A 72,089-nucleotide genomic window follows, 5' to 3' on the forward strand; every position below is an offset into this window, starting at 1 on the left:
ATTTGGCATGACATCTAAAACTTTGACGAACCTCTCTAGAACGAGTAGTGGAGAGTATATTGACTGGCTGTATCACAGCCTGGTATGGAAACACCAAAGCCCTTTAATGGAAGTTCTTCAGAAAGTAGTGGATCTGGCCCAGCCTATCACGGCTAAAGTCTTGAACCAAAGGGGTAACTTCACTTGCTCCATTATAGAAATGTTCTCACAACCAATGAACTCACTTTCAAGGACTCCTCATCTCATGTTCTCAATATTTATTGCTTATTTATTATTATTATTGTTTCTTCTTTTTGTATTTGCACAGTTTGTTCTCTTCAGCACTGTGGTTGAATGCCCCAGTTTCATTGTTTCTGCTATGGATTTGTTGAGTATGCCCACACAAAAATTATCTCAGGGTTGTAAATGTTGACATATATGTACTTCGATAATAAAATTTACTTTTGAACTTTGAAACCAAATGTTGATGTGGTGATAGAAGATAATGCTGAGCTATTGGAAGCTGGAGAGGAATCAAAAGGAGCAGAAAATAGTTACACTGCCAAAGGATAGAAACGAGGCAGTCATGATATTTATTGGAAACTACCTTTTGGAAAAATACCTGAAGAAGAAACGTAAAGCTATTTTCATTGGAAAGGATCAATTGGCTGTTGATGTCTGAATGGGACTAACAAGAGATTGGTTATGTAGTCTTGGATACCAAACAACAACTTGTAGGTACACTAGAGTTCAACAGGAACAAACTGTTGGGTACATAGTGGAACTGAGCAAAGAATGCAGCAATCTTAAACCTGAGAGAATGTCTAAAAAAAAGGTTTTGAAGATGTTACTGTGGCTTGGGTTTAAAGTAGAGACAGGATAGGCTAGGATATTTTTTTCCCAGGATTGTTAGAGGACAAGGGGTGACCTTATAGAGGTTTATAAAATTATGAGGGGCATGATTAGGGTGACTAGCCAATTCCTTCCTCTTCAGTAGTAGATTCAAAACTAAGGGACTTAAATTTAAGATGGGGGGGGGCCAACTTTTACCTCGCCAGGTGGTGACAAAATGGAATGACTTGCTGGAGGAAGTCTACAGGTTAGTACAATAATGACATTTAAAAGGCATTTCGACAGTTACATAGATAGGAAAAGTTAGAGAACAGTGAGCCAAATGCAAATAGGACAGGCTTAGTTGGGCAGTGTAGTTGGCAGGGATGAGTTCAGGTGAAGGGCCTGTGTTTGTGCACTACAGCACTCTGACTCCATAACACGATTGTGGACGCTAGTTCATTAGAAGTATTTAAGACAGAGGTAGATAAATCTTTGAAAGACTGAGGAATTGAGGATTATGTGAAATGAAACATAAGAGTAATATTTGAGGGCAGTGTAGATCAGCCATGAATGGTGAGGCAGACCTGAGGGGTCAGGTGACCTATTCTTGCTCCAATTCTCTTGTGATCAAAGGAAGCAAATGGAGTTGGAGAAGAATATGCAACTACCGATGCCAGGCGGACAATCTCTGAAGGGCATTGATAATGACTGGGGTCACCCGTCTTGTAAAGACACCACACTGAAGAAGGCAATGGCAGACCACTTCTGCAGGAAAAAATTGCCAAGAACAATCATGGTCATGGAAGGGATCATGATTGCCCACATCATGCAACATGGCACATAATGACGATGAAGATGATGGGGCCTAGAAAATGCTGCCAGAGGAGGTTGTAGAAGTAGATACAACAGCAATGTTTGAGTCATTTTGATATACTGTAGGGCAGGCATGGAAGGTATAGATCAACTACAGGTAGATGTGTAATTTATGTTGGCATCATGGTCAACAATGACAACGTGGGCTGAACAACCTGTGCTGGTGTTGTACTGTTCTATGTTCAGCTTGAGGACCTGTTCTCAAAACTGGAAAAGTGAGAAAATGAGCATTTGACGTTGCTGAGAATGGGGCGAATGACAAGAACAAAGGGAATACTTGCAATGAGAGAATAATTTTGAAATCGTACAAAAAGATTCAAAACTAATTTCCAAAAAGGGATTAGGGTAGATGAGCAAAAAGTAGGTCAGCATGCATGTGATCGGACAAAGGGCTCTTTCTGTGTGAACAACTCTTTGATTATGACTCTAATTAAAGTTGGTGTCATCTAAAGGATGGAAATGAATAGTTCTCAATCATAAACAAGAGAAAATCTGCCGATGCTGGAAATTAAAGCAACACACGCAAAATAGTGGAGGAACTCAGCAGGCCTGGCAGCATCTATGGAAAAGAGTCAACAGTTGACATTTCAGGCCGAGACCCTTCATCAGGACTGAAAAAGAACAATGAGAACTCAGAGTTAGAAGGTGGAGGGGAGGAGAGGAGGAAGTACAAGGTTGTAGGTAATAAGTGAAACTGGGAAAGGGGAGGGTTGAAGGAAAGAGCTGGGAAGTTGATTGGTGAAAGAGATAAAGGGCTGGAGAAGGGGGAGTCTGATAGGAGAGAACAGAAGGCCATGGAAGAAAGAAAAGGGGGAGGAGCACCAAGGGAGGTGATGGGCAGGTAAGAAGATAATTTGAAAGAATGAAATGGGAAAGGGGAATGATGAAAGAGATGGAGGGGGTGGGCAGTTATTGGAAGTTCAAGAAAGCGATGTTCATGTCTTCAGGTTGGAGGCTACCCATTCGGGATATAATGTACTGTTCCTCTAATCTGACTGTGGCCTCAACATGCAGTAGAGGAGGCCATGGACTGACATGTTGGAATGGGAATGTGAAGTAGAATTAAAATGGGTGGCCACCAGGAGATCCTACTCTTTCTGGTGGACGGAGCAAAGGTGCTCAATGAAGCTGTATCCCAATCTACGTCAGGTATCACTGATAAACAGGAGGCCACACTGGGAGGTCCAGATACAGTAGATGACCCCTACAGATTTGCAGGTGAAGTGTCGCCTCACCTGGAAGGATTGTCTGGGGCCTGAATAATAGTGAGAGATGAGGTGTAGGGGCAGGTGTAACACTTGTTCCACTTGCGAGGATAAGTACCAGGAGGGAGATCAGTGGGAAGGGATGAATGGACAAGGGAGTTATGTAGGAAAGTGAAAAGTGGGAGAAAAGGGAAAGATGTGCTTGGTGGTGGGATTCTGTTGGAGATGGCAGAAGTTATGGAGAATTATTGCTGATCTATCTGAAGGAGTCTTAACAGAGAAAGATGAATATGATCAGACAAGAGGGAAAAAGATCACCTAAGATGTAGAAAACACTAGATACCTGAAAACAAAATAAAGATGCTGGTTATGTGAAATTGTTAAATTCAGTGTTAAGGCTTAAGCATTGCAATGTGACAACACTGAAAATGGATTGTTGCTTTAAACGGACTTGTATTAGGATGATTTTATTTTTCTTTGAGGAAGAGTGTTAGAGGCAGATGTAATAGTAGAAAAGGATGAACAGGTTACTGGATCCCCTTGATGATGGCTTTTAATTTGAAAGTCAAAAGTTTGTAATCTGGAATAAAAACAAAATAGTGGAAAAGATCTGCAGGTCAGCCTGCATCTGTGGGAAGAGGAACATTCAATCTTTCAGGTCTGGGACTTTTCATCTGAAATGAGAAAAAGAGAAACATGTTAATGTCATATGAGAGGTTGGCTTATTTACCAGTCAAAAGCTGCTCCCGCCGTATAGGTCATTGATTGGCCCATTCAGAGGATGTGGCAGCTCTTTTCCATTGGTTTCCTTGCATACCACGGCACCGGTTTCCAGTTCTGGGTAGCCATGAGGCACAAGACTAGTATGTGCACAAGACCTGGTCTCTTTTTACTTGTCTCCAGGGCTCCCTTCCGGTTGAATTTGCGACCAGCACTGAAGGACCATTGGGAAAGAGCATTGTAGACATAGACAGGCCTCCATGTTTGTTTAGTTAAGTATTTGTTTGTAGCATGCTTAAATCTGCAACTTTATAACCTGGTGAGTGTTAATGGGCAAACACGAGGAAATCTGCAGATGCTGGAATTTCAAGCAACACAGATAAAAAATGCTGGTGAATGCAGCAGGCCAGGCAGCATCTATAGGAAGAGGTACAGTCGACGTTTCGGGCCGAGACCCTTTGTTAGGACTACTTCAGTTAGTCCTGATGAAGGGTCTCGGTCCGGAAGATCGAATGTACCTCTTCCTATAGAACCATAGAACATTACAGCACAGAAACAGGCCTTTTGGCCCTCCTTGGCCATGCCGAACCATTTTTCTGCCTTGTCCCACTGACCTGCACCTGGATCGTATCCTTCCATACACCTCTCATCCATGTACCTATCCAAGTTTTTCTTAAATGTTAAAAGTGAGCCCGCATTTACCACTTCATCTGGCAGCTCATTCCACACTCCCACCACTCCCTGTGTGAAGAAGCCCCCTCTAATGTTTCCTTTAAACTTTTCACCCTTCACCCTTAACCCATGTCCTCTGGTTTTTTTCTCCCCCAGCCTCAGTAGAAAAAGCCTGCTTGCATTCACTCTATCTATACCCATCATAATTTTACATACCTCTATCAAATCTCCCCTCATTCTTCTACACTGCAGGGAATAAAGTCCTAGCCTATTCAACCTTTCTCTGTAATTCAGTTGTGTTATAAATGCACCTTGTTATTTTAATTTATTTGTAGTAGCATTACTTTATGTGTTGAGTGTGATAGATGCTGCCTGGCCTGCTGCATTCACCAGCATTTTTTATGTGTGTTGCTTGAGAGTTAATGGGTTGCCTGTTAAGTTTAAAGGGTTACTGAATGTTTAGTATTGTAGTTTTGTGTAGTTTAGGATAGCTTAGATGAGCACTTGTTTAGCTAGATGCCTGGTTTAATGTTTCACTGTTCATTTATAAATAAATAGTTAATGTGCTTACTTGCAATCTGTGTCTTCTGTTTCATTCACTGGATCCTTGAATCTGTCTCCACATTACAGTGCGTATAGGCAGCAGAGAAGGTGAGGGAGAGAATGGGTGGAAGGAGAAAGGATTAAATAAAATGGCTGTTTAAAATCAGATTACGCTTCTTGGTCTGTGTAATGTGTTTCTAACGTATAGACCATAGGCTACCCTACACAAAATGAGGAAAACGAGAGCAATATACACAAAATGCTGCAGGAACTCAGCAGGTCAGGCAGCATCTATGGAGAGGAATAAACAGATGCGGACTGGTGGTGGAGTGGCACCAGCACCGGACATCGAGGCCAATGGTCCTGGGTGCGAATCTGGCTGGCTCCCTGCACACTGTCTATTCCTGCTGGGTTGAGTGCTGAGCTAGCAACCTGGCCTTGTAAAAAACCGACAAATGCTAAGGAAATGGCAAAAAAATGTTGCCCACTGTGTCACAAGGCACAAAAAGGAACAACGATTTTGGGCTGAGACTCTTCATGAGGTTTGGAGGATCATCAAGGATAGCCAAAAATGAAGGATCCTGATACAAACCAAGAGTTCTCTATAATTGGAGAATTCAATATTAAGTTCTGCAGATTCAACATGTCTTAATGAAAGAGATAATCTTCCCTCCCACTAAGAATCAAACAGTGAAACAGCAGTTCACCTGAACTACTTTGGACTTAGTGTCTTCCATTCAACTCTCACAATATTATGATCTCTACATTGGGAAAACTGAACTCATATTGGGTTGACTGCTTAGCAGAACACTTTGTTTCCACTGGTCTCCCTAAGGAGCTGCGTGGAGAATGTGGAATCCACCAGTGCAGCACACAAAGCAACAGCCCGGCAGCGTGCACACTGGGGAATTTAGATTCAGGTGAAGCAAATGGCACCAGTGTTGCTGAATTTGAGCAGGTGGCAACAGAGCTGCAGGAATGACAGGGGAAGAGAACACGTTTGAGGGTCTTTAAAGCTATGAGGCCTGAGCACTGAAGAATACTGCTGTTTAAATATTAGCCCAGAACTTACCCCCACAGTAAGGGCTTGAGCACTTGTATTTCCCAACACAGAAAGCCTAAATCTCCTGAAGAAGGCTTAAAGCAGGATCTGGACCATCTGGAAAAATGGGCTGAGAAGTGGCAGATGGAATTTAATGGAGGCAAATGTGAGGCATTGCACTTTGGGAGGACAAACCAGGGTAGGACTTACATGGTGAAGAGTAGAACATTGAGGAATGTGTTAGTACAGAGGGATCTGGAAATAAAGATCCATAATTCCTTGAAAATGCTGTTACAGGTAGAAAGGGTCGTGAAGAGAGCTTTCGGCACATTGCCTTTTATAAATCAAAATGTTGAGTACAGGAGTTGGGATGTTATGTTGATGTTCTCTAAGATGTTGGTGAGTAAAGTAATTTGGAGCATTGTATACAGGGCAGTTCACTTATCTACAGGAAAGGTATCAATACCATTGCTTGCCATGGCAGAGCAGCGGCTAGCACGACACTATAACAGCTTGGGCATCAGAGATCAAGATTCAGTTCTGGTGTCACATGTAAGGAGTCTGTATGTCCTCCCCGTGGAATGCATGGGTTTTCTTTGGGTGCTTCTGTATCCTCCCACGGGCCAAAGACGTATCGGTCAGTACGTCATTAGGCTAGGGTTAAATGGGGTGTCGCCAGGTGGCACAGCTCGAAGGGCCTATTCCACACTGTATCTCAATCAATCAAGCAATCAATAAATAAATAAATAAAACCTTATCTCTGGAGCCTTGCTCTTTAGCCTTTGCCTGTATGCAAGTAGAGGTGGGACAGCTAAGTGATCAGATTTCCAGAAATGCAGTCTAGGCATGGAATGGTAGACATTCCTTATCATAGTATAACAGTGTTCAGGTATGTTGGAACCCCTGGTGCTTCAGTTTGCATGCTAATGATAATTGGGCAGAGATTTCTTCAAACAAACCTTATTGAAGTCCCCGACTATGATTTGAAATGAGCTTTTTTTCATTGTTTGGTGATGGCAGCACTCAATATCTAGAGTGCCTGAATAACATGGTGGTATATACAGTAAATTGTGGTCAGCATCATGGAGGAGAAATCTTTTGGTAAGTTGAATGGTTGACATTTAATCATTAAGTGTTCCAGATTGGGGGAACAGAATGCGACAAGTAGTTATGTCCAAGCATCACAAAGAGTTTATCATGAAACACAAATCCCCACCTTTTGCCTTCTCCAAATCAGCAGTGCAGTCCGTCCTGCGTATTGAGCAGCTTTCAGGGCTTACCAATATATGTGGCATGTCCAGAGTGAGCCATCTCTCTGTGAAACACAGAACACAGCAATCTCTCATTTCCCTCTGGTAAAGCAATCTTGCACTTATGTCCCTCAATTTTGTTCTCCAGCAACTGCACATTTGCTAACAAGATGCTGGGTAGAGGGACTTCCATTACTTGGCATTTCAGCCTGGCTTGGAGTCCTTCCCTCCTCCCTCTCTTCCTGCCTTGGTGATGTACCGTTGTCTGCTTAAAAGTGCCGCACCTACATGCTTGAGAATTAAGTCCATGGAGTCCTTCAAAATATTTTAAAATCACTAGTTTATTAAAATGGTTCAGAATTACATTGAAGAGCCGTGATCTGCAATGCTACAGAGCTGGAATACAAAAACAATGGCCATCTCCTGGGTTGCAAATTTGTTATATTCTAATGGTGAATCCAAAGATGACCGTGTAACTGTGAGAAGAGAAACTTAGGTTCTATTGCTGCCACTGCAGATATGGTCTTATTGTCTTTAAGAAGATTGGATGTGAGTGAACCTAGTCCATCTCAGCTACAGACCAAAGACAAGTTAATGGAAAGAACTTATGGCTTTAAAAAGGACTGGCTCACGGTTGTGTCAAGGCCAAAATCTGAATGGAAAGACTCAAAGATTAATTTAGTGTAAAGACTTGGGAGGTGACAAAATTTTCTAGGTCTCAATAGGAATTAGGAAGTTAGTCAATGATTGTGAGTTTTCTTGAAGTCCTTAAAGTAGATTGTAAGGATTGAGGAAAGAAAAATGAGGGATAATAATTACAACAAACTTGAAGTGAAGGTCATCGATTCTAAAGGAGAAAGAAATATGATCAAAACCAGCAGAATGAAGGCAGTGAGCTCTAGGAAGGACATGATGATTGCAAAAAAAGTGACAACCGAGTTTCATCAATGACAACTTAAATAGTTTTAAGCTTATTGTTGTCATGGACATGGCATAAATGCTATGAAAAATTACTGTTTGTTTTTGCAACAGCCCAGTACATTACAAGACGAGGACAAGCATGAGTTGATAAACTTAAATAAATAATATGTGCAAAGTAACACTCGTGTATGATTGAGAGGAGGAAAATAATGAGAATTACATGAATAAAACAAGAATGTCCTAAGTAATATTTCATGGACAATCCAACAAGGGCAAAGTTATAAGGTGAATCCTAAATGCACAGTGAAGTGATTACATTGGTATTGCAATTAAACATTGCTTTCCATCTTATTCTAAATGGCCTCATAATAATATCTGTTATTTCTAAGTATTTTGAACAATAAGCAGAGTTACAACTATATTGCTGATGTACGTGGGTGCACCAGAAAGTAGCTGATGTTTTCAAGAAGTCTGTGCAATTATTTTTTTTTCCCTTGGCATGTTAATGTATTTACATACCATACTTTAAGAAAAATGTGAAAATGAAAAATATGATTGCAATGTACAAAGCAGCAGGATAAAATATTTATTTTATCAATATTCAGATAGCCACTCAGACTGAAGTATATTGTAATGTATATTTTATTAAAGTTTTTTAAAAAAATAAGATAAATTGTCAAATGCTGACTTCTACAGTACAGCCCTAATGCTGAACTCTGTACTCTGACCTCAACAACCTCTCAAGTGTCCTTTCCAAGGTAAATTGGGTTAAGATTATTTTCCCCATTTTCAACTCTTTCGAAGGCCCCATTTAAAATGTAACTGGGATATCTTCCAATCCATTTGTCTCACTCTAAGTCATTGTTCAGTCCCGGCCCTTGAGTTCAAAAGTGGAGACCAATACTCATTGAAGTTCAGAATTTCCTGTCTACCCATTTGATTTTGTCTTTTCTTTTTTCCTTTTTGACTGAGGTATTTACTGAAGTATTTAAATAATGAAAGGGTTCAGCAGAATAAATATTTGCCATCTGTGGTGGAAAAATTAGGAGAGTAAATGTGAGGCAGTTCATTCAATAAGAAAATAAACAGTGATTTCTTTACACAACTGCTGTGAACATGGAGATATTGAATCACCTTTGAGGGACAGATGGATTTTTGCAAGAGGGAGACATGAAAAGATGAGATGAAATAGAATAAGAAGGAAATTTGTGCATGGAAATAAACACCTGTTGTATCACAGTCTGTTTCTGCATTCTGAATTCCATCTATTTTTCTAAATAACTATCAGATCAATACACACGAAATGCTGGAAGGACTCAGCAGGTCTGGCAGCATCAAGGAAGTGAACCAACGGTCGATGTTTCAGGTCGAGACCCTTCTTCAGGACTGGGGAGGATGGAGGAAGATGCCAGCGAAGAGAAGATTTAATCTTCTTTAGGGTGGGCATACATCAAGGAGACTTCACAGTGGAGCAGCAAATCTTTAACACAAGAGATTCTGCAGATGCTTTAAATCCTGAGCACCACACAACAAATGTTGGAGGAACTCAGCAGATCAGGCAGCATCTATGGAAAAGAATAAACAGTCAAAGTTTCAGGCTGAGACCCTTCATGAAGATTGGAAAGGAAGGGGGAAGATGTCAGCGAAGGGAAGATTTAAACTTCTTCAGGATAGGTATGTATCTGATCAATGCTGCTTTTTATTCTCTCATAACCTTTCATCTACTACCACCTACTATCACAAAGTTGCTTTCACTTCCTCCTTAAGCATTTCTCATCTCTTTCATAAGTCATTGATGTTTGCTTCTGTGCAGAACATTAAGTGTACAAGAATTTGATTCTATTTTGACTCATTGAATTGGTTTCAGTTTCTTCCTTTGGGCTTCCCACCATTTAAAAATTCTTACTTGCGATAAGATGAATAGTATTACAAGGATATACTAATTTTCATTAAAAGTTATTTAAAGGCAGGCTATTGATCTGCTTTTCAGAATCCATCATTAATATATAGAAAAGTATTAATACAGAAAAATACAGTGGAGAATTGTAATGCTTGTATCTGAAACAGACATATTCTGGTTCTTCACATAATGTATCTTAAAGGAATTTAAACAAAAGGACAGCACATTTGTGTTACGTGGAGTTCACACAAAATTTCATGAGAGCAAATTGTGTGAATGATTACAAACCATGGATAAAGCTTATTTATTTATTTATTTATTTATTTATTTATTTATTTATTTATTTATTTATTTATTGAAACACTGCGTAGAACAGAGCCTTCCCGCCCTTCGAGCCATGCCATCCAGCAGTCCCCCAATTTAACCCTAGCCTAATCAATTTTTGACATATTTCAGATGCTTTAAGCATACTTGCTCAAGTCCAGTCTACATAAATTAGACTGGGGAAAAAAGGGCAAATCATAAAATGCAAAAGTCTGCAGATGCTGGAAATCCATAGTCTCACACACACACATACATACACACACACACACACACACACACACACACACACACACACACACACACACAAAGCTGGAGGAACTCAGCAGGTCAGGCAGCATCTATGGAAATGAATAAACAGTTGATGTTTTGGGCTAAGTCCCTTCTTCGGGAATCAAAAGTACTGGATTGACTAATCAATGAAGTGACAACAAGTAATGCCAAACAAAGAAAATTAAATAATTGGAGAAAAATATGCTTCAAGTATGCTACAAGCTCAAAAGTGTAACAAAATAATTGCATCTTTACTTACAAATTGTTCTACTATCTGCTGTTTTCAGCGTTGATTTTATTTTTAAGCAGAGATTGATGATGCCATTTAGAGGCAACGTGAGATCATTAAATGAGTCACACCATGTAATCTCAGATTGATTCAAAGCAGTATGCATTTAATGTTATCTGTTTCATCAGTCCTACAATTTCTTACTAGGCTACGGCTAATATTCCATTACACTGTTAAGCTCAGAGGTAGTCTCCAATAACAGGTTGAGCCAAGACCCTTCTTCAGGACTTAATGGAGCTTTACTCCTCTTCATAAATGCTGTCTGACTTGCTGAGTTCTTTCAGCATTTTGTGTCTGTTCAAGATTTCTAGCAAAATCTCTTGTGTTTATGGCAGTATTCAATTATTATTTTTCTTAATACAGCAATTTAAAATTTATAACAATGGTGATTTCAAATTTAAATGTAACATCTCATGTTTAATTTCAGAATCTTATAACTGGAAGCATTGAGAAAGTGATCAAAAGTACTTGCAACTTTCATGATCTTGGGATGCTCCAAGTTTAAATAATTTCAAAGTTCAAACATCAAGGTCAATTCTATTATCAAAGTACATATATGTCACTGTACACACACAACCTTGAGATTTATTTCCTGTGGGCATACTCAGCAAATCTATAGAATAGCAACTAAAAGAAGATCAATGAAAGAACAACTGGAGTGCAGAAACCAACAAACTGTGCAAATACACTTAAAAATAAATAGCAATAAATAATGAGAACATGAAATAATAAGATTAAAAGTCCTTAAAGTGAGATCATTGTTTATGGGAACATCTTAATGGGTGGGCAAGTGAATGTAGTTATCCTCATTGTTCAGAAGTCTCATAGCTGTGGGGTAATAACTGTTCTTGAACCTGGTAGAACAAGCACTGATGCTCTTGTACCTGATGGCAGCAGTGAGGAAAGAGCATGGCCTGAGTGATGAGGATCTCTGATGATGGACGCTTCTTTCCTACAGGCGTATTTCATATAGATATAGATGTGATCAATGTTTGGAGGACTTTAACTGTGATGTACTGGGTCGAATCCACTACCTTTTGCAGGATTTTCCGTTCAAAGGCATTGGTGTTTCCTTACCAGGCTGTGATGCTGCCACTCAACACAATCTCCACTGTACATCTATAAAAATCTGTCGAAGTTTTAGATGTCATGCTGAATCTCTGCAGACTTCTGAGGAATTAGAGGTGCTGCTGTGCTTTCTTTGCAATTGCACTTACGTGCTGGGTTCCAGACAGGTCCTCTGAAATAGTAACACCCAGGAATTTAAATTTGTTAACCCCCTCCACCTCTGATCCTCTGATGAGGACAGGCTCGTGAACCTTTGATTTCCCTCTCCTGATGTCTACCATCAGTTCCTTGGTCTTGCTGACGTTAAGTGAGAGGTTGTCGTTATGACTCCACTCAGCTGGATTTCCAATCTCCCTCCTGTATGCTGATCCATCACCACTTTTGATTCGGCCCACAACAGAAGTGGTTGGTAAGCTGATGGAGAGGATCCAGACAGGCAGGATTTATGAACATTTGGAGAGGCATAATATGATTAGGAATAGTCAGCATGGCTTTGTCAAAGGCAGGTCGTGCCTTACGAGCCTGATTGAATTTTTTGAGGATGTGGCTAAACACATTGATGAAGGTAGAGCAGTAGATGTACTGTATATGGATTTCAGCAAGGCATTTGATAGGGTACTCCATGCAAGGCTTATTGAGAAAGTAAGGAGGCATGGGATCAAGGGGACTTTGCTTTGTGGACCTAGAACTGGCTTGCCCACAGAAGGCAAAGAGTAGTTGTAGATGGGTCATATTCTGCATGGAGATCGGTGACCAGTGGTGTGTCTCAGGGATCTGTTCTGGGACCCCTATTCTTCGTGATTTTTATAAATGACCTAGATGAAGAAGTGGAGGGATGGGTTAGTAAATTTGCTGATGACACAAAGGTTGGAGGTGTTGTGAATAGTGTGGAGGGCTGTTAGAGGTTACAGTGGGACATTGATAGGATACAAAACTGCAGTGAGAAGTGCCAGATAAGTGTGAGGTGGTTCATTTTGGTAGGTCAAATATGATGACAAAATATAGTATTAATGGTAAGACTCTTGGCAGTGTGGAGGATCAGAGGGATCTTGGGGTCCGAGTCCATAGGACACTCAAAGCTGCTGTGCAGATTGACTCTCTGGTTAAGAAACCATACAGTGCATTGGCCTTCATCAATTGTGGGATTGAGTTTAGCAGCCGAGAGGTAATGTTGCAGCTATATAGGATCCTGGTCAGACCCCACTTAGAGTACTGTGCTCAGTTCTGGTCGCCTCACTACAGGAAGGATGTGGAAACCATAGAAAGGGTGCTGAGGAAACTTATAAGGGTGTTGCCTGGTTTGGGGAGCATGCCTTATGAGATTCGGTTGAGTGAACTCGGCCTTTTCTCCTTGGAGCAACAGAGGATGAGAGGTGACCTGGTAGAGGTGTATAAGATGATGAGAGGCATTGATCGTGTGAATAGTCAGAGGCTTTTTCCGAGGGCTGAAATGGCTAGCATGAGAGGGCACAGTTTTAAGGTGCTTGAAAGTAGGTGCAGAGGAGATGTCAGGGGTAAATTTTTTTGCAGAGTGGTGAGCAAGTGGAATGGGCTGCAGGCGACAGTGGTGGAGGCGGATATGATAGGGTCTTTTAAAAGACTCCCTGATAAGTACACGGAGCTCTGAAAAACAGAGGCTATGGGTAACCCTCGGTAATTTCTAAGGTAAGGGCAGGTTCAGCACAGCTTTGTGGGCCGAAGGGCCTGCATTGTGCTGTTTGTTTTCTATGTTTCTATGACTATGCTTCGACTTTATCAACAAATTTGAATATGGTATTGGAGCTGTGTTTAGCCAAAAAAGTCATAGCTATAAAGTAGGGGGTTAAGCTCACAGCCTTGTGGTGCACTTGTGCAGATGGAGATTGTGGAAGAGATATTGTTGTCAATCCAAACTGACTGTGGTCTACAAGTGTGGAAGCGTAACCTTTGGTTTAATATAGGAATATAATGTGGACAATTCATTGGAATGTTCAAAAAAGAGTAAAGGCATCCGTTAGTCTTGCGAGACCATGGATCTGCGCCTGGAAAGTCTTCACTCTCCAGGGCATAGACCTGGGCAAGGTTGTATGGAAGACCAGCAGTTGCCCATGCTGAAAGTCTCCCCTCTCCATGACACCAACGTTGTCCAAGGGAAGGGCATTAGGACCCATACAGCTTAGCACCAGTATCGTCGCAGAGCAATGTGTGATTAACTGCCTTGCTCAAGGACACAACATGTTCCCTCGGCCGGGGCTCGAGCTCACGACCTTCAGGTCACTAGTCCAATGCCTTAACCACTTGGAATGTTAGAACCTAATATAATAAAAGGCGTTTAATAAAGTGAAATGCTGAACATAGAATAGTACATGACCTTTGACCTACAATGTTGTGCTGACCTTTAAATCTATTCCAAGATCAATCTGACCCTCCCTTCCCACATTATCCTCCATTTCACTTTCATATCTGTGCCTACCTAAGAGTTTCTTAAAAGTCCCTCATCTGCCTCTACCTTTACCCTGGCAGCAGGTTCCATGCGCTGACCACTTAAAAAAACTACCTCTGGCATCCAGCATACTTTCCTCCAATCACCTTAAAATGATGCTCTCTTTCTGTCCTGGAGAAAAGTCTCTGGCTGTCCATTCTATCTATGCCTGTTATCATTTTGTCCATTTCTATCCAGTCGCCTCTCATTCCCCTTCACTCCAAAGAGAAAAGCCCTTGCTCACCCAACCTGACCTCAAAAGGCAAGAGTAAAAACACTTTAATTGGAATTACATTTACGTCTATTTGGATCTAAATGCTCCTGAGGTGACTATTTTGAATGGATATCGAATATTTTTGAAATATCGACTGACTATGTTGGTGACACAAAACCAGAAAATGCTGGAAACATTCATTAGGCCAGGCAGCAACTATGAAAAGACAACAGAGTTAATATTTCAAGATTGAAAACCCTTCAGAAACAGAATCAGGTTTAATATCACTGGCATTTGTTGTGAAATTTGTTAACTTAGCAGCAACAGTGCAATGCAATACACGATAGTAGAGAGAAAAAGGAACAGTGTGTGTGTGTGTGTATGTGTATGTATGTATGTATGTATATATACAAAATAGTTAAAATAAATAACTAGTGCAAAAAATAGGAAATAAAACAAAAATGAGTGAGGTAGTGTTCATGGGTTTGATGGCCATTCAGGAATCAGATGGTAGAGGAGAAGAAGCTCTTCCTGAATTGCTGTGTGTGTGTCTTCAGGCTTCTGTAGCTCCTTCCTGATGGAAGCAATGAGAGGAGGACATGTCCTGGGTGGTGGAGATCCTTAATAATGGATGCCACCCTTCTGGGGCACCGCTCCATGAAAAGACCCGACTGCCATGGAGGCTAGTGTCCATGATGGAGATGGCTAATTTTACAACTCTCTGCTGTTTACTTTGATCCTGTGCAGTAGCAAACCCCACCCTCCACCCCACATACCAAATGGTGATGCAGCCAGTTAGAATGCTCTTCACAGTACATCTGTAGAAAATTGTGAGAATAGACCTGTGAAAGAGGTCGTTAGTACGGCATTAAATTTCAGAGAAATTAGGAGAGAAACAGATAAAACAAAGGGATTAAAAACTCAAACACGAGGAAATCTGCAGATGCTGGAAATTCAAGCAACGCACACAAAATACTGGTGGAATGCAGCAGGCCAGGCAGCATCAATAGGAAGAAGCACGGTCGACGCAAAAGGGATACAAGGCTGGAGAAGGGAGAGAACGGCAATACTCACAACACGCTGGAGGAACTCAGCAGGTTGGGCAGCATCCGTGGAAAAGATCGGTCGACGTTTCGGGCCGGAACCCTTTGTCAGGACCTGGCCCGAAACGTCGACCCATCCTTTCCACGGATGCTGCCAGACCTGCTGAGTTCCTCCAGCGTGTTGTGAGTGTTGCTTTGACCCCAGCATCTGCAGATTATTTTGTGTTTAAAAAGGGAGAGGATCATGGGACGGGAGGCCGAGGGAGAAAGAAAGGGGGAAGGGAGCACCAGAGGAAGATGGACAGCAGGCAAGTAGTTATTGTGAGAGGGACAGAGAGAGAAAAAAGAGAGAGAGAGAAAAAAGGGGGAAAAATATAAATAAATAAATAGATAAATAGATAGATAAATAAGGGATGGGGTAAGAAGGGGAGGAGGGGCATTAACGGAAGTTAGAGAAGTCAATGTTCATGCCATCAGGTTGGAGGCTACCCAGACGAAATATAAGATGTTGTTCCTCCAACCTGAGTGTGGCTTCATCTTTACAGTAGAGGAGGCCGTGGATAGACATACCAGAATGGGAGTAGGACGTGGAATTAAAATGTGTGGCCATTGGGAGATCCTGCTTTCTCTGGCGGACAGAGCGTAGGTGTTCAGCGAAACGGTATCCCAGTCTGCGTCAGGTCTCACCAATATATAGAAGGCTGCACCGGATGCAGTATGTCACCCCAGCCGACTCACAGGTGAAGTGTCGCCTCACCTGGAAGGACTGTCTGGGGCTCTGAATGGTGGTAAGGGAGGAAGTGTAAGGGCATGTGTAGCACTTGTTCCGCTTACAAGGATAAGTGCCGGGAGGGAGATCGGTAGGAAGGGATGGGGGGGACGAATGGACAAGGGAGTCACGTAGGGGGCGATCCCTGTGGAAAGCAGAAACTGGGGGGAGGGAAAGTTGTGCTTGGTGGTGAGATCCCGTTGGAGGTGGCGGAAGTCACGGAGGATTTTATGTTGGACCCGGAGGCTGGTTGGGTGGTAGGTGAGGACAAGGGGAACCCTATTCCTAGTGGGGTGGCAGGAGGATGGGGTGAGAGCAGATTTGCGTGAAATGGGAGGGATGCATTTGAGAGCAGAGTTGATGCTGGAGGAAGGGAAGCCCCTTTCTTTAAAAAAGGAAGACATCTCCTTCGTCCTGGAATGAAAAGCCTCATCCTGAGAGCAGATGTGGCAGAGATGGAGGAATTGCGAGAAGGGGATGGCATTTTTGCAAGAGACAGGGTGGGAAGAGGAATAGTCCAGATAGCTATGAGAGTCGGTTGGCTTATAGTAGACATCAGTAGATAAGCTGTATCCAGAGATAGAGACAAAAAGATCAAGAAAGGGGAGGGAGATGTCGGATATGGACCAGGTAAATTTGAGGGCAGGGTGAAAGTTGGAGGCAAAGTTAATAAAGTCAACGAGCTCAGCATGCGTGCAGGAAGCAGCGCCAATGCAGTCGTCGATGTAGCGAAGGAAAAGTGGGGGACAGATACCAGAATAGGTACGGAACATAGATTGTTCCACAAAGCCAACAAAAAGGCAGGCATAGCTAGGACCCATACGGGTGCCCATAGCTACACCTTTAGTTTGGAGGAAGTGGGAGGAGCCAAAGGAGAAATTATTAAGAGTAAGGACCAGTTCCGCTAGACGGAGCAGAGTGGTGGTAGAGGGGAACTGGTTAGGTCTGGAATCCAAAAAGAAGTGGAGAGCTTTGAGACCTTCCTGGTGGGGGATGGAGGTATATAGGGACTGGACATCCATGATGAAAATAAGACAGTGGGGGCCAGAGAACTTAAAGTCATTAAAAATATCCAGAGAAGTGTCACAAACATAGGTCGGAAGGGATTGAACAAGGGGGGACAAAACAGTGGTGAGGTATGCAGAAATGAGTTTGGTGGGGCAGGAGCAAGCTGAGACAATAGGTCTACCTGGACAGGCAGGTTTGTGGATCTTGGGTAGGAGGTAGAAACAGGAAGTGCGGGGTGTGGGAACTATGAGGTTGGTGGCAGTGGATGGGAGATCCCCAGAGCTGATAAGGTCGGTGATGGTGTGGGAGACAATGGCCTGGTGCTCCTTAGTGGCGTCATGATCGAGGGGTAAATAAGAAGAGGTATCAGCGAGTTGTTGCTGTACCTCGGCAAGGTAGAGGTCAATACGCCAGACAACAACAGCGCCCCCCCCTTATCGGTGGGTTTGATAGTAAGGTTAGGATTAGTGCGGAGGGAGTGGAGAGCAGAGCGATCGGAAGGAGTGAGGTTGGAATTGGAGCAAGGTGTGGTGAAGTCGAGACGGTTGATGTCCCGTCGGCAGTTAGCAATAAAGAGATGCAGAGCAGGCAGAAGACCAGAGCAGGGTGTCCATGAAGAGGAGGAGGGTTGAAGACGGGAGAAGGGGTCATCATGGGGGTGGGAGAATCCTTGCCAAATAAGTAAGCTCAAAGATGGAGCTGGCGGAAGAAGAGTTCAGCATCATGGCGCACGCGGAACTCACTGAGGTGTAGGCAAAGGGAGACAAAGGACAGAGCGCTCTGCCTCAGACAGTTGAAGGTCGGAGGGGCTGGTAAAGACCCGGCACGGATGAGAGCTGGGATCAGAGGGAGGCTGGTAGTGTCAGTGGAGAGGGGAGGGTTGGGGTGAGAGGAAGATGGAGCCTCTGAGGGCCCAGAAGCTGATGATGGGATCTGAGGGAGACGGGGTTGCAGAGTGGTGGTGGGTGAAGGGGAGACCGGAGTCACAATAGCAGCATGTGAAGACCCGGCCTGGAGTTCAAGGCTGTCTCTGATAGTGAGATTAGGGTTGCCATGGGGACAATTTGCAGATTGTTTAGTTAATGGGGAAAGTTGAAGAGGAACATAATGGAACAAAAACTATGAGATGAGGGCAGTTAGAGAGTGAGAACGCAAGCAAAGGAGCATCTAATAGCCGCACATAACAAGCAAACAAGACTGCTTTAATGGAGTGATGGACGTTTAGTCAATATCCCAGACAGATGGCTTAGAGCAGAAGTAACCAGTTCTGATAGTTCTGAAGCAACTCTCAGCAAAAGTGAGTTACTTTAAGTTGAAAGTTTCCAGAGAAAGCTCAGTCCTTAATTCTCATGTACTTTCGAATTAATTTCCATTTCCCTCTTGGGGAAAAGTAGCTCCTTTTCTGCATTTTATCTCCCAGCAGTCACATGACTCAGGTGATCTTCCCTTGGATTGGAGAAAGGCAAACCTCACTCCTCTCTTTAAGAAGGGTCCAACCACCAACTCAGCAAATTATCGTCCTATTTCTTTAACAAGCACTTGCTGCAAAACTCTTGGAGCATATAATTGACAGCAATCTGATGAGGTACCTTAGCAGACACAATATTCTTGCTGACAACCAGCATGCCTTTAGGAAGCATAGATCATGCGAGTTTCAGCTTATCCTGACAATAAATGAACTGGCCAAGAATTTTGATAACAATGTCGTCAATGATTTAGTAGTGCTCAACTTCTCCAAAGCATTTGATGTTATTCCCCACCAAAGGTTACTTAGGAAGCTCGACTTCTACGCTATTCGCTCCAATACTAAAAGATGGATTTCCAGTTTCTTGACAAAACGTCTTCAGCGTGTGTGCGTGAATGGAAAAAGTTCTAAATAGCGTCCAGTGTTAAGTGGTACACCCCAGGGCACAGTGCTGGGCCCACATTTGTTTTTACTTTATATTAATGACATCCACGAAAAAGTCACAAGTATCACCAGACTTTTTGCTGATGATTGTTTGATATACCGTCCAATTAAGTCAGCTGATGATGAAGATGCTCGCCAAAAAGATCTTGATGGTATGGTTGAGTGGTCACAAAAATGGGGCATGCAGTTCAATCCTCCCAAATGTGAAACCATGCATGTCACCAGGAAGAGAAAACCAGGTAACACATCATATAAAATCCTGGGTGTCACCCTTGAAGAACCCAAACAGATCAAGTATCTCGGTATCAAAATCCAGAATGATCTACGCTGGAATAGTCAGACGCATCATGCAACAGTGAATGCAACAGGAGTCCTAAACTTTTTGTGACGCAATTTTCATCATTGTTCAACTTCAGTCAAGGAGAAGTTGTACCTCACCCTTGTTAGGCCACATTTGGAATATGCAGTTGCTGCATGGGACCCATACACAAACAGAAACACTACTTCCATCGAGTGAGTCAAAAGACAGGCAGCCCGATTTGTCACAAGTACCTATGAGAGAGAAGTGAGTGGTACTCAACTTTTAATTTCATTAAAGTGGAACTCTCTCCAAGATAAATGTGAAGCACACTGCCTGACTTGTTTTCACAAAATGTTAAATGGTCAGCTCGACATAGACTACCAATTCCACATCAAACCCAAACCTATTAGGAGCAGACGAGGGCACTCAATTCAATTTGAAATACTAACTACCAAGTCAGATGTGTACAGCAATTCATTTTCCCCCCGCACAATTAAAGCATGGAATAATCTTTATCCTACTATAGTCACACAACCAAACCCAATTAAATTTAAGGCAGCTTTTCTTCTTCAAAAATCTCCTTCTGAAGCCCACCCTCCACCACCTCCAGTTTAAATTCTATGCGGAATATTTTGGAGGATCAAGAACCAAGAAACCAACCCAGAAAACCGGCTTTGAACTTCCCTTACACTCCCTGGCAGGATTTCTTTGTTCACTTTCAGAATCCCACTGCTGTCTGTAGGGAGTTCATGCATTCTCTCTGTGACCGTGTGTATTTCCTCTGGGTGCTCCAGTTTCCTACCACAGTCCAAAGATGCTCTAAGTTGGTCAGTTAATTATTCAGTGAAAATTGTCTCACGACTAGGCTAGGGTTAAATTGAGTTTTGCTGGATGGCACAGCTTGAAGGTCAGAGGGGTCTGTTCCACGTTGTATAAACAAATATATAAATGGATAAAATTCTCATACCCTCATTCCCACCAGCTTCTACACAATCAAGAGAAAATCTGCAGATGCTGGAAATTCGAGCAACACACACAAAATGCTCGAGGAACTCAGCAGCATCTATGAAAAAATTACAGATGACATTTCGGCCAAAACCCTTTGGCAGGACTCAACATGGCATGTAGAACTCGCTGGGAGAAGTAGTCAGTTGAATGCAAGTTCCTGTTAGAATATCCAACAGAATGTGAGTACACAATTTTCACTAGTGTCAAAAGCGTCTTCCTCTCTCTTTCCATTCTGGTAACTTGAAATTCTGTTCCTTATATCCACTCCAACTTCTCTCCCTCTTAACACACACAAAATGCTGAAGGATGAACCTTGGCCCGAAACTCTTTTCCATAGCTGCTGCCTGATTTCCTCCAGCATTTTGTGTGTGTTGCTTGCATTTCCAGCATCTGTAGATTTTTCCTTGTTAGTATTTCAAAACATATGCCAGTGATATTAAACCTGATTCTGATTAATTCTAACTCTGATATATGTCTGTAGTTTTGTGCACTGTTATAGTGACACCCATTGTGAGTTTGAGAAATGTCACTTCATCATCCGCTTCAGGACATTACAACTTCCTCGATAAATGATACTGAGTTCTATAATTATAGAAAATTCAACTTCTGGCCATTTCTGCTGAATTGGCTGAATACCTCTCTCTCCTTTGTCACAGTCTAACCTTTTGTGTTCATTTCATCCCTGCATTTTGCACCTTTTTAAATGTCTGTATTCTCACTCTTTAACTATGCTAATGCCATGTCTTTTTCCCCCATTATTTCTCCCTCTAACTGCCACTCATTACTATCAATGACAGGAGACTTGTGTGAGAGAGATTTTAAAGTGGAAAAGCTGTTGCACTGGGGCATTTCTGCTCTCTTTCAGACCTCAGAAGTCTGGATCCAGCAGTTTGAGTAATTGTGTCAAATCAGGGTCATCCTTGTTTGCAGTGGATGACCAGGAATTCTTCTGTGCTTTGTCATATCCTTCACCCTCCATGAAACATTGTAGAACTCCCTTCTTGGCCATTTGATCGCATTGTTTATCTCATTCACCCAGTTCGCCAGAGCCGTCTTCACATAAGACTGCCATTCCCCTATCTCATCAGGGTACAAGGCCCACCAGCTACCCTCACCTGGTCTAGTCCACCTGTTGAAGCAGTGTACGTCATCAATTAGATAATCTCTATAAATTACATCTTTAGTGTCCTATCCAATACATTTGCCTTGTTCTATGCATCTATCTCTGCAAATTAAAACTAATTTGCTTTTTCTCAGTTTCAATGTCGATGAAATGACTTCACATTCCATGGACTCAGCCTGAATGTTTTTGGCATATTCTCTGTTTATTTCAGATTTCCCATTTTTGATTATCATTCACACTGGGTGATACGCTTTTTTCCCTTAGAAGAGGGAAGCTTGACCATTGTCTCCGACCATTAGCATAACTGAAATACCACTGTAAAGAACCAAGCACCTTAATCTAGTGTGACATTGCAGCTTGATGTTTAACTGATGCTCCATCTATTCTATTGTATTTCTTTGTTCTACGGTGAATGCCTGTAAAAAATGAAACTCATGCTAGTATACGGCGACATAAAAGTACTTTGATAATAAATTTACTTTGAACTTTGATTTACTCTTTCAGCTAAATATGAAAAATACATAGCAATGTGCTCAAAAAAACACGAGATTTATCTCTGGTGTTCTCATCAAGGCATTGTTGAATCAAAGGCAGATTACTGTTGATGCTAGAATTCTGAAACAGTAGAAACTTCTGAAAATCAGCAGATCGAACAGAACCTGTGGGAAGATGATGTTTTAAGTTGTTGACTTTTCATTAATATATGGTAAAATTATCTTTAAGTTCTCTGGAGACGGGCAGATTCGAGGCAGGTGCTACCACCTGATGTGTTGTGGAAGTACATGAAAGATCAGAAGCAGTGAGCTGGCTGCTGGCTGTGTGCCCAGGTACCCGAGAACTTTAGGCACTGAGCTTGGAAAAAGCGTCGCAACAGAATTTTAATACCATAAATCAGTGAGTTGTTTTTGTTATGTCTCCCCTCTCGCTGTGAGATGGGGACACCTCTTTTTTCTTATTAGGGAGAGAGAGCCTGTGGTATGTTGAATACTGGGTGAATGAGTAGTCTTTGGGGTACTGCAAGTCTGTGTCTTTATTGATGCTTTGCTGCACATTTGAGTGCTCAGTGGGGGGTGCCGATGCTTTTTTTACTGGTGGGGGTTCGTTGCTTTGCTGCTGCTTATGCGTGGGAGGAAGGAGTTGGGGGGGCTTTGGGGTTCTAACATTTAACTGTCATTAATTCTTTGGGGCACTCATTTGTTTTTGTGGATATTTGTGAAGAAAAAGAATTTTAGGATGTATACTGTATACATTTCTCTGACATTAGATGTACCTATTGAAACCTATTGAAGTCATGGACTTGAAACATTAACTGTTCCTTTCTCTACATTTGCTGTCCAATCTAAGCGATGCCACTGTTTCTTGTTTTGTTCTGGGTAAACAGGTCATCTGCTCATAACAGTATTACTCTGTGGGAGCTGAGTGACCTTTGGTTGCTACATCAAAAACACTTAATTGATTTGTGACATATATACCCCAAGAGGGTTATAAAAATCATTCCTCCTTCAAATACTTAAAGGACAGCAAAACCAGAAAGTCCTTCCCTTTGCTCTGGGCTTTGCCTGTCTTCCTGAAGAGAGATCATATTTCCCTTGCTGCTGACTGATCTACTGTGTAATTGTCAGTAATTTTTGTCTTATTGCCTGACTAATATCCTCTGATTTAAAATTAGTTGAAGTTTTTGAGTATTTCTTCGGGGGTGAACTGTCATTTTAGTTTGGCAATGTACCTTGTAAGTGTTTAATATTAACACTCACCTGCCTTAATTTTCTCTACCCCTCCAAAATACTTTCTTCCACCGTTTAACAAGTTCTCTGGCAAACCTTTCAAAGGTTAACGGTTCACTCTGCACCCAGCTTTAGGCTACCACCCGCTGCAATAAGGAAACAGCAAATAGCTTACGATCTGCTTATTTCGCAATCTCATCAATGCAAAACTTTTTTGCTTGCTTTACAGAGCAGCCAAAATGCATATTTTGGGAGTGTTGGTGGAAGCAGAAAAGGTCATTTAAGAGAGAAAACCACCCATCGGGTTGCAGCACCAACGATACATTGAAGACAAGTCTACTTGACTTCCTAGCAGGAGCACGATGTCTTTTCTCTACCAGCCAGTCCGGGGTAAGTGTCTGAACAACCTACCTTGTTGGCCAAGTGACACTCATCATTGATTTCTCGCCATCCCCCTCAGGGCGCCTTGCCCCGCCCTTTCCCCCCTTTTCATCCAATCACAAAGTGCAACCACCCCTCAGCGGACCATTAGCCCGATGGAGAAAGGACGATTATACTTCTCCCATCAAGCTAGGTTGCAACCGAGGTTATATAAAGAGCGGGTGGGACGGCGACGGCGGTGGAAGAGTCAAGAGCCGCCGGCTGCTGTGGAGTTGTCTCCGCCGCTTTCGGCCAGTGAGGGAGATATTGAGTAAATTAATTATATATAATTAAAAAAAGAGAGAGAAAGTAAGGGGGGCAGGGAGTGGCGGGCACCGTTGATAAGCAGAAAGGAGGAAGGAGAAAAATATATTTTAAAAAACGTACCAAAGAGTAAGGGAAGGGGAAAAAAGAAACTAATTTATTTAATGAAGAAAACAGGGGCCTGTAAAATGGCCGGCGACAGCGGCACGTCCGAGGTGGTCAGCCGGTATTTAAAGGACGCCGACGAGCCGCGCTCGACGCTCGGCGGCGGTTCAGCGGCGAAGGCCGGCGATGAGGAGGAGGAGGAAGAAGAGGAGAAAAATCTCGGCGGGGAAGGAGGCGCCGCTGCCTCCTCGGCGGGCCACGGCTCCAAGGCCGCCTCGGCTTACGAAGTGATAAACGGGATCTTGTACCGTAAGAGGCTGGAAAGGGGGGCGACCAGCTACACCGAGGTGCTGGTGGGCGCCGCCGCCGAGCAGCGACGCGCTGTCATCGCCTCGTTCCACCAGCAGCCGGCGGCCGGCCAGCGTCACTGCACCATGGAAGAGACGTACAAGAATGTTTCTGAGAACTATTGGTGGGAAGGTGGGTTAGTGGACTGCCTTAAAAGTTTTTCCCTTGATAAGGGTTAGGGGGTGGCGTACTTTGTAAAGTGTTAGCTTTGAATATTCTAGATTTGTCTCGCTTTTAAAAAAACGTAAACTATTCGCTTTCCTAGCCAATGTGATGGAATGTATTTGGCTGTGAGGAGCTCAAGCTCTTCAGTGGAACATGAACTTGCTTTCCTCACTGGAGTTGAAGTTGTCATGTGATTGCTCTATTGGCTTTAAGAGCCTTAAGACCAATCGGGTTTGTACCCAACTTTAGTAACTTGCTAAGCAACTGTTTACTGCATTGAGATTGTGTTTGTTGGTGTTGGGGACGTCCCGATATCTTCATTTCCTATGTCCCCTCTCGCTCTTTTCTAGCTTCATTTCCACCCAGGGACGTGAGTGAACATGTAAATATTTAGTTTAATCGAACTAGCAAGATAATTTGTATTCCTGCATGGTTGTTGGTGAAGTAACTTCAGGTGAATACTGGAGTAAGTTGATTAGAGGCTTCTCACCATATCAAAACTTGTATCTGAGTAATTAGTGTATATAGGCCTCGCCCGATTTGAGAACTTTGGATTGGTTTTCGGGGAAGATGGGGCATGTTACTTTGACTGGGGGGGGGGTGAGAGGACGTGAAAATGGCACTGTAATTGATGAAATTTGACGAGTTGTGATGAGCGATGTTCCTTTAGACACCGTCGCTTGGCATAGATGTTTGGAGATGCTATCCTTCTCCAGGTCAAATAACTAATTAGCTGTACTGATTTTTATTATGTGTTTGACGTTCTTGAATCAACTGAACCAGTTCATAAAATTCTTGCATTTAAATCTGAATTCCAGAAAAATACTTGATGGAAATTTTGTTAATACTTTTTATGCAGCTGGTAACGTTGGTGAAAAGCGTACTCACAAAATGTTTGGAAGTCCATTGTTAGAACACCTAGTTCAGCATTTTTCATCAATAATGACCTCTGAAGCTTGGCTAGCTCGTTGTGAGCCTCTAGTGGCAAAACGCAATATTGCAGTTTAATGATTGAGCACTGCTTCTCAAACTGAACAATGTTGGATCAGAATACTCAAAATTTGTGCAGGCTGCAATTTTTTTGAATCTCATTAAGGAATTGAGAAATATACTGTGTACTAGTAGGAAATAAAGTTTGTCATGGCTTCAGCCATTTTCTATAACCACTGCAAAAGGCAAAATGCTGAAGGAACTCAGCAGGTCAGGCAGCATCTATGGAAAGGAATACAGTCAATGTTTGGGCCGAGACCCTTCAGGAAGTTGTAAACACTTCCACTTAAAACAGCGCGCTCTACTGCAGTCTTAAATTCACTAATAAATTATAATTGAGTTTGTGGTGGCTGATGGGTTCTTGATTAGTAATGGCATCACAGGTTATGTGGAAAAGGCAGGAGAATGGGGTTGAGAAGAATAATAGAGCAGCCATGACTGGTGGAGCAGACTCAATGTGCTGAATGGCCTTTCCTGCTCCTGTGTCTGTGACATTACCAAGCATCTGTTAGATCAAAGGAAAACAACGCAGTGGGATTCAGGAAGGGAAATCATGTTAATTTCTAAATTTTATCATGTAGCAAGACTTTGAATTTTTCAATGATTCAGTTTTCTTTGGTTGTCCATTGAGGTGTCTCACTAGTATCCTTGTACAAAAATTTGGCTGCAGCAGTTAACTTGCAAAAGTTATTGCATAACTTTAGGAAAAAATTTGCAATTGAAGGGAGACATTAATTAGCAACAGCATGAAGTTGGTGAATACAGGCATAACCAAATCCAGGTTTGTTTAGGTGAACTGATGGCAGGTGCTATTTTATTTGGGCAACTTAAGTGACTGAGGTCATGTTAATAAATTCAAGTGCGAAAATATAGATTGCCATTACACCATAAATTTTTAGACACGTGGTTTGGGTGAGAGGATCAAAAGCAAATATAGTTACATTTTCTGGTGAAACAGATGGTAGTGTGGGCTGTGAGAAGGATGCTGGGAGGTTGACTTTTCCCTTCCTGAAGTCCACAAACAGTTCCTTGATCTTGCTGATATTGAATGTGTTTGTGACACCACTTAACCAGCCAGCCTATCTCAATAGGTGACCTTTCTCCCCTGGTCCCACCCCCAGCTGCATGTTTGGCAAGACCTACTCTGGTTTCCACTGGTCCTCCCAATTTTGCGCCCTTTCCCATCTACCCCCACCCCAACCCTCCGTCAGCTATCTTCCTTCCCTACCCCTTCCTTGCTCCATTCACCCACTTCACACACACATCTTCACCAGTCAGCCCCCTCCCATTCTCTCCTTCAGTACTTAAACCTTAAGACCATTTACCCAAATCTTGTTCTGGTAGTGCTTTGTGTTCCTAGTCGTCTCCCAGGCAACTGTCTCCTACCTTTACACTCCCCTTCCCAGAGCTTGTTGCATTTTTTATTTTTTTTCCTCTTTCTGTCTGTCTCCGTCTGTAATTCACCTGCCCCAGTCTTTCAACTTCACCCCTGCTAAACCTCCCCTACCTACAGACATCCCACCTCTCCCGGAAGTTCCAGGAGTCTCCCACATATTAATAGTGGCTCCCTGATGCCTGCAAATTATATGCAATATCATGGAAATCAATTTTTTGAGAGCGAGTGAGAAAAAGCAAGAGAGAGTGCGAGAGCAAGAGAGAGAGAGCGCGCGCGAGAGCGACCACGAGAGAGTGAGAGAGAGCATGCCATGGCAGAGTGTTCCAAAACAAGAAAATATAAAATGTATGTCACCCCAGACTACCCTAAAGTGTACCCCTGCCTAATAGGGGTCAAAAATAATGACAATGTTGCTCGCTGCACTGTTTGCAACAGTGACTGTTCTATTGCCCATGGTGGGTTAAGACTGTAAAAGAGATGTTGAGGTGAGTTTAACAGGTGTCATTCATTCATTAGCATAGCTAACGTTATTTAAACTAGCTGGCTAGCTGCTAAGGAGCTATTCTATGCAGACATCCCACCTCTCCCGGCAGTTCTGGGAGTCTCCTGCAAATTGATGGTGCTACCTCCGTGAAATGAGTTTTTGCAGGGTGGGATGTCTGTACCTACCACCTGTCTTCTTGCACCCCTCCTCAATCTATTAATGACTTCAGAATCCTTTCTTGACACCGGTGATTTTACCACTCCACTCTCAGTCCCAATGCAGAGATTCAGCCCGAAATATCTTTCCTCCCACAGATGCTGCATAACCCCCTAAGCTCTTCCACCAGATTGTTGTTCCAGATTGCAGTATCTGCAGACTCTTGCATCTCCAAGACCTAATCTTATTTCCTTGGAAATAAATAGTATGATAACAATTGTGCACTTAATCCAAGACTGCCAGTAATTTTTTATAAATTAACACTCTCATTTTTCATTGCTTTTAAGGGATGTTTCCAGACATCAGAGATTATGTACAAGGATGCAATCACTGTAAAGACAGGAAGGATAATCTTCTGGTAAGAGATCGAATGAAAGTAAATGCATTTTAATTTGACCATCATAACAATGGTTGTTGATTAGTAGGAAATGCTATATTGCAGTGATCTTATAACATCAGTAAGTTCGTGTGCTTATTAAATCATAATTTTAAAGTGCAATTTTGAGACTTTCAATGCGGTAATTGTGGATCTTTAATTTGAGCTTTCATCCCATCTGTATCTTTTCCTTGTATTTTAAAATCCTTTTTCCATTTTGTTTTTGGATTTGTACCATAATTTCTGCTGTAAGTTACTATGCAATTCTAATAATTGCCATTTACATGGTGAAAATGCTTCTTGAGAGTGTTACTGAGCCACATGAAATGTTTGTTCATAGCCATGGAGGTGGGTTTAATGAAAGCAGATGGAATAAAATCCCAAAACTTGAGATTGTGACAATGGAAACACTGTTCCCTCTAGGCTGCATGGGTGTGCAGTTGTGCAGTGACTGAAATGCTGCTGCACACATTGCATTTGATGCAACGCCGCTGGAATTTTTAAAATTATGTAATATAATTTTGAAATTATCCTGATTGTGAAGTGCCCCGTAATTGGGTTAATGAATTAATCCATAAATTCTCTAAATAAATGTACCACAACTGTTAAAACATTTTAAAGCTTCAACATCTTTACGTTGTCAGTGTTTCAAGTTACAACACTGTTATAAAATTGTAATAAGTCAGTAGCTCATTGTTAATAAACTACTGAATGCCAATGCTTTCAGACAAGAAAAAGCTAACAAAACTTGAAAGATTTTCTTGTACTATATTTTGTGATACCCTTCAATTAATAAAATCAAAAGTATGTGATTTTTCAGTTTTCACTCTACATATTCATAGTATGCATATGACAAAAATACTTGGTGCTGAGCAGTTTTCAGGCCATGTAAAAATTTCCTGCTCAGAGCAGTGGTTGATCCCCGCAGCGGTTTTTTTTAAAAAAAAACAGCTGGAGAGAATGTTGAATGGAAGCACAGGAACCACAATCTATCATTAATTCTTTATGTTTTGTTCACCAAACACAACAAATAGATGTACATTTTAAATCATAACTTTTGCAATATTGCAGGTTTATCTAGCTTTTATATTTGCAAATGAATTGTTGTTATCCTAAGACTATATTACACATTATACTTAAAGTACTTTTGCATTGGTATTCTTGAATACATCCAGTTTAATTCTGGTAGCTGTATTTGCATTCAAATACTAATGGTTATGCATATTGAATGTTTGACAGCGCCAGTTTAGAGCTGGCTCAGATTTAGAGTTGCTGTTATTTCAATGGAGAAGAATGGCACCAGGGAGAGGGCTTTATAATTGGTGATTTATATTCTTTGAATTAATTGTTTTGCCTTACCTGGTAAATATTTTTAAATTCTATATTGAAACTTGGAGCATGATAGTCACAAATTCAAATTCATGTTTATTGTCATTCAACCACATACATGTATGCAGCTAAACAAAACATTCTTTTGGGGTCAAAGAGCAAAACACAGTACTTATAATCACACCCAGCACATATAATTGTGATTCAGCAAATAGTCACAAAATAGTAGCATAATAGCATAGCCATCAAACTGGTTATGTGTGTTTCAGGTTACACTGTGTTGACTGTCTAATTCACTTAGGGTATTGGTTAGCTGAAGGAAGATCAGATAGTTTGTGAATTAGCGGTAGTGTTTGAGGTTTTTAAGAAGGTAGCTTACAAAGGGAGTATCAGTCAAAAGCACTAATGCATGCATCAGATTAAGGGGTATAAGCAGTACTGTAGGGAGGGAATGTTACGGGTGCTGTTTATTACAGAAATTACTCAAAATGGAAAGAAATGTTATAAACATTTGTTTTTCTTTTTGACAGATTTCGGAAGAAAAGTACATAACTGGTAAATTGACGACACACTGCACTAAAGTGCTTGAGAGATTGAACAGTCAACGATCTAAAGGACTTTTTTGTGATGTGACTTTGATAGTGGAGAAAACATCCTATCCAGCTCACCGTGCTGTTTTGGCTGCTGTTAGTGAATATTTCCAGGATCTGTTTTCAGAGAAAGGATCCACGTCTAATAAAGTTGTGGATTTGAAAGGTAAAGGAATTTTAAGCTATTCTGTTTAAGCTCACTGTTTTCAGATTGTTATTTCCAAGCAATTAGCTTTATTTGTCACATGTAAAACAATGAAACATCATGAAATGTGTCATTTACATCAATAACCAACACATCTAGATATGTGCTGAAATTTGTCCACAGATGTTGCTATGCTTCCAGTGCCACCATAGCATGACGATAACTTATTCTTACTAGTCTGTATATCTTTGGAATGTGGGAGGAAATGAGAGTACCTAGAGGAAACCCACCTGGTGGCAGGAAACACATACAAACTCCTAACAGAGGGACGGAAATTGAACCCTGGCCACTGGTACTATAATAGCATTACTCTAACCAGTATGTTACCATGTCGCCCCTAATGTACTATAAGTTCCAAATGGAAGCTCAATGATAAAATGAATGAATTATTTATGAGTTCAGATCTGCACTAAAGAGTTGAACACACATTCTGGGCAGACTTTTTGGTATGGAATATGTATTGTAATGTCCACCCCTACATGCTTTTGAATGAGATGCTTAATTAAGTCTCTAGCTATTTAACAAATTACATTTTTCTTAGGAAAAGAAGGGAACCCTCCCTTTTTTTCCCCCCTACATTTATCCTTCAGTTAATATTCAAAAGAAAATTGGTTTACCTATCATTTCTTCAATTTTGCTTTTTGGACTACGAAATGGGCTTTTTGGCTGTAGATTCAACCTATAAAATAGTGACCAGTGTTCAGAAAATAATCAATTATTGGTCTATGAAGCACTAAGCAACAAAAAAAGTAAACAAATGCTGTATTGCTTCCATTATCGTGCAAGGGTTGCAAAATGTTTCAATATTATTTAAACTTGTAATTGCCTTTGTGTAAAGATGGATAGGCAGTAGAATAGTTATTCTTAGCATCTAGATTCAATTGATTCACCAACATTCAGAAACATATCTTAAGTTTTTTTTTGTTCTGATAATATCTTATGTGACAAAAACATCTGACCTATTTTATGGGCCAGCTGTCAACTACAAATCCTTGTAATCAGATATTTAAAATCCAGCAAGCACAACTTAATATGTGGCAATTAAATTAAGAAATTTAATAGGTAATGTATGAGTGAACTGTTTTCAGAGAAGAGTGAAAAGTGAAACTTGCTCTCCAAATGTGGTTTAGATGAATGGCATGGGTGCATTTTAAAAAAAACGATAAGTAAACAGTGGTAATGAGGGATGAATTGATTTAAGTGAATTAAAATTAATGAGGTATGTGTGGCAGTCAATGCCACACAGTCACTTAGTTTTGTGTAGCATTGGCTGTTGAGGACAACTGACTTTTTGTACTGCAAATGCTACATATCCCCTGCTATCCGAAGGTAGAGCGTTCCTATGAAACCGTTTGTAAGCCGAAATGGCGTAAAGCGAAGAAGCAATTACCATTAATTTATATAGGAAAAATTTTTGAGCGTTCCCAGATCCAAAAAATAACCTACCAAATAATACCAAATAGCACATAAAACCTAAAATAACGCTAGCATATAGCAAAAGCAGGAATGATATGATAAATATACAGCCTACATAAACTAGAAATAATGCATGTACAGTGTAGTTTCACTTAACAGAATCGGGAAGATTTAGCCAAAATCGATTTGTAGAAAAAAATGAGCACTTATGTGCATGCGCAAGTACACGTGTGCACACACCTGCCCGCGCAAGGCTTCGTGGTCATGGTAGTCTTTCTCGGGGTAAACACAAGTTTAAAGCGGGCGTCTTTTTTTCGTAAAAGCGAAAATCCTCTTTCGGTTGGCGAAAACAGGTACTAATGTAGGTCTTTCATAAAAGCGAAGTGGCGTAAAGTGAACTTACATAAAGCAGGGGACACCAATTTGTGCTTCGATTGATTTGGTTGAACTGTTAAGGGCCTGTTGAGTTTGGTAAAAGGTGTTTAAGCATTGAGAATTAAAAATAACACAAGTCACTTAAAACACTCAACAGAAAAAAAAACAGCAGCAAATGCTGGAAGTATTTATTGGGACATGCAGGGACATGCAGTCACATGCAGGTACAGAATTAATATCTTAGCCTGAAGTCCCTTCATCACAAGTGTCAAAGGGCCTTCAATCTGTCTTTTTCCACAGAGCTGCCTGACGTTTCCAGCATTTGCTATAGTGACATTCCTATTTGTCTTGTAAATCAGGTCTACTGACCTGCATGGATTGTTAATAATATTAACCTACAATTTTTCTTTAATCTCACATTAACAAAGCATTTAGCATTCTTGATCATTATGTGGGAATTGATTTCCATTATCTTAATTTTAGTGATAGAATAATTGATTTATGACTAGGGTACTATTAAGTAGCAATATACTTATTAATCTTACTGCTTTTATTAAACACTTTTTTGCTTTTTCATTTAATATTAGTAACATTTCCTTCACTTTAGCCTGATGATTCAGATAGAGCACAGGGTGAAAATCAGTTTTGATAGAATAGTGTACCTTCTCACAAGAAAATATTAATTGTGATATACAAAACTAAGTGGAATAACTTTGCTTTTGGTTCTACAGAAAGTGTAAGGTGAAATGTAAACTTGGATGGTTAAGACCTAAAACTTGGGGGAAATTGCTCAATGACAGAAATCAGTATCAGCAGGAAAGATAATTGAAGTATTCAGATACAAATTTGTTAGTGCTCATAAAATGTTCTGATGAATGCCCTTGTGACCATTACCCATCAAAAATTTCATGCTGCATGTAGTTTTACATTTAAAATCTAAAAAAAAATGTGAAAGATGGATTTTGCATCTCATTAAAGAAAAAATAGAACTTTAGTTTTTTTTTAAAAGAAAACTAACTTAATTTAACAATTGCTTGTAGAAACAGACTTTGACAAATGGATCATTTGGAAGTTCACCATTGGTGGATTGATCAGTTCTACTCTCAAATTACTTTTTTTTTTCTTTCCAGGATTCAGCAGCAAGAGTTTTCTCCCACTTTTGGAATTTTCCTACACGTCTTCACTATCTGTGAAACCGGATTATTTTGCTGAAATATGTGCTTTAGCCAGGCATCTAAGGATTTGGGAAGTGGTTGAAATGTGTGCAGCACTCTGCAAGTTGCATGGAACTGGGAACAGCAAAGCACATAAAGAGGAATCCAGCAAAGAGGAGAAAAAAGAATTTTCTTCATATGAAGTTTGTATTGATCAGTCTTTAATTGGACCTAGACAACACGTGCCTCCTATTTACTATCCGTTTGATCAGCTGGAAGATGATACAGCACAACCGAAACTTGATAATTTCGGTAGAAGTGTGTTTTCTCCAGGATCACATTCAACAGTGATTCAGGGAGAAACAAAAGTGCCAGATTTTACTTTTAAGCTTCAAGAAATGCAGTCAGGACTTTCCAAAGATAAAGTGGCACCAGCACATTCTGAAACCTCTGTTGGTAACCTGGAGGTGGAGACACTGGAAAATCCCAGTAGACGATTTAAATTATTAGGCTATTCTGACAAAACTCCACTGAAAACACAAACGGTTAAATCTTCATCACAGAAGTGTTCATCTGCAAATAAAGTGACTAATATTCCTACCTCTTTAGAACTGAAATTTGCAGATAAGTCAAGAGATCTTTATAATCAAAGAAAATGCAACTTTGAGAAAACACCCACAAAGTCCAAATCACAGACAAGAGTGTCGAAGCACCTGGATTATAGCGTTGCTGGCCCTCAGGACAACTCTGGTTGTAAAGGAGTAAACACACTTCTCCGGTCACCTGTCAAACAAGTAGCCACTGAAGAAGAACTTTACTCTCCTAATGTGAATGAGAAATATAAATTACTTAGTGTATTGGGGTTACAGAGGAAAACGTCTGTTACTGATGGTGAAGAACAGGCTAGCTGGAAACAAAAAAGGAGACTTCGACAACCTAAAGTTAGAAATTATTCCTTGCTTACTGGAATGAAGAAAAGAAGAATAAATTGTGCAAAAAGCCAATTACAACCAGACCAGATGAAAGCAAAAGGACTTGCCAATTGCTTTGTTGTCATTGAAAAGATCCTACCATCAATACAGAAGCAAAATGGAGACAATCAACAATTAAACAAAGCATTGTTTGCACTAGAGAAAACTGAACCTTTAAATTGTAAACTTAATTTCTCTCAGGGTTGTACTGGAAAGGAAGTAGTTTGTAGCCCAAGTAAAATACAGGTAAAGAACCCTAAATCTGAGACAGAAGGCTGTTTACTTGAGAAGAAAATCCAGCAAAGAAAGAAATGTAGCAGTGGAAGTTTTCCATTAACCAAAAAGTCACAATGCCAAACAAATTCCAGTATTTCTAAACCAGGCAAGAAGGATAAGTCGTCAGTAATCTCTGTGGAGGAAATAGCAGTGTCATCAAAAACTCCTCATGGCCACAGTGGTATAGAAGGGAGTGCATTGACCAGGCGAACCAGAAGTTGTACCTCGTATACTACGCCGGTAAAATGTTCTTCCTCGCGAGGAAGCACTGCTGCTAAAACATCTCCATGTTTGATACATCACGGTCAAAGTGGCAGAAGAACTAGACAGTTATACAAGGCCATAATAAACTGTAGAAAGTGTAAATTTAACAACTTGGACTCCGTGCCAAGTCGTTCTCAAAACGCTGCTCAGAAAAATATATCAGAAAGAACACTCCTGAAGAATAAACTACTGAAAAATAAGCTATCATCAGAAGAGTGTAATTTTCATGAAAATCGAAAGCTGGTTTGTGATGATATCTGTGTGACAGTGCCATCAAAAAGAAAAGGAAGGCAAGTTCTGAATGTGGATCTGTTTAACCAAGTGCCTGCAAAAGCAGAAAGTAATGTTGGAAAGCTTAAGGAAAAATGTGATGGCAAAAGCTTAGTTCCAAATGTTTGCCAAAGTACTTCTGAAGAGGAGAAAGAAGAGAAGGCAGCAGCCCTACTGGATAGGAGAAGACAGCGGACAAATTCATCACAATTGAGATGTAAACAAGAGAAGATGAAACAAGAACAATTAAAAACTGTTTCCAAGAAGCCGGAAAAGCAGATCCTTATCAGGTCCAGTGAAACACAACAATTTAAAAGGAAAGTAGAAAGGACAGGGTGCCGATCTTTGGATGCTGAAAAACAGAGTTATTTGCATAGCATAAAAGATCCAGCGCTGGGTAAGAGGAAACGCATACCTACACAGAAGATTATTGAAGCTGGTCTTTCCTTAGGATTTCTTGTATCATCTCAAAATACTGATAAAATTAATAAGTTACCTGTTCAAACCAAATGCAAACAGTTCAGTTTGTCTCCAAGTCACATGAGGAACAACCAAGCAGCTAAAACAAAGATACGTGTAAAGGCATATTCTAAAATAACCACTTCTAATGAACGAGCAGCCACTAATAGAAGACAGAATTGTAATACAACTCAGAGAAAGTTGAAACATTCAGAAGTTTTAAAAAGGAGGAAAGAAAATGTGGCAGCAAAACTAAAGAGAATGAAACCTGTTGTTTTGTATGGAAAGAAGCTATTAAATTTGAACATTAAGAATACACTGGGTAATAAACGGTCAAAACCTAACGCAAAAGCAAATATTATGAAGAAAGTTACACAACTGTCTACCTCACAGAAGGCAGTAAAGTTGCAACAAATAGCAAGTGCTAGTTCAAGAATTACAAATTCCAAGAGCCTACCAAAGGTATGTACCCTTTCTTACTACTAAAGATAAGGTTACTCATCTTGAGCATTAGATTATGCGATTAAATCAATAGTGAAAGTTGAATAGATTTGTCACTTAATATCAGAGTTGGGATCATAATTAACTCATGGTTCTCTTCACAGAAGCAGAGAATATAAATGTGATAGAGTTGAGCTAAATCTTGAAAGTATTTTTTTAAAAAAATGTTAAAGGTGACTTGATAGAGATGTACCAGATAATGAGAGGCCTTGATCATGTGGATAGTCAGAGGCTTTTCCCCAGGGCTGAAATGGCTAGCATGAGAGGGCATAGTTTTAAGGTGCTTGGAAGTAGGTATGGAGGAGATGTCAGAAGTAAATTTTTTACGCAGAGAGGTGAGTGCGTGGAATGGGCTGCCGGTGGTGGAGGCGGAAACGATAGGGTCTTTTAAGAGACTCCTGGATGGCTACATGGAGCTTAGAAAAATAGAGGGCTATGGGTAAAGCCTCGGTAGTTCTAAGGTAGGGACATGTTTGACACAGCTTTGTGGGCCGAAGGGCCTGTATTGTGCTGTAGGATTTCTATTTTTCTATGTTTCCACACTGTATTCTTAGAGTCTTGGGGTCAGTACAGAAGTGTACTGAAAGGTTACCAACTTGAAGAACTTGAGGTTCATGGGGAGCCAAGAAAAAAATAAAAATAAAGTTTAAAGGGAAATTCAGGAGCTATCCCAAACCCAGAAATGATTTGGATTCTGTTAATTGTTTCCAATGTCTTGAGTTGGTAGCTGGTTAAAAAATGTTTTCTAATTACATCGAATCACAATCAAAGGCGAGATTTTTTTTAAAGCACTGATCTATAATATGTCATATTTTGCATGAAAATGTGGTAAAAGCAGATTCAGCAATGACCTTTAAAGGGAAAATGGGTAAAGAGGTAATTGGAAGAAAATTGCAAATCTTTGGGAATTATTCAAACATTGGCCACAATAGATTCCCATTTTGTAATTCCTGTGATTTTTATATTTAACAGATTATATCTGTCATAAATGGTCTCATGAGACTAATGGATGCCTAAGTTGAAGGTCAAGTATAAATGCAGAATAAATTATTGGTCTAGTAAAGCTGTTATACTAACTTAATTTTTGTGGGGAAACTTCAGTGTGAAGTAACTTGTAGTTGTGTAAGGTATACTTGCATTCACACTGGAGTGCAGATATGAGACACTTGTCTTGCATTCTGATTGCATTTAAGTATTTGATTTTATTTGATTAAAATTTGAAAGGGTTTATAATAACAATGCACTTTGAGAGAATCTAGACAAGTATAAAAGTTCAAATGTATACAAGTGCAGCTCTGTCATGATCTGATTGAATTATGGAACGTACTTGCAGTGGGCTGGAGTATTAAATGGTTTATTCAAAAGTGGAATCTGGATCAATGGACTCTTCGCTTCTGTGGTTTGTATTGTGAGGAGGGGGTGTGGAGGCCGGTGTTTTTGCTGGCGCAGTGGGGATGCACGGAGGTATCAGTACATTTTGCTGCTTGTGTGAGGTTCAAAGGCCCAATTTAATGTCTCCCTAATAAGGGAGAAAAAGGTGTCTCCGTTTTTCACCAGTGAACGGGGAGACATAAAAAAATGCTGGTTTAAGATGTTAAAAGTCCATTATATCGCTTTTTCTGAGCTCTGTGCCCTTTTTCTGAGGAGGCAGAGCTTTTATGTTTCTAATGTTCTACGGGGTTTCTTTGTTTCGTGGATGTCTGTGAAGAGGGCAAATTTTGGTTTGTGTACTGGATATTACTGATATTAAATGTCAAAATTTCTGAAGCCCATTAATGTTCCTGTGGCATGATATACACATGAAAATGTTAGTTATATCATTTATCAGTAATAGAAATGCTGTTCAGTAACTTTGACTATGTAGAGCAATTGATATTTTGGTTTAATGAGAACCAAAATGGATGAGAAAGAGTGTTCTGGTTTTCTAAAATAATTTCTCTGGAAAGAAAGATGTGTTCTGTTCCTGTGTGTGTATGTGTGGCTACCTTTAAAAATATGAAACCTGTAGTGTTGGATGCTGCTTAATATGTTGGATATGTTAATTCTGGTTGACTGGATCATTTTGATACGTGAAGCAGTGTTTACTTGATGTGGCTTGATGTCAGAATTCTATGCCTTGAAGGTAAAAATAAGGGTAATATAAATGTATTGTGACAAGTTCTACCCGAGTTGCCAACATGCAGGTAATCTGCAAGTAAGAATTGATCCTTCGAGTTGCAGTTCATTTGGACCAATATTTAACATTGAATGCGCACTGGAAATTGTGTATGAACAGTTGACCTTCGTTACACTTTTCACCTGGGCATCACCTTGTGCGCATATACATATTGCATGGATCTGCTCTTTGCATTTTGGAAAAAAATACAACTTTGATATTTTTACAGGGCTGCAAGAGAATGTGATTAAAATCAAGTGTTTAAGTATAGGTGTTTAATATGATTTTAGTAATATTAACCTAACAAGATGATGTAACAAGGCAAGAAGTAAAACCTTTATCTTTACATGTGAACTCCAAGGGTTCCAGAGAATGGTACTGAGACTACTTGGTAAAAATGGGTCCATAAGAGATAGGAATAGAATTAGGGCAATCAGTCCATTGAATCTGCTACAGCATTCCACCATGACTGATTTATTAACCCTCTCAACTCCGTCCTGCCGTCTTCCCATAGGCTTAGATGCTGTTATTAATCAAAAACCTCTGCTTTAAATGATTTGGCTTCCAAAGCCATCTGTGGCAATGAATTCCATTGATTCACGGCCCTCTAGCTAAAGAAATGTCTCCTCATCCCTGTTCTGAAAGGATGTCCTCAATCTGAGGCTGTGCCCTGTAGTTCAAGACTTCCCCACTTCAGGAAACATCCTCTGTAAATCCACACTATCTAGGTCCTTCAATATTGAATTGGTTTCTATGAGATCCCTGCTAACTCTTCTGAACTCCAATGAGTACAGGCTCAGAGCTACCAGAAGCTCCTTGGGTTAAATATGGGGAAGTAACAGGAAATAAGCAGAAAATAATCCGCGTGTGTGTGTGTGTGTCCTTTGTGAGAGTTGCTGGTCATTCAGTGAAATGCTAAATTTGTAAGCACTTGTATGGTTTAAATGGCATGTGTTTTATTCATGATAAAACTAGGATCTTGCAATTACATGTGTAACGATTAGAAATATATTTTCAGAATTTGCGGGGAGCTGCACAAGTACTGAAGAAATTGCAGCCAAAACTTAAGGGATCATTAAAATTAACTCCAAGAAGCAAACACATAGCCGAAGAAAGCATGAAAAAGACCAAAGTTTCAAGAGCCCACACTTGCCACGAATGCTGTGCGACGTTCACAAATTGTGACTCTCTGTTCCTACACAGAATGAGCCACATTAGGGGAAAGCGCTGGTTGTGTCTTGTAAGTACTATTACTTATCTGTACTTTTGTACAGTTGATATCTCTTCAAAGGAAATTACCCAGAGTGGCAAAAAATTATTCCAATTACTACTTTCTTAGTAAACTTTTTGTATGCTTAAAGGTATGGGCAGATTTGAGTTTGGTGCCATCTTTTACTTTCACTGGGCTATACTGTACTTAAGTATGTCTATAAAACCTGAGACTTGGGCCATGCTATTGTCATTATCAAAACCTTGACTTTCCTGTACTAAACAATCTGGCTATACCAGTCTGGTAGGGTAATTTGATGCATTTGAACAGGTCTATAATGCCTACATTTCACGATGGCTGTTTCCATAATTCCTCAGTAAGTTCTGCAGAGATGCCCTTAACATCCAAGATCACTAAAGAAAAAGTAAACTCAATGGAAATGTTGACATTTCAACTTCAAAACAATAAACCTGGAAACATTTTTGGAAAAGCAGTCTTTGGAAGCTTTTTAGGAATGCATGTGACAGTTTACTTTGGGGAAATAAGTAAAATTGAAGAAGGTAATCATTTTCTAAAGATTGTAACCTTTTTGCTCATGCTAATATTGATAGCATTAATGTTACACTAATTATGAAAATCCATTTAAAGACAACTTTCTTTAGACTTCCATTTATTGCAAACATTTGTTTTGTCCATAGTTTCTAAATAGTAACCTGTGAAAAATATTTTTCAGTTGTGTGATAAAACCTTCTATGGCCAGAAGAAAGCCCAAGTTCACCTTCGCAGTCATAGTGAGAAGCTGTACAGATGTAAAGTCTGTGTCACAGTATCAAAGAAAGAAAAGTCATTTCAGTACAAGTAAGTAAGATTTATTACTGTCTCCTTAACTAAGCTATAGAATGCAGATTAAGCAAAAACTTATCCTTTAGACTGTTCCTATGTCATGCAAAGGGCTGATTGCAAGTTACATGGGTATATAGGAGTTTTTTTTCCCCTACCTACATTAAAGACATCTACTATCATGCTTCCACCATCATTTAAAAAAATGACAGAATATTGTAAGCTTTCCACTTCGATAGTGAAGTGAAAGTTAGAACTTGTCATTGTTGACCTTGCCTTTCCATAAGAACACAGCAGCTTGACTCCACAAATCTGCCCCATTACTCAATATGGTTCACTCAGTCCTCAACTCCTTTTGTACCAAATCCCTGTAGCCCTCAATTCCCCAAGCTTTCAGAAATTTACCTCCAATTAAAATATTCAAAGATCTAGCCTCCACAATTTTTCTCTTGGCATTTCTATCTCCATCTCAAGTTCAAGTTTATTGTCAGTCAGCCATACACATGTATACAACTAAACGAAACATCATTCCTCTGGGTCAAGGTGCAGAACACAGTACAGATGGTCACAATAATAGCACAAATCACTTAGTGGTATGGCCTGAAGATTAACAAGTTGACATAAAGTGCAAGGTGCACCTACTAACCAGTGCATCTGTTATCTGTGCGAAGAAACTGGGGCACCTGGAGAAAACCTATGCATTGCATGGGGTGGGCATACAGACTCCTTACAGGTGACTTCAGAACTGAACTCTGAACTTTGATGCCCCGCTTTATAATAGCATTACGCTACCATGGTGCCCAGTTGCAAAGAATCTAGTTAATTTATCTGTACATTCAGTGAATGTGAAGCTGAATCAATGGTGATTTCAGAATCAAGAGGCAGGTTTATTGTCACGGACATAAGTTGTGAAATTTGTTTTGTCGCAGTACAGTGCAGGCATAATAAATTATAAGTTACAAAAAAAGTAAAACAATGCAAAAGGAAAGTAGTGTGATCATGATTATGCAATCATGGACCATATTGAGAAATCTGATGGTAGAGGGGAAGATGCTGTTCTTAAAATATTAAGTATGAGTTTTCGGGCTTCTGTACCACCTCCCTGATGGTAGTAATGAGAAGGGGGTGTGTCCCAGGTGGTGAAGGTCCAAAATGATGGTCCCCTTCTTGAGGCATTGTGTTTTGAAGATGTCCCTGTTGTCGGGGAGATTAGTGCCCATGGTGGATCTGGTTGAGTCTACAACTCTCTGCAACCTCTTTCAATCCTGTGAGTTGGAGCCTCCATACCAGATGATGCAACTGGTCAGAATAGATCTGTGGAAATTTGCTAGCATCTGGTAGAGGGAAGAAGCTGTTCCTAAAAGAAAGTTCTGTTCTTCAGGCTCCTATACCTCCTCCCTGATGTTAGTAATGCAAAGAGGACATGAAACAGGAATGTCCATAAGTAATTTATTATGTAAATATTTTGTTCTGGAAGTTCATCTGTTCCATTTATAATGACTTGGAAGAACAAAAGAGTGCCTTTTCACTTACCAAGTATTACTGATAGTGCTGTTATTTTTTTTAATAAAAAACTTTCAATCTCGAGTTACTGAATTTTAATTTGAAGTGTGAAAAATTTAACTTCTCCATAGAGATGAAACGTGCATAAAATGTTTTTTGCAGTAGACCATTAATTCAAAATAAGCAAGGTGATCATGATTAATGCTCAAATAATAGAATGTTTGCTTTCTATCAATCTTACCTTATTTACAGCTTTAATTTTTATAAATGTTTACTATAATTTAGTGAGTTTATAAAATTGCTTTTTATTGGAATCAATAAGTCCAAAGTGGGCTTATTTACTTAGTACAGCACAAAAGATGATCATGCTGGTTCACAGTAAAGCAATCCTGTTCTATTAACTTTGTTAGACAATTTTGATCTGTCTTCTAGAATTATTTGTTAAATAGATGCTTTAATTATGCTGATACTTCTCAGCACACAGAATGTTTTCCCAAGAATGAGCGCTAAAGGAATTGGTGGTAAAAGGTGTTTTTAATAACATTGTGCATTACTATATCCCAGAAGCTTGGTGTGAACACTGCCCTTGCTGTGTACTGCTGATCTGTGGACTTGACAGCTTTTTAACATTAAATCTGCCCATGGCTCAGTCTACAGATACTGCCTGTGAGTATCAGCAGTGAGATGTTGTTTCCAGGGGTGTACTGTGGCCAGCACAGTGAGAGTTGGCCTCGACTTCATATTTGACAAACTGCCTGAATTCTATAATCTTTTTGTCACTTCCTGTTAGATGTAATGGAAGCTTGTCTCGCTCCTTGTCTAATGGGGCCAACTTTCCCACTTTTGAATATTTGCCACAGATGGGAACTTAATTACAGAGCCATATAGCAGCTGCTATACCTACTGTAGCATGTCCAAAACCAGCTTCTCCACAGTGAGCCTAGTATGTTTAATGTCAGATTCCCAGAGCAAGGGGGAAGACAGGAGTTTAGGTGCATCTCTGCACAGCTCGAACAGATTTTTTTTTAAATGTCTGTATTTTTTTAAATGAGTTTAGATTGGAAGACCATCAAATCTGTGGTAGGCCAATTAGTGCTAAGCAGAGATGCCAGTGTAACTAGAAATCTTTGTCGTCCATAGATTTCACTAATACTTCTATTATTTTTTCCCCATTTATTACAGGCGGTAAGAAATTGCAGAGTGGATGGGCCAAAGAACTGAAGTGGTTGCAAGCTGGAGAAAGAAATTGCTTTGATACATCTAAATTTATGATAACATCAAGACCAGAGGAATTATGCAAAAAGGGGCTGATTTTTGCAGTGTTTGTATTAGAACATTTAATAACAATTGGGTCTCCTCCAACTTAATTCCCATGCTGTCTGTAAAGAGTTTGTACATTCTCCCCATCAACTGCATGGATTTTCTCCGGCTACTCCAGTTTCCTCCGGCAGTCGAAAGACGTAGTAAATTGGTCATTGTAAATTGTCCTGAGATTAGGCTGGTGTTAAATAGGTGGGTTGCAGGACGGTGTGGCTTATTGAGCCGGAAGGGCCTGCTCTGCGCGGTATCTCTAAATAAATACGCTAAATTATTCTTCAGTGAGCAAAAAATGGAGCCCAATGTTATTCACATTTCATACCACTCAAAACATTCAAATTATTTTATAAAAATTGTCCAACCGTTAAATATTGTCAAAGTTGAGAGGTTCTTTGTTCCAGAAATTGAATCTTACCTGTTATTTTTCTGTCCAGGAGTGTAGATGCCTTCATGGAAGCCTTGTACTCTGGCTGAATAGCGGTTAATTTGGAATGGGTAAAACTGTGCCTTTAAGATTTATTGTATACGTTAAAACAACAGTGGTTATTGAAGTCTCATCGTGGGTCCCAGGGCTTCCCAATCTGACATCCACGGCCCCCTTGCTTAATGGTATTGGACCATGGCATAAAAAAAGGTTGTGAGCCCCTCTAAACAAATGCATGACTGGTTCCTATGCACTGGAGGTTGGTGACTAGTAACTTGATAGAGTAGGAATCATATTTGGTGTTGATCTGTGGTTATAGTCAAGAATTTGATGTAACCATTACTGCTAGAATGAGGCAATTGTGCAAAACACTGTAATGTTCTGTAGATAACTGGATATAACTACTGTTGTAAATATTCAGAAAGATGTATGTGCAGTCTATTTAAAATGTGGTTATATAATTAACAGTCTACACAAACTAACTGGTGAAAATTTCATGCTTTATATTTATGAACTAATGATATAGCTATAGGTTTACTACTTTTTAAGATAAGTTTTTAATGTATCTTTAAACAGTTGCACATTTTATCTTGTAGAACACCAGTTTTTTTTAAAAAGGGAACTTTAAAAAAATTTGCAAAAGGTGCTTACTGTAATCTTGCAGTTGAAAGGGCCATTTAATGTTTAGGAAGCTTTTTCCTTCTGCTAATATAACTGGTTTGGTTGTATACGTTTAACTATCTTGGATGTATTTCCATCCCTGACAAGCATGCAACAATGCATGTGTGCTTGAGCACACTCTAGCCTGCTGCTCAGGTTTGTTTAGCTGAATGTATTTGAGAAGGTGAAAATTTGAATCTGTTTTATTTTTCAATTGTTTATGCCCATTAGAATTCTCTGTTTGAAATTTTGCCAGTCTGAAGACTGGAATACTCCTCTCATCTCACCTTATCTTGATTTCAACATGTTGAAACTAACAAACTTGAACATTTATATTGAGGAATTAAAATTCAGGTTCTAAACAGTCTCCGCATCAGTTCACTCACCTGTGGCCTCTTCCAGTCAGTTAGATTCTGTTGAACTCTGTACCTGAACTATGAATTTTCTACGTTTTCCCAGGTATAGTTTTCTAATGAAATCCTTACATTTGTAGAAGAAAGTCCTGTCGAGGTGGAAAATAGAAAGGGTCCTTGCATAAATTGTATTTATAAAAAGAATCACTGCTGAAGTTAAATCATTTATTTTCTAGCCTCCAATTTTCTTTGTTTTCACTTTATTAAGCTACAGGTGGACCTCTATGGTGGCCTTTTAAAATGTGATTCAGAAGTCTAACATGTTATTAATGGTAGTGCGATCACTTAGAGTCAAGTATGATGTTCTCCTGCTGGGCTCTCAGGTGGTTGTGGAGGCTGATCTGGAATCCAGATATTCTGGTGCAGTCTGAGCAAGAGCAAGTGGTTAATGGTTGGGTTGATGTAGCTGAACCAAGTAGCTTTGCTGCACACGTCCTTTTGTTTCAGGAGCTATATTAGAAATCCTGACAAATGAAACATCATTCAGCAAAAAGGTAGTTAATATTTTGAAAGGACAAATACCTGAAATGCTGAACAAAGTGACACATGCTTTTAATGTTAAATATACCTCCACTTCGTCATGGTTTTTCCTCTTACAGTCTCAGGTTAGTGTATTCTGTTGCAGGGCTTTGTATAATGGAACTGCTTACGTTAAAGTCACAATACATGTAGAATAAAATCCAGTACCTTGTGTTATGATGTGCTACTGTATAGTGGCTTGTTCCCATTGGGGGGAAAATAATCTATAAACTGTTTATATTGTTGAATTTGGTTCCCATTCCAAATATTTTAAACTTTTTAGGAATGTAAATTTTGTATGAACATTAACACCTGAATTTTTGTACATAAAGTTCTAAGGAGTTTTACAATGTTAAGATCTTTATAATATAGTTTTGAAAATCCCCAGGAAAGATTAATGAAATTGTTTTTATTTTACTATTTTGTAATTTAACTTTTGTTAGGTAGATTCAGAATAGATTTTTAAGTAACAAAATGTTGATCTATTAAGGTACTTGTTACTATATATGTTCTACAAATAATTGTTTTCCATCACCCTTTTTAATTACAGTGATCCTATAAGTTCCTTTTCATATGGGACTTCTACTTATTTTTAATCATAATTATACAATTATAGAAGCTGTAAAATATAAACAAGATGTTAATTTCATCACAAAAGTTTTATTTACAATGTGAAGGTATCCACAGATTGCAGTTAAATATTTTCTCCATATAGCTTCTGTGGCTACCATGTTAATGATGAAAATTGCCATGAACTACAGAATATATTTTGATCTCTTTGAAAATTGTTTCCCAGAGGAAACCAGTCCTGTCTAATTCTTCACTTTGTTCTTTTTATTATTATACAGAACCAATAAACACTTTCTTTCTGAAGTAATTTGTGTTACTAGTTTTGTTGAATAGCAAATTTCCCAGTCTTTCTTTAATTACTTCCCCATCAACTCACCCCAGTTGAAACGCCAAGTAAAATGTGGAAGTTTGAACTACATCCAAACAGAAATGTTCGTTCAAAAGTTCACAAGTTTCAAGTATCTTACTTGGGGACTCCAGCTCCAGATTTTTCATGTTTTCTCCTGAAGCATTCCCCATGAGTGGACATAGCCGCAAAGCAGTGGAGGTTTGAGATCGCAAACACGAGGAAATCTGCAGATGCTGGAAATTCAAGCAACACACCAAAAAATGCTGGTGAACGCAGCAGGTCAGGCAGCATCTATAGGAAGAGGTACAGTTGACGTTTCGGGCCAAGACCGTTCGTCAGGACTAACTGAAAGAAGAGATAGTAAGAGATTTGAAAGGGGGAGGGGGAGATCTGAAATGGTAGGAGAAGACAGGAGGGGAGGGGTGGAGCTAAGAATTAGAAAGTTGATTGGCAAAAGGGATACGAGGCTGGAGAAGAGAGAGGATCATGGGATGGCAGGCCTAGGGAGAAAGAAAGGGGGAGGGGAGCCCAGAGGATGGGCAAGGAGTTATAGTCAGAGGGGGAAATAAAAACTAAGGGATGGGGTACGAGGGGGAGGTGGGGCATTAGCGGAAGTTTGACAAGTCAATGTTCTTGCCATCAGGTTGGAGGCTACCCAGATGGAATATAAGGTGGTGTTCCTCCAACCTGAGTGTGCCTTCATGTTGACAGTAGGGGAGGCTGTGGATAGACATATCGGAATGGGCAAACACAAGGAAATCTGCAGATGCTGGAATTCCAAGCAACACACACAAATTTGCTGGAAGAACGCAGCAGGCCAGGCAGTATTCATGGGATTGTGAGCATAGATATTTAAACAGTTTAAAAAAAAAATCTATGAAGTAGATGATGGTGGACATGAACACATTTCAACTGAGGTAAATAAATAAAACAAGATACCAGATGAACTAAGTGTTATTTTCTGAACAATGTTATCCTATTCTAATGGAAGAATGTCTTAGAATATGTTCTCTCTATTTGGCAGTTTACTATGGTGAAAGACATCTTGCTTCCTCTTCAGTTCCAAAGAAGATTGCTCATTTCTCATGATGTAGGAAGCAAGAGATTTGGCCTATCTACTTACAAACGAGAGAATCTGCAGATGCTGGAAATCCAAGCAACACACACAAATTTGCTGGAAGAACGCAGCAGGCCAGGCAGCATCTATCGAAAAAAGTACAGTCAACCCTTTGGGCCAAGACCCTTCAGCAAAAGTGGAGAAAAGAAATGAGTAGATCTAAAAGGTGGGGCAGGGGAGAGAAGAGAGAAACACAAGGTGATAGGTAAAACTGGGAGGAGCAAGGATGAAGTAAAGAGTAGGGAAGCTATCAACTTCCGCCTTAAAATATACCCCCAGACTTGGCCTCCACTGCAGTCTGTGGCAGAGCATTCTACAGGTTCACTACTCTCTGGTTAAAAGAAACTACTCCTTATCTCTGTTCTACAAGGTGGCCCCTTAATTTTGAGGCAGCGCCCTCTAGTTCTGGATACCCCTACCTCACGAAACATCATCTCCACCCGATCTAGTCCTTTCAACATTTGGTAGTTTTCAATGAGATCCCCTTACATTCTTTTAAATTCCAGAGGTCCATTTGGCATAGGGAGCAGAGCACTTTGAAGTGGTTACTCTCAGGTCAGCAAAGTGAGTGTAAAAGGAGAGCTTCACAGGCATTTGGAATTTCAGAGGTCCAATCAGTATTGAGATCAGAGCACTTTGACTTAAATAAAAGTACAGAAGGGGCAAACGGGGTGGCTATTGTTGGGAGTAGGCTGGCAGTGAGAGTAGACGTGTCAGGCTTTGACTCAAGAGGCTTCGACAAGAGGAGGCTGAGGCTAAAAGAGACAGGTTAGAGGATTTGGTCTTAGTTGCCCATTGTACAGTGCAGGCAGGATGGCAGACGTGGCAGTGGAATGCTCCTCCTGTAGGATGTGGGAATTCATGGAACCTGATAGTCTCCCTGATGGCTTCTGTGGGAAGTGCAGCCAACTCCAGCTCTTGAAAGACCGCATTAGGGAGCTGGAGCTGGATGAACTTAGGATCATCTGGGAGGCAGAGCAGTTGATAGATATGACTTTTGAGTGGGTGGTTATACCCAGAGACCAGAATTCAAGGAGTCAATGGGTGAACACCGAGAGAGGTAAAGGGAGAAAGAAATCAGTGCAGGGTCCCCCTGTGGCCATTCTCCTCAGCAACAGCTATCCCCTTTGGACATTGCTGAGGGGGATGACCTATCTGGGCAATGCAGCAGCAGCCAGACTGATCGCACTGTGGTTGGCTCTGAGCCTCAGAAGGGTAGGGTGAAGTCAGACGGAGCAATAGTCATAGGGGACTCAATATTTAGGGGGACAGATAGGAGATTCTGTGGCAACAAAAGATATTGTCTCCTGGTGCTAGGGTCCAGGATGTCTCTGAGCGGTTGCAGAATATTCTTGAAGGGGAGGGTGAGCAGCTGGAGGTTGTGGTACATGTTGGTACCCATGGCATGGGCAGGAGACGGGTAAGGGTCATGTGCAGTAAGCTTAGGGAGTTAGGAAGGAGGCTGAAGGGCAGGACCTCCAAGGTGGTCATCTCCAGATTACTCCCAGTGCCATGAACTAGGGGAGGTCAGAACAGGAGGATAGTGCAGATGAATGAGTGGCTGAGGAGGTGGTGCAGGGAGGCAGGGTTTCAAGTTCTTGGGTCAGTGGAAACTTTTCTGGGGAAGGGGGTGACTTGTACAAATGGGACGTGTTGCCCCTGAACTGGAGGGGAACCAATATCCTAGGAGGGAGGTTTGCAAATGCTATTGGGGAGGGTTTAAACTTGATTTGCAGGGGAGTGGCAAACTGAAGTGAAGAGGCAGAGAATGGGCAGTTGGTGCATAAGTAGAGACAGCTTGCAGGGAGTTTATGAGGAGGAATAGGCAGATGATAGAGCAAAGAAGCATGCAGCCATATGGTTTGAAATGTGTCTATTTTAATGCAAGGAGTATCATAAGCAAGGCGGATGAGCGTGGATCAATATATAGTACTATGATGTTGTGGCCATTACCGAGACTTCAATGCCAGGAATGGCTACTGATTGTGCCGGGCTTTAGATGTTTCAAAAAGGAGAGGGAGGGAAGCAAACGAGGTGGGAAGTGGAACTGCTAATCAGGGGTAGTATCATGGCTGCAGAAAAGGAGGAAGTCATGGAGGAATTGTCTACTAAGTCATTATGGGTGGAAGTCAGAAACAGGAAGGGGGAAATATCTCTACTGTGTGTTTTTATAGACCCCCCCCAATAGTAACAGAGACATCGAGGAGCAGATAGGGAGGCAGATTCTAGGATGGCGCAATAATAATAGGGTTGTTGTGATGAGTGATTTTAACTTTCCTAATATTGACTGGCATCTCCTTACCACAAGGGGTTTAGACAGGGTGGAGTTTATTAAGTGTGTTCAGGAAGGTTTCCTGACACAATATGCAGATAGGCCAACTAGAAGAGAGGCTGTACTTGATCTGGTATTGGGAAATGAACCTGGTCAGGTGTCAGATCTCTCGGTGAGAGTGCGTTTTGGAGGTGTTGATCACAACTCTATCTCCTTTTCCATAGCACTAGAGAGGGATAGAAGCAGACAATTTGGGAAAATGTTTAATTGTGGTGGGGGAAATATGCTATTAGGCAGGAATTTGAGAGCATAATTCGGGAGCAGATGTTCTTAGGAAAATGCACAGCAGAAACGTGGCAAATGTTCAGGGAACATTTGTATGGCATTCTGCATAAGTATGTTCCTTTGAGGCAGGGAAAGGATGGTAGTGTAAAGGAACCATGGTATACAAAGAACGTAGAAAATCTAGTAAAGAAGAAAAGAAAAGCTTACGAAAGGTTCAAGAAACTAGGTACTGTTAGAGCTGTAGAAAATTACAAGGGTGCCAGGAATAAAATTAGGAGAGCTAGAAGAGGCCATGAGAACGCCTTGGTGAGCAGGATTAAGGAAAATCCCAAGGCATTCTACAAGTATGTGAAGACCAAGAGGATGAGCCATGTGAGAATAGGACCAATCAGGAGCGAGAGTGGAAACATGTGCATGGAGCTTAGGAGGTAGCGGAGGTACTTAGCAGTATTCACCAGGCAAAAAGACCTTGGCAGGTATGGGGATGATTTACAGCGCAATGAAACACTTGAGTGTTTAGACATTAAGAAAGAGGATGTGCTGGAGCTTTTGAAAGGTATTAAGTTAGATAAGTCACCGGAACCGGACGAGATATTCCCCAGGCTACTGTGGGAAGCGGGGGAGGAGATTGCTGAGCCTCTTGCAATGATCCTTGCATCATCAAGAGGGACAGGAGAAATACCACAGGATTGGAAGGTTGCAAACATTGTTCCCTTCTTCAAGAAAGGGAATAGAGATAACCCAGGAAATTCTAGACCAGTGAGACTTACTTCAGTGGTGGGCCTGAGAGGCAGTATCTATGAGCATTTGGAGAGACATAATCTGATTAGGAATGGTCAGCATAGCTTTGTCAAGGGCAGGTCATGCCTTACGAACCTGATTGAATTCTTTGAGGATGTAACAAAACCCATTGATGAAGGTAGAGTAGTGAGTGCAGTGTATATGAATTTCAGTAAGGCATTTAATAAGGTTCCGCATGTGAGGCTCATTCAGAAACTACGGAGGCATGGAGTCCAAGGAGACCTTGCCTTGTAGATCCAAACTTGGCTTTCCCACGGAAGGCAAAGGATGGTTGTAGATGGTTCATATTCTGCATGGAGATCAGTGACCAGTGGTGTTCCACAGGGATCTGTTCTGCAACTCGTCCTCTTTGTGATTTTTATAAATGACCTGGATGAGGAAGTAGAAGGGTGGGTTAGTAAGTTTGCTGATGACACAAAAGTTGGGGATGTTGTGGATAGTCTGGAGGGTTGTCAGAGGTTACAGCGGAACATCGATAGGATGGAAAACTGGGCTGAGAAATGGCGGGCAGAGTTCAACCCAAATAAATGTGAAGTGGTTCAGTTTGGAAGGTCAAATCTGAATACAGACATAATATTAATGGTAAGACTCTTGTCAGTGTGGAGGATCCGCAAGATCTTGGGATCCATATCCTTAGGATACTCAAAGCTGCTGCGCTGGTTGTCAGTGTAATTAGGAAGGCGTATGGTGGTGTTGGCCTCAAGTAATCATGGGATTGAGTTCAAGAGCCGCGAGGTAAAGTTACAGTTATTTAAGACCTTAGTTAGACCCCACTTGGAGTATTGTGGTCAGTGCTGGTCACCTCACTACAAGAAGGATATGGGTACTATAGAGAGAGAGTGCAGATGAGATTTACAAAGATGTTGCCTGGATTGTGAAGTATGCCTCAAGGGAATAGGTTGAATGAACTTGGCCTTTTCTCCCTGGAACGACGGAGGATGAGAGGTGATCTGATAGAGGTCTATAAGATAATGATAGGCATTGATCATGTGGATAGCCAGAGGCTTTTTCCCAGGGCTGAAATGACTAACACGAGGGGACATAGTTTTAAGGTGCTTGGATGTAGGTAAAAGGGGGATGTCAGAGGTAAGTTTTTCACACAGAGAATGGTGGGTGTGCGGAATGCACTGCCAGCAATGGTGGTAGAGGCGGATACAATAGGGTCTTTTAGAGACTCTTAGATAGGGACATGGAGCTTAGAAGAATAGATGGCTATGCGGTAGGGAAATTCAAGGCAGTTTCTAGAGCAGGTTACATGGTCGGCCCCACATTATGGGCCAAAAGGCCTGTAATGTGCTGTAGATTTTTATGTTTTTGTAAGTTGCCAGTGAGTACAGGCCCAAAGTTGCCAAATGCTTCTCATATGTTAACCCCTTCATTCCCAGAATCATCCTTGTGAACCTCCTCTGGATTCTCTCCAATGCCAACACATCCTTTCTGAGATATGGGGCCCTATTGTGTGGATAGTCAGACGCTTTTTCCCAGGGCTGAAATGACTACCATGAGGTGGCATAGTTTTAAGGTTCTTGGAAGTAGCTACAGAGGGGATGACAGGGATAAGTTTTTCACACAGAGAGTGGTGGGTTGTGGAGGCGGATACAATAGGGTTTTTTTAAGAGACTCTTAAATAGGTGTATGGAGCTTAGAAAAATAGAGGGCTATGTGGTAGGGAAATTCTAGGCAGTTTCTAGAGTAGGTTACGTGGTTGGTACAACATTGTGGGCTGAAGGGCCTGTAATGTGCTGTAGATTTCTATGTTCTATGTTCAAAAACTATTGAGAATACTCCAAGTGCAGCCTGCCTAGTGTCTCATAAAGCCTCAGTATTATCTCCTTGCTTTTATATTCTATTCCCCGTGGAATAAATGCCGGCATTGCATTTGCCTTCTTTACTACAGACTCAACCTGTAAAGTAACCTTCTAGGGGTCTTGCTCGAGGACTCCAAAGTCCCTCTGTGCCTCTGATGTTTGAATGTTCTCCACATTTAGAGAATAGTCTGCACTATTGTTCCTTTTACCAAAATGCATTATCATACATTTCCTAACTGTATTCCATCTAAACTTTACAGCAGAGTAAAGATTACAGTGAATATTACAGTAAAGCCCTTCAGCCCACAAGGTTGTGCTGACCTTTTAATTTACTCTAAGATCAATCTAACTCTTCCCTCCTTAATAGCCCTTATTTTTTCTATCATCCATTCTCCTAATGCCACTAATGTTCCATGCACCTACTCTTATGTTTGTTCTTGATAAAAGACAAACTTAGCATGAATAAAGCTAACGCATCTATATTCAGGAAACTCTAGTCTTGGCTTCCAGCTCTACACCAGAATGTGCAACCAGTTCACCAACATCACCACTGATTCCGAGTGAAGTTGGCCACTGGGAACTGCAGTTCTTTGTTATGCACTTAGATAATAACATATCTTCCCCTTTAAATAAAGGCAAATACAATACTATGTCCTCATAAACCTGCAAGTAACAATAATGCTTTCCAACAAAGATATTTACATGAACTACAATTGTATTGAGCAAATACAGTCCCTTATTTACTCAGCAACTCTCAATCAGTCACTGAGGTAGTTTGATGATCCTTTTTGGTCTGCTGTTTCTTTCCACAGATATATTGCTTCACTTGCTATGTTAATATTAGTATCTTTCTGTGAATTCTAATCAACATGTTCCTTTCTTTCACATCCTCCTGCCAAGATCCTATCTGTTTGTCTCTGTTCTTACTTTTGCTGTATGATCATAATTCACTCCATGTGCCTCATAATGGAGCCCTGGGCTACATCCATGTGATCAGTCAGTCTTTGCACAAGTTCCATTTGATTCTGTCTCAATCCACAGAGCTCCCTCAATTGGCTGTGTATCATAGATAGGAACTCCTCCTGTTGGTTTGTGTTGAACTGGTGCTGTTGTTCTGAGTTTTGACTGCGTGTTTGGTCCATCTTCCTTTTTATTTTTCCTCTTCAACTTCAAAGAGGTTCATGGAGATATTTTTGATTTCCAGTCTTTACTGGAAGTCGATGAGAGACAGATTTCAAACTAATGCTGCATGATGTAGAAGCAAGTCTGGCGATTTTTTCATCATGATCACTCTGTTCAGCACTGGCATCCTGACTGTCATGCTGGTATGGCTGGTTTGGATGTCTATGGAAGGTGGAGTTCTTGTGTTTCATTGGCATGACCTCTTTGGAGCTCTCATGGATGCAGTTATGAGTTTCTTGAGTTGCATCAGGTAAGCATCTGAGCCCCCCGAAGACATCTGTGCAGACTTCCTTAAGTGCTTTCTGGTCACCTTTGGTCTGTGAAGCCACTACAAAAGCTTATTTCACCAGATAAAGTATTTTACATGCAATCAGACCTAATATTGTCTGTACTCACTTTCCTACAGTCAGTATCTGTGCCTTTAGGTACTGTCCCTGGTGCTTGAAAGTCACTACACAGCCCCCTTTTACCAAAACATTCTCTCCAGTATAGCCTGTCACTTTCAATTTCAGTCGATACATCCTACTCTTTACTTTGAGAGTCTTGTAATCATCCATGGAAAGCAGATTCACCTGGGCTCCAGTGTCAAGCTTCAATGGAGTTACTGTCTCATTCGTACTCACTGGAAGAATGCATTCTGTTTTACCACCACCAGCAATCTGTAGAGAATCTACAAAAATTTCCTCAATTTCCTCAGCAACCATGTGCATATTTCTCTTGGTAGCTTTGCAGCACTTTGCAAAATAATTCCTCTTCCCACACTTATTGCAGGACTTTCCATAAGCAGGAGATGTCTTTGGAAAGTGTCAACCTCCATAGCCCCTCTGTTTTCACAGCATGCACTGTCGTTTCTGCCCTTTACAGCTCCTTTGATTGCGATTGTGTGGTCTCCGCTGCCCTACACACATCCACAGACTTTTCTAGTGTTTCATTTTTATCACGGAGCAATCTTTCTCTGATCTCATTATTTGAAGTTCCGCAAACTATTTTATCTCTAACTAGTGATTTGTTCAAATCTCCTAACTCACAAGACTTACTCAGTGTGTGAAGCTCAGCTAAGTGTTGGTCAAAGCTAACACCTTGTTTCTGGTCACAGGAAAAGAACTTGTATCTTTCAAACATGATGTTTTTCACTTGGGACAAAATTCAAGATTCAAGATTCAAAAAACTTTATTGTCATTCTAACCGTACATCAGCTCTGCAGGGCAGAATGAGACAGCGTTTCCCAGGAGCAGTGCAATCATACCATAACAAATGCAACACTAAATAATAAACATAACAATAAATAGTAAAACACAACAGCCACATGTCAGTTAAAGTCAAGTTTTAAGTGTCCAGTGCAAATTAACAGTGTCCAAAGCAGAGTCAGGTAGAGCAGCTATTTAGCAATCTGACTGCCTGTGGGAGGAAGCTGTTTAGTAGCCTTGTGGTTTTAGTTTTGATGCTCCTGTAATGTTTGCCTGATGGCAGAAGAACAAACAGTTCATGGAGAGGGTGTGAGGGGTCTTTAATGATGTACCGTGTCTTCCGGACTCCTCAAATTTTGTCATCAGGGTCCAATGTAAAGGCTGTCTCATTTGAGGCTGTTTGAAGCATTTATAATTATCTGTTAGGTTAATGGTAATCTATATAGGTGCAGGAAGACTTGGGTTATCCATTGTAGAATTTTTGGCGTCTCTCACTTCATCTCTTGGTGAACTTCTGGAACGATGTGCTATGTCACCACGCTGGCTGACCTCACTTGCTCCTAGCGCAGTCTTTTCTCCCCCATTGGAACTGGTATCTCTTTCTTAGTCACTTGTGGTATTCGCTTATTCTCCATATTTAGACCTCATGCCAACTTCTGATACTATATTGTGTTTGTTCTTGAAAAAAAGCAAACCAAGTTTAGTGTGGGTAAAACTCGTGCATCTTTATTAGGAGCACTCTATTCATGGCTTCCAGCTCTACACCAATGCATGCAACCAGTTCACCAACATCACTCCCCGTTCCAGGTGAACCACCTGCATTGCCCATTGGGAATAGCAGTTCTTTATTATGTAGAAACATAATAACACACCCACCACTCTGTGTGTAAAAAGCTCACCTCTGACACCCCCATATGCTTTCCTTCAATCACCTTAAAATTATGTCCCCTCATTTTAGCCATTTCTGCTTTGGGAACAGAAGTCCCTAGCTATCCACTTGATACATGCGTTTTATCACCATTATCAAGTCACTTCTCATCCCACTACACTTCAAAGAGAAAAGCCCTAGCTCGCTCAACCTATCCTCATAAAACATGCTCTCTAGTCCAGGCAGCATCCTGGTAAATCTCCTCTGCCCCCTCGCTAAAGTTCCACATCCTCACTACAATGAGGCAACCAGAAACGAGCACAATATTCCAAGTATGGTCTACCTGGGGTTTTACAGAGTTGCAGCATTACCTCACAGCTCTTGAACTCAGTCCCTCGAATAACACACTATACACCTTCTTAACCGTCCTATCAACGTGCAGCAACATTGATGAATCTAGTGATGTGAACTCCAAGATCCCTCTGTTCCTCCACACTGTTATGAACCCTGCCATTAGCTGTTTCAGAACATGGTTATGATGGTAGATCCAATGTTGAAGATGTACATAATAGCAAGAGTAGTGTATCCAATAATCACCCAAAAATGTACACCTGTCCTTTGACTAACTTCACAGCTGAAGGTCATTATTAGTATAGGTTATATGCTTAGGTCTAATAAATAAGGCTGAAACCATCACCTCATTTTGTTTAAGCATATATTTAACACCTAACAATCAGATACCCCTATTGGGAAGGAGCTGGCATGGTCACAAAGGCCAAAGTAGTCATCCAAGTTTCATACAATGAGAAGTGAATGTGAATAACATCCACAAGGTGCCTTGAAAAATGCCTGGTGTTGAAAGCTATAAACTAAACCTTATGGCACTTCAAAAGATGTTGGGAGGAGCGAGCTTTTGACACTATTGCCTATCAAGATGATGGGATTGTAGTCTACGCTCACAGTGTTGTGGTTTCCGCCCAGGCAGATTCCAGAGAATTTCCTTGGAGACCACCACATCTTTTCTCTCAAAGCACAAAGCTCAAATTGGTTCCTTAATTACCTGATCTCAGCTCATGCTACTTTCTTCCTCAGGGGTTATCTGAAGGATCTGGCACATATGTGTCAACATCTGAAATGGCACAGAGCAACTCAAGGTCAGTCTCAAACCTTAAATCTGAAAATTCCCCTGACATGCAATTTTAAAGAGCTGTAGGCATCTGTTGCAATGTAACAAATCAAGATCATGTATTCTTAATAGCTGGCAACATATAGTTAACTTGTGGGTTTGCATGTTTAATCTTTCATTTCTTAGTAATTTAGGTGTAAATAACAATATCAGCTCTTAAACATCTGTTTCTTGTTCCTTCATATGCATATGCTGGACATTAGCAAACAATCTCACACTACTGTAATTCAACGTGCTTATCTGAAAGAAATTAGTTCAACCTTACACTTCTATGTATCTTTATTAATCCTGTTTTGACACCAGCACTGGGGAGAAACCTGGAAGAAATTAACCTCTGTTGTGGAAAAATGCTGAATAATGGGCAAAACAAAAAGCTTAAAATGGATGAAAGGGTTGAGAGGGATAATAGGATTGGAAGATGCAGAATCCTTGGATAAGGTTAAGGAATTGTATAGGATCAGAAGATGTAGAATCTGTGTGGGTAGAATTAAGAATCTGCAAGGGTAAAGATACCCTGAGGGCATTATATATAGGACTCTGAACAGTAGCAGGGATATGGGATAAGTTTCAATGAGAAATAGAAAAGGCATGTAATAAGGGCAATGTTACAATAGTTATGATGGAATTCAATATGCAGTAGATTGAAAAAATCAGTTTGGTGCTGGATCCCAAGAGAGGGAATGTGTAGTATGCCGATGAGATGGCTTTTTAAGAATAGCTTGTGGTTGAGCCCACCAGGAGAAAGGCATTTCAGGCTTAGGTGTTGCGTAATTAACCAGATTTGATCTGGGAGCTTAAGATAAAGGAACTCTTAGGAGTCAGTCATCATAATGTGATAGAATTCACTCTGTAGTTTGACAGGGAAAAGAGAAATCAGATGAATCAATATTACAGTGGAGTAAAGGGAATTACAGAGGCATGTGAGAGGAGCTGGCCAAAGTTGATTAGAAGGGTCACTAGCAGGGATGATGGCAAAACAGCAATGGCAAGAGGTTCTGGGGGCAATTCAGAAGGCAAAAGATAGATAGATCCCAAAGATGAAGAGGTATTCTAAAGGGAGGATGAGGCAACCATGGGTGACAATAGAAGTCAAAGGCAGCATAAAAGCAAAAGAGAAAGCATATAATATTGCAAAAACTAGAAGCAAATTAGAGGATTGAGTGTTAGGGGGCCGAGGTGAGTGTAGTTGCTATTACTAAGTAGAAGGTGCTTGGGAAGCTGAAAGGTTTGAAGGTAGATAACTCACCTGGATCAGACGGACTGCACTCCAGGGTTCAGAAAGAAGTAACTGAGGAGATTGTGGAGGCATTAGTAATGATCTTTCAAGATTCACTGGATCCTGGAATGGTTCCAGAGGATGGAAAATTATAATTAATCACTCCACTCTTTAACAAGGGAGGGAGCAGAAGAATGGAATTTCTTCAGCCTGACTTCAGAGGTTGGGAAGATGTTGGCATCTATTATTAAGGATGAGGTTTTGGGGTACTTGCAGGCACATAATAAAGTAGGCCAAAGTCAGCATGATTTCCTTAGAGGGAAATCTTGCCTGACAAATCTGTTGGAATTCTTTAAGGAAACAACAGGCAGGATCGACAAGGGAGAGTCAATGGATGTTGTTTACTTGGATTTTCAGAAGGTCTTTGACAAGGTGCTGCACATGAGGCTACTGAACAAGGTAAGAGCCCATGGTATTACATGAAAGGTACTAACATGGATAGAAGATTGGCTAATTGGTAAGAGTGGGAATAAAGGGAGCCTATTCTGGTTGGCTTTCAGTGACAAGTGGTGTTCCACAGGGGTTGCTTCTTTTCACGTTACATGTTAATGATTTGGATGACAAAATTAATGGCTTTGTGGTCAAGTTTGCAGACTATACAAAGATGGGTGGAGGGGCAGGTAGTGTTGAGGAAGCAGGGAGTCTGCAGGAAGACTTGGCTAGATTGGGAGAATGGGCAAAGCAATGACGGATGGAATATCATGTAGGGAAGTGTATGGTCATGCACTTTAGTAAAAGGAATAACGGCGTATACTATATTCTAAATGGGAAGAAAACTCAAAAAACAGAGGTGCAAAGGGACTTGGGAGTCCTTGTTCATGATTTCCTAAAGGTTAATTTATGGGTTGTGTTCGTGGTAAGGAAGGCAAATGCAATGTTAGCATTCATTTTGAGAAGATTAGAGTAAAAGAGCAAGAATGTGATGCTGTGGTTTTATAAGGCATCACCAGATTGTACTTGAAGTATTGTGAGCAGTTTTGGGCCCCTTATCTAAGAAGAGATGTGCTGGCATTGGAGAGGGTCCAGATGAGGTTTATTAGAATGATTCCAGGAATGAAAGGATTGAAGTATGAGGAGCATTTGATGGCTCTTGGCCTGTACTCGCTGGAGTTTAGAAGAATGAGGGGGAATTTATTGAAACCTGTCGAATACTGAAAGGCCTAGAAAGAGTGTACATGGAGAGGATGTTTCCTATAGTATGGGAGTCTAGGACCAAAGGGCCCAGCCTTGGAATAGAGGGATGTCCAGTTAGAAAAGAGATGAGAAGGAGTTTCTATAGCCAGATGGTGGTGAATTTGTGGAATTCTTTGCCACGGACAGCTTGGATGCCAATACATTGAGTACATTTAAAGCAGAGGGTGGTAGGCTCTTAGTTGGGGTATCAAAGTTTATGGGAAGAAGGCAGGAGAATGGGGTTGAGAGGGATAATAAATCAGGCATGTTGAAATGGTGGAGCAGATTCACTGGGCTGAATGGCCTACTTCTCCTATGTCTTATGATCTTAAGAGGCATGGTGCTCAACTGCAGGCAGGATTGGTGAAGAAAAATCACTTGCATGTCTTTATCATTTAGATTTAGCTTTCACTCTCATTTTCTGAGCCTCTAATTCCACACAGCTGCATTTCCTTATTTCCCCTTTGTAACTGATGTGCCTGCAAACTGACGCCTTTGATACTGATTTACTGGGAAAAAATGATAGCATCCACCTCACAAGACAACAGATGAATGCATATTTATTTAAATCGCTGCAGCGCTGTCCTCTTCCTTCCATTCTCTACAGTTCATTTCTCTTCACAATTCACAGCAGTTACATTTTTTACTTAATTCATCCGACTTGACTTTTCATGTTACAGAAATAGCAAAGGATAAAGTTTCCTTTGAAATTTTCCACCTCAAGGGATTTTCAAACTTCTTGCTTAAATCTTATACACACAAGAGGCCTGAAATACAAAGCAAAATGCTGGTGGAACCCGGCAGGTCGGACAGAATCCATGGAAATGAATAAACAGTCAACGTTTCGGGCTGAGAGCCTCCTTCAGGACTGAGAAGGAAGGGGGAAGATAGCAGGATAAAAAGGTAGGGGAGGTGGAGGAGGCCGGCTGGAAGGTGAGAGGTGAAGCCAGGTGGGTGGAAAAAGTAAAGGTCTGGAGAAGAAGGAACCTGATAGGAGAGGAGATGGGAACATAGGAGAAAGGGAAGGAGGAGGGGACCCAGGGGGAGCTAATAAGCAGATGAGAAGAAGTAAAAGGTCAGAGTGGGGAATAGAGGAGGGTGGGGGTGAAATTTGTTAACTGGAAGGAGAAATCGATATTCGTGCCATTAGGTTGGAGGCTACCCAGACAGAATACAAGGTGTTGCTCCCCAGCCCTGAGAGCGGCCTCATCTTGGCACAGGAAGAGGCCATGGACTGACACATCGGAAAGGGAATTACAATATTTGCCCACTGGGTAGTTCCACTTGTGGCAGACAGAGCGGAGGAGCTTGTCAAAGTGGTCTCCCAATTTACGATGGGCCTCACCAATGTAGAGGAGGCCGAATCGGGAGCGTTGGACACAATAGATGACCCCAGCAGATTCGCAGGTGAAGTATTGTCTCACCTGGAAGAACTGTTGGGGTCCTGAATGGAGGAGGTTTATGGGCAGGTGTAACATTTAGGCCAGTTGCAGGGATAAGTGCCGAGAGGGAGATTAGTGGGGAGGGACAAGTGGACAAGGAGGTATGTTTAGTGGTAGAATTTTGTACTTATTTTTGTCAGCACCCAATAAAACCATTGCAGTGCACGTTGTTTTGTAAACTAGCTTTCCGAAGCTCAGTAACTGGTGTGATTAACAAGGCAGCGTTGAACAATCTCTCTAGTTTGCCACTAGATGGCAATATTGCCTAGAGATTTATGGGAGACACTAAATGAACGTAACTGCCTTCAGTTCCCTCAGCACTGAACTGACTGCATCCTGTGGACTAATTTTTGGGGACTCTGCAGCCCATATTCTTAATATTACTTGATTACTTTTTTTTGCACAATTTCTCCTCTTTTTGCACATTAGATGTTTATCATCTTTGTTATATGTGTTTTTCATGCATTCTATTATCTTCCTTTCTTTTTCAATCTTTTTATTAAGGATTCTATTGTATTTCTTTTTTTTTCGGTGGCTGCCTGTAAGAAACCGAATCTCAGGGCTGTAGACAATTTGTATACTTTGTTAATAAATTTATTTTGAACTTTGAGCCTAGAAAATGGATCACGTAATGGCCATTTGTTTTGTGGACAGAACTGCAGCCTATGTGAAACTAGACAGGCCAGTTTCATTTAGTGAGCGTAATGTTATCCACGTCACTCATTTACTTAGTGGCATCATTATTGCATGATGCCATTTCCAATTGTAATGGCTTAACTTGGAGAGGACATTTCCACTCTAAACCAGTTGTGGAACAGAGTCAGTAGAATTCTTTACTGGGATACGCTGTTGACTGACATCCTGAGAGGTGACTGAGCAGCTTCAGTGGTAACTGCAGATTGTGCAATCGCCGAAAACCTTTTAGTGTCCCGGTCATACAGCACAGAAACATACCCTTTGGCCCAACTGGCCAATACTGGTCAAAATGCCCATCCAAACATTAGAGATCGCCACCTCCTAAGCCTTGCTCTTTTTCATAGCTGCCATCAGATAGAAGGTACAAGGGCCCCAGGATTCGCAACACCAGGTTCAAGAACAGTTACTATCCCACAATTATAAGGCTCTTGAACAAAAAGGGAATAACTACACTCAGATGCCCATCCTCTGAGATATTCTCACAACCAATTACCTCACTCATGTCCTCATTATTTATTGCCATTTATTTAAATTTGCATTTGCACAGTTTGATGTCTTCTGCACTCTGGTTGATCCTGTTATAGTCACTATTCTATAGATTTGCTGAGTATGCCCGCAAGAAAATGCATCTTGGGGTTGTATGTGTTGATATATATGTACTTTGTAAATAAACAAACATGAGAAAATCTGCAGATACAGGAAATCCAGAACAACACACACAAATTTCTGGAGGAACTCAGATGGTCAGGCAGCATCTATGGAAAAGAGCAGTCAACGTTTCAGGCCGAGACCCTTCTTTAGGACTGGAAAGATATGGGAAAGGAGTCAGACTAAGAAATTGCAGTGAGGGGAGGAAGAAGTACAAGAGAGCAGATGTGGTGGAGGCAGAGGAAATCTGTCTCTTTAAAAATGCCATTCCCTTCTCTCAGTTCCTCCGTCCACAACACATCTGCTCTCAGGATAAGAATTTTCATTCCAGAACAACTGAGATGTCCTCCTTCTTCCACCATCAATGCTGCCCTCACCCGCATCTCTTCCATTTCGAGCACATTGGCTCTCACTCCATCCTCCCACTGCCACACCAGGGATAAGGTTCCTCATATCCTCACCTACCAACCCACTAGCCTCTGCATTAGACACATAATTCTCCTTAACTTCTGCCATCTCCAACAGGATCCCACCACCAAGCACATCTTTCCCTCTCCCCACCCCCCCCCCACTTTCTGCTTTTCACAGGGATATCTCCCTATGCGACTCCCTTCTCCACTCAACCTCCCCACTGAACTCCCACCTGGCTCATCCTTGCAGGTGGAACAAGTGCCACACCTGCCCCTATACCGCCACCCTCACTACCATTCAGGGCCCCAAAACAGTCCTTCCAGGTAAGGTAATACTTCACCCGTGAGTCTGCTGAGGTCACCTACTGCAGCCGTGCTCCTGATGTGGCCTCCCGTATATTGCATCGATTTGACATAGATTGGGAGACAAGCACCTATGCTCCACCTGCCACAAAAAGCAGGATTTCCCTATGATAGATAAATAGATAGATATACTTTATTGATCCTAGGGAAATTGGATTTCATTACAGCCGCACCAACCAAGAATAGAGCATAAATATAGCAATACAAAAACCACAAACAATCAAACAACAAAATGCAAACTATGCCAGATGGAAATAAGTCCAGGACCAGCCTATTGGCTCAGGGTGTCTGACCCTGCACGGGAGGAGCTGCAAAGTTCGATGGCCACAGGCAGGAACAACCTCCCGTGCCGCCCAGTGTTGTATCTCGGTGGAATATGGCCGGAGTCCAAAAGCAAAAAGTTCAATATCCAGTCTACAAACACGTTCCTCGATCGTAATATGACCAGGATTGCACCATCCGTTGCTTAACCCGAACAGTAAGCACCCAACTCCTTTACGCTTACCGCTCTCAGTGCACTTCCGGTCAGCCCGAACGGTCTGGAAGCCGTCCATGGAAAAGTTTTGATCGGGTATGTCCTCGTGCAGCCCCAGTAAAACACATAACACTGCACTCCCGAAATGTTCTCTGACGCCTGGCTAGTGCCGTGAACTCGTCCATTTTATTACCCACCGAACTCCTCTTCTCCATAAGTCTCTGTTGTCTCGACCCGGTCCTCTTTCCTCGCCTTTGTGATCCCCCTCTGCATCCTCTGTGTGTTTTCTGGTGGCCACTCATTTCAATTTTACTTCCCATTCCCATTCCAACATGCCAGTCCATGGCCTCCTCTACTGTCACAATGAGGCCACAGTCAGGCTGAAGGAGCATCTCCTTATATTCTGTCTGGGTGGCCTTCAACCTGATAGCATGAACATTGATTCCCAAACTTCCACTAATTTCCCCCACTTCTCTCCTTCCCCATTCTGCATTTCCATTTCTCTCTTTCACCATATCTCCTTACTTGCCATCACCTCTCCCCCTTTCCTTTCCTTCATGGTCCTCTGTCCTCTTCTATCAGATTCCCCCTTCCCTAGCACTTTATCTCTCCCTCAATCAATTTCCCAGCTTTTTATCTCACCCCTCCGCACTCCTGGTTTCACCTATCACTTACCATCTTGTACTTCTTCCTCCCCTGCCCCCTTCCTTTCCAGTCCTGATGAAGGGCCGAGGCCCAAAACGTTAACTGTTTGCTATTTTCCATGGATGCTGCCTGGCCTGCTGAGTTGCTCCAGCATTTTCTGTGTTTTGCTTTGATAATAAAATTTACCTTTTCTTTATACCTGGCCCAAATCCCTCCAAATGCCGCTTTTTACTTGTTGTTTCCTATACGTAATCTTTAAGAAATGCACGTTTGTGGTCTTCTGCTGCTATAGTCCATGCATTTCAAGGTTCAATGTGTTGTGTGTTCAGAGATGCTTTTCAACGCACCACTGTTGTAATGCTTGGTCATTTGGGTTATAGAAACATATAGAAACATAGAAAATAGGTGCAGGAGTAGGCCATTCGGCCCTTCGAGCCTGCACCGCCATTTATTATGATCATGGCTGATCATCCAAGTCAGAACCCCGCCCCAGCCTTTCCTCCATACCCCCTGACCCCTGTAGCCACAAGGGCCATATCTAACTCCCTCTTAAACATAGCCAATGAACTGGCCTCAACAGTTTGCTGTGGCAGAGAATTCCACAGATTCACCACTCTCTGTGTGAAGAAGTTTTTCCTAATCTCGGTCCTAAAAGGCTTCCCCTCTATCCTCAAACTGTGACCCCTCGTTCTGGACCTCCCCAACATCGGGAACAATCTTCCCGCATCTAGCCTGTCCAATCCCTTTAGGATCTTATACGTTTCAATCAGATCCCCCCTCAATCTTCTAAATTCCAACGAGTACAAGCCCAGTTCATCCAGTCTTTCTTCATATGAAAGACCTGCCATCCCAGGAATCAATCTGGTGAACCTTCTTTGTACTCCCTCTATGGCAAAGATGTCTTTCCTCAGATTAGGGGACCAAAACTGCACACAATACTCCAGGTGTGGTCTCACCAAGGCCTTGTACAACTGCAGTAGTACCTCCCTGCTCCTGTACTCGAATCCTCTCGCTATAAATGCCAGCATACCATTCGCCTTTTTCACCGCCTGCTGTACCTGCATGCCCACTTTCAATGACTGGTGTATAATGACACCCAGGTCTCGTTGCACCTCCCCTTTTCCTAATCGGCCACCATTCAGATAATAATCTGTTTTCCTATTTTTGCCACCAAAGTGGATAACTTCACATTTATCCACATTAAATTGCATCTGCCATGAGTTTGCCCACTCACCCAACCTATCCAAGTCACCCTGCATCCTCTTAGCATCCTCCTCACTGCTAACACTGCCACCCAGCTTCGTGTCATCCGCAAACTTGGAGATGCTGCATTTAATTCCCTCATCCAAGTCATTAATATATATTGTAAACAACTGGGGTCCCAGCACTGAGCCTTGCGGTACCCCACTAGTCACCGCCTGCCATTCTGAAAAGGTCCCGTTTATTCCCACTCTTTGCTTCCTGTCTGCTAACCAATTCTCCACCCACACCAATACCTTACCCCCAATACCGTGTGCTTTAAGTTTGCATACTAATCTCCTGTGTGGGACCTTGTCAAAAGCCTTTTGAAAATCCAAATATACCACATCCACTGGTTCTCCCCTATCCACTCTACTAGTTACATCCTCAAAAAATTCTGTGAGATTTGTCAGACATGATTTTCCTTTCACAAATCCATGCTGACTTTGTCCGATCATTTCACCGCTTTCCAAATGTGCTGTTATCACATCCTTGATAACTGACTCCAGCAGTTTCCCCACCACCGACGTTAGGCTAACCGGCCTATAATTCCCCAGTTTCTCTCTCCCTCCTTTTTTAAAAAGTGGGGTTACATTAGCCACCCTCCAATCCTCAGGAACTAGTCCAGAATCTAACGAGTTTTGAAAAATTATCACTAATGCATCCACTATTTCTTGGGCTACTTCCTTAAGCACTCTAGGATGCAGACCATCTGGCCCTGGGGATTTATCTGCCTTCAATCCCTTCAATTTACCTAACACCACTTCCCTACTAACATGTATTTCACTCAGTTCCTCCATCTCACTGGACCCTCTGTCCCTTACTATTTCTGGAAGATTATTTATGTCCTCCTTAGTGAAGACAGAACCAAAGTAATTATTCAATTGGTCTGCCATGTCCTTGCTCCCCATAATCAATTCACCTGTTTCTGTCTGCAGGGGACCTACATTTGTCTTTACCAGTCTTTTCCTTTTTACATATCTATAAAAGCTTTTACAATCCGTTTTTATGTTCTCTGCCAGTTTTCTCTCATAATCTTTTCTCCCCTTCCTAATTAAGCCCTTTGTCCTCCTCTGCTGAACTCTGAATTTCTCCCAGTCCTCAGGTGAGCCACTTTCTCTGGCTAATTTGTATGCTACTTCTTTGGAATTGATACTATCCCTAATTTCTCTCGTCAGGCACGGGTGCACTACCTTCCTTGATTTATTCTTTTGCCAAACTGGGATGAACAATTGTTGTAGTTCATCCATGCAACCTTTAAATGCTTGCCATTGCATATCCACCGTCAATCCTTTAAGTGTCATTTGCCAGTCTATCTTAGCTAATTCACGTCTCATACCTTCAAAGTTACCCCTCTTTAAGTTCAGAACCTTTGTTTCTGAATTAACTATGTCACTCTCCATATTAATGAAGAATTCCACCATATTATGGTCACTCTTACCCAAGGGGCCTCTCACGACAAGATCGCTAATGAACCCTTCCTCACTGCTCAAAACCCAGTCCAGAATAGACTGCTTTCTAGTCGGTTCCTCGACATGTTGGTTCAAAAAACCATCCCGCATACATTCCAAGAAATCCTCTTCCTCAGCACCTTTACCAATTTGGTTCACCCAGTCTACATGTAGATTGAAGTCACCCATTATAACTGCTGTTCCTTTATTGCACACATTTCTAATTTCCTGTTTAATACCATCTCCGACCTCACTACTACTGTTAGGTGGCCTGTACACAATTCCCACCAGCATCTTCTGCCCCTTAGTGTTACGCAGCTCTACCCATATCGATTCCACATCTTCCCGGCTTATGTCCTTCCTTTCTATTGCGTTAATCTCTTTTTTAACCAGCAACGCCACCCCACCTCCCCTTCCTTCATGTCTATCCCTCCTGAATATTGAATATCCCTGAACGTTGAGCTCCCATCCCTGGTCACCCTGGAGCCATGTCTCTGTGATCCCAACTATATCATAATCATTAATAACAATCTGCACTTTCAATTCATCCACCTTATTACGAATGCTCCTTGCATTGACACATAAAGCCTTCAGGCGCTCTTTTACAACTCTCTTAGCCCTTGTACAATTATGTTGAAAAGTCACCTTCCTGTCACCTTGAACCAGTCTGGCAATTCTCCTCTGACCTCTTTCATTAACAAGATACTTTTGCCCACAAAACTGCTCACTGTTTTATTTTGTGTTTTTGCACCACTCTCTGTAAAGTCTGGAGACTGTTGTGTGTGAAAATCCCAGGAGATCTGTCGTTTCTGAGATACTCAAACCACCCAGTCTGGCATCAACAATCATTCCATGGTCAAAGTCACTTAGATCACATTTCTTCCCCATTCTGATGTTTGGTCTGAATAACTGCCTGCATGCTTTTATGTATTTGAGTTGCTGTCACATGATTGGCTGATTAGATATTTGCATTAATGAGCAAGTTCACAGGTGTACCTAATAAAGTAGCCACTGAGTGTATATATATAAAATAAAAAACTACTGCATATTTAGGCCTTTTGGCTCAGATGTTGTGCCAATCCATATAACCATACTCCATGATTAATCTAGCTCTTTCTTCCTACACAATCCATATCCCTCCATTTTACTGTCATCCATTTGTTTATCTAAGTGTCTCTTAAATGTTCCTAATGTGTCAGATTTTATGACCCTCCCCCCCACCCCACCCGCGACAGTGCATTGCAGGCACTTACCACTCTGTGAAACAAGACTATCTCTGATATCTCTCTGAAACTTTCCTCCACACACTTGAAGATGATGTCTTCTGCTATCCGTGGGAAAAGTCACTGGCTATCCACTCTATCTATACCTCTTTTACTCTTATACACCTCTGTCAAGTTGCTTGTCATCCTCTTTTAAAATTTGATAACTGAGAAAGCAATGTTACACTTTGTAAGTTGATGCTCTAAGTACACTTCAACTTATTATGTCACACACAAAATGCTGGAGGAACTCAGCAGGCCAGGCAACATCTATGGAAAAGAGTAAACCCTGAATATTTTGGACTGAAATGTCAACTCTTTACTCTTTTCCACAGATGCTGCCTGGCCTGCTGAGTTCCTCCAACATTCTGTTTGTGTTGCTTGGATTTCCAGCACCTGCAGATTTTCTCCAGTTTGAACTAACATTGTGCGTTGACTTCAGCATTTAACTGCTAAAATGCCCATCCCAAGGATGTCTCAAGGGTGCCAGCTGACATCATTGTTGGAGGCTTAGTTACAGTCTTGGCTGGACAATCAGGGTGGATTGTGAATGAGACAGGAGGCAATCAGCTGAAACTATCCCAAGTCTCCATAATGATGAGGTGTACAGGAGTGAGAGAGGTCATCTGGTTGCGTGGTATCACAACAACCTTGCACTCAATGCCAGAAAGAGCAGAGGAATTTGATTGTGGACTTCAGGAAGGGGAATTCAAGGGGACAGACATCAGTCCTCGTCGAGGGGTCAGATTAACGTATCAGCTTGAGAGATGAATTCAATTTTCCAGCATCAATAGCTTTTCTTTTATTTTCATATTCAGCAATGTGATGAGTGTGAAAGTTTAAGAGGCTTATTAAAATTTCATCCAAATACTTGTCTCAAAAGAAACATCAGCAGTTTCTTACTTCCCATCACTCCGCCCACAGATTTTTCTCGATCCATTGAGGTCCTCTTGTTATGCTGCTGTAATTGAAAATAGAACCATACAGCTCTGGACAGTCCATTTGATTCACAATGTAACGTTGCTGTATTAAAAATAGAACTGTGCTGTTCTGGACAGTCAGTTTAGTCCACAGTGTTGTGTCGATCTTGATGCCAATTTAGATCATCCATACCCCTCTATTCCCTTCATATTGGTGCATCTATCTAAAAGCCTCCCACCAAACAGCCTGCTTCCACTACTACACTGTAACCTGTTCCAAGCTCCCACCACTCTCTGTGGTTCCTTAAGGTTGTTACAGCCAGGGGTGGTAATGAGGACAAGATTGTAACAGCTAGGGGTGGTAATGGGGATAGGCTCCCACTACCAATTAAATGTGCCAAATGGCATTTGTCTCAAATAGCCCCTGACAACTGAGTCCAACTCCTGGCCTTTACATGTGGCTTAGCTACCAAGCCAAGCAGAACCATTTCTACTGACAAGATAAGGGTCAAAAGGTGGGTTACTGGTGCCTTAAACCAGTTGCTTTGGCAGATGGGGTTTATCAGCCACAGCTGGCAGCTCATCTAAGAGAAGGCATTGCAGGGGTTGCCAGTCAGCATTGAACTCAATGTAGGACTACCGTACAGACTCCTGCTCTGGATTTTTCCCTCAGGGTTCACTCCCAGAGCCTTCCCCATGAGTGGGTAGAGCCACAAGGCAGTGGAGGTTTGAGATCAGAGTTTTCCTTTTCCTGGATGAACTGCCAACCACAGCTGAGGATCCCCATCTGCCCAAAGCGACTGGTTTTAAGACAGCAGTAATCCATGTTTTGCCTTTCTCCTTTCAGTAGAAACAGTTCCACCGGGCTTAGTAGCTAAGCCACACATAAACACCAGGAGCTCAACTTGGTTGTCAGAGGCTATTTGTGCATTTAGTAGGTATAGAGAGTTTATCCCCCACTACCACCCCCAGCTATAACAACTTTAATGAACCTTTAAAATTATAACCTATCATTAATTATAGTCTAAATGCTGTTTTCATCTTTAAGATGTATTATCACTTAACAAATTTATTTGAATCACTTTTCAGCCTATAAAAAGTGACATGAAAGGACAATGTTACACCCTTGTTGTTTTCCATGAAAGGCTGTACTGTTCAAAGTTCAAAGTTCAAAGTTCAAAGTAATTTTAATATTGAAGTGCATCTATGTCACCATACAACCCTGAGATTCATTTTCTTACACATATTCACAGTAGAACAAAGAAATACAGTAGAATCAATGAAAAACCACATACAACCAATGTGCAAAAGAAGACAAACTGTGCCAGTATAAAAATAAATCAATAATACTGAGAACATGAGTTGTGGAATCCTTGAAAGTGAGTCCACAGTTTGGGGAATCAGCCAGTGCTGAAGTGAGTGAAGTTACCCACGCTGGTTCAAATGCCTGATGGTTGAAGGGTCATGACTGTTCCTGAACCTGGTCAAGTGAGACCCAAACTCCTGTACCTACTTCCTGGTTGCAGTAGTCAGAAGAGAGCATGGCCTGGACGGTGGTGATCCTTGGTGACGGATGCTGCTTTCTTGTGGCTGTGCTCCTTGTAGATGTGCTCAGTGGTGGGAGGGCTTTTCCGGTGATGGATTGGGCTGTATCCATTACTTTTTGTTGGCTTGTCTGTTTCCATATCAGTCCACGATAAAACCAGACAGGATATCCTCCACTGTGCATTTATAGAAGTTTGTCTAAATGTGAGATAACACTTACTAACCCTAACTTGTACATCTTTAGAATGTGGGAGGAAATTGGAGTGTTCACAGAAAACTCACATGGTCATGGGGAGAGCGTACATACTCCTTACTGACAGCGGCATGAATTGAACCCCAAATTTACAGTTGGTATTGAACAGTGTGATGCTAACCACAATAGTTCCATGTTCACAGTATTAAATTTATTTTCTCTTCAATGTTTTGTGGAAAGTTCTTTGACTATCAACAGCTAGTTTAATAATCTCCAGTTTAATTCAGTAATTTGTATTTTCTTGTTATCAGATCACCATCATTAACAATCCATCATTATCACTCGACTTCACTTGCCCCATCATTGTAATGTTTCCACAGCCTATGGACTCCCTTTCGAGGACTCTTCATCTCACGTTCTCTAAATTTGTTGCTTGTTTGTTTGTTTGGTTCTTTCTTTCTTTGTTAGATTGATTGATTGATTGATTGATTGATTTATCACTTCTGTCTTTTTGTACTTGCATAGTTTCTGTCTTTTGGACACTAGTTGAGCATCCAAGTTGGTGTGGTCTTTCATTGATTCTGTTATGATTATTATTCTGTGGATTTATTGAGTATGCCCACAAGAAAATGAATCTCAGTATTGTTCATGATGACATATATGTACTTTGATAATACATTTAGTTTGAAACTTTGAAACTAAGATAATCCCTCATTCTTGTAATTATCAAGCTGCCCTAGAACTTTCAGAAACTCTTAAATGTAACAATCATTATTCATGTGAAGTAACTGTTAATTTTACTTTCATTATTCTTAGACTGTCTCCGATATCCTCCAAGATAGAATACACTTTTCTTCTTCCCTCTTTCACTGGGCAGAAGATACAAATGCCTGAAAGTACATACCACCAGGCTCATGGACAGATTCTTCCTACTAAAAGACTATGGACTGCACCTCTATATAAGATGAATTCTTGACCTCTCAATCCACCTCGCTCTGATCTTACACCTTATTGTTTACCTGCAGTGCAATTTTTCTGTAGCTGTTGCACCTTATTCTGTATGTTTGTTATTGTTCTACCAGGTTCAAGAACAGCGACTATCCTTCAACCATCAGGCCCTTGAACAAAAGATAATTCCACTCTTTATTGAGATGTTCCCACAACCAATGATCTCACTTTCAAGACTCTTTATCTTGTTATTTCATGCTCTCGTTATTTATTGCTATTTACTTACAGTTGCATTTCTACAATTTGTCGTCTTCTATGCTTTTGCTCTTTCATTGTTCTTGCTTTCAATTATTGTTCAATAGGTTTGCTGCGGGTGCCCACAGGAGAAAGAACGTCAGAGTTGTATGTGGTGACATGCATGTACTCTGATGATAAAGTTTACATTGAATTTTGAACTCTGTGCTAACTCAATGCACTGTGTAATGAATTGATCTGTATGGATGGCATGCAAGAGAAACTTTTCACAGTACCTAGGTACATTGATAATAATAAACCAATCCTAATTTTAAAAAAACAGAATCACTCATGCATGTTATGTTCAAAATTATCTCAAAGGTCGCTCTTGGTTTTGCTGTAATCCACATAAAAGTCTAAAGTAAGTTGCTTTACTTTGCTGTTATTCTCTAATTGTTTCCCAAAATTGCTTTAAATCT

General features: G+C 41.1%; 1 protein-coding gene across 1 annotated transcript; it reads left to right on the forward strand.

Annotated features, from left to right (window-relative positions):
• The first annotated feature begins 24,067 nt into the window (after positions 1-24,067).
• Positions 24,068-45,920, forward strand: si:dkey-229b18.3 (uncharacterized). Its single transcript, XM_063050338.1, has 7 exons — positions 24,068-24,719; positions 28,126-28,196; positions 30,074-30,299; positions 33,260-35,985; positions 39,198-39,419; positions 40,123-40,247; positions 42,915-45,920. Exons 1-7 carry the CDS (start codon positions 24,299-24,301, stop codon positions 42,919-42,921), a joined length of 3,798 nt encoding a protein of 1,265 aa, XP_062906408.1. The 5' UTR covers positions 24,068-24,298; the 3' UTR covers positions 42,922-45,920.
• The last annotated feature ends 26,169 nt before the right edge of the window (positions 45,921-72,089 follow it).

Source organism: Mobula hypostoma, chromosome 6, assembly GCF_963921235.1.
Source record: "Mobula hypostoma chromosome 6, sMobHyp1.1, whole genome shotgun sequence".
Classification (NCBI taxonomy): domain Eukaryota; kingdom Metazoa; phylum Chordata; class Chondrichthyes; order Myliobatiformes; family Myliobatidae; genus Mobula; species Mobula hypostoma.

Excerpts from the sequence above, each read along its gene's own strand:
- si:dkey-229b18.3 (XM_063050338.1), top strand. The coding sequence starts at position 24,299 with ATGAAGAAAACAGGGGCCTGTAAAATGGCCGGCGACAGCGGCACGTCC. Across the intron at positions 28,197-30,073 it reads ACAGGAAGGATAATCTTCTG|ATTTCGGAAGAAAAGTACAT; the intron begins GTAAGAGATCGA and ends TCTTTTTGACAG. Across the intron at positions 30,300-33,259 it reads TAAAGTTGTGGATTTGAAAG|GATTCAGCAGCAAGAGTTTT; the intron begins GTAAAGGAATTT and ends TTTTCTTTCCAG.